The sequence below is a fragment of the Macaca mulatta genome, chromosome 4 (genome assembly GCF_049350105.2).
Source record: "Macaca mulatta isolate MMU2019108-1 chromosome 4, T2T-MMU8v2.0, whole genome shotgun sequence".
Taxonomy (NCBI): Eukaryota; Metazoa; Chordata; class Mammalia; order Primates; family Cercopithecidae; genus Macaca; species Macaca mulatta.
The window spans coordinates 156,138,915-156,210,515 of record NC_133409.1 but is presented as its reverse complement, the minus strand read 5'-3'; the positions used below and the strand labels follow the sequence as shown (position 1 = coordinate 156,210,515).

The 71,601-nt window shown below is 40.8% G+C and overlaps 5 protein-coding genes and 3 non-coding genes across 8 annotated transcripts; 6 read left to right on the top strand and 2 right to left on the bottom strand.

The window, feature by feature from the left end:
- Positions 1–4,554: 4,554 nt before the first annotated feature.
- Positions 4,555–4,636, top strand: TRNAS-GCU (transfer RNA serine (anticodon GCU)). Its single transcript has one exon. It is a non-coding gene; the product is annotated as a tRNA-Ser (tRNA).
- A 22,544-nt stretch (positions 4,637–27,180) lies between these two features.
- Positions 27,181–33,592, bottom strand: H2BC11 (H2B clustered histone 11). The gene is given in 2 exon segments (NM_001193949.1): positions 27,181–27,490; positions 33,209–33,592. A coding segment is annotated over 1 exon segment (381 nt). The 3' UTR covers positions 27,181–27,490; positions 33,209–33,211.
- Positions 33,593–33,884: 292 nt separating this feature from the next.
- On the top strand, positions 33,885–38,246 carry LOC144329394 (histone H2A type 1). Its single transcript, XM_078000826.1, has 2 exons — positions 33,885–34,977; positions 37,882–38,246. The coding sequence occupies exon 1, from the start codon at positions 33,918–33,920 to the stop codon at positions 34,308–34,310; it is 393 nt and encodes a 130-aa protein (XP_077856952.1). The 5' UTR covers positions 33,885–33,917; the 3' UTR covers positions 34,311–34,977; positions 37,882–38,246.
- Positions 33,885–41,836, top strand: H2AC11 (H2A clustered histone 11). The gene is made up of 2 exons (XM_078000827.1): positions 33,885–34,977; positions 37,882–41,836. Exon 2 carries the CDS (start codon positions 40,579–40,581, stop codon positions 40,888–40,890), a length of 312 nt encoding a protein of 103 aa, XP_077856953.1. The 5' UTR covers positions 33,885–34,977; positions 37,882–40,578; the 3' UTR covers positions 40,891–41,836.
- On the bottom strand, positions 39,582–48,322 carry H2BC12 (H2B clustered histone 12). The gene is given in 2 exon segments (NM_001260530.1): positions 39,582–39,959; positions 47,909–48,322. A coding segment is annotated over 1 exon segment (381 nt). The 5' UTR covers positions 48,299–48,322; the 3' UTR covers positions 39,582–39,959; positions 47,909–47,917.
- Positions 48,323–48,610: 288 nt separating this feature from the next.
- On the top strand, positions 48,611–49,279 carry H2AC12 (H2A clustered histone 12). The gene has a single exon (XM_001093153.5). The coding sequence runs from the start codon at positions 48,641–48,643 to the stop codon at positions 49,025–49,027; it is 387 nt and encodes a 128-aa protein (XP_001093153.1). The 5' UTR covers positions 48,611–48,640; the 3' UTR covers positions 49,028–49,279.
- A 9,610-nt stretch (positions 49,280–58,889) lies between these two features.
- TRNAH-GUG (transfer RNA histidin (anticodon GUG)) lies at positions 58,890–58,961 on the top strand. Its single transcript has one exon. It is a non-coding gene; the product is annotated as a tRNA-His (tRNA).
- A 4,119-nt stretch (positions 58,962–63,080) lies between these two features.
- On the top strand, positions 63,081–63,154 carry TRNAT-AGU (transfer RNA threonine (anticodon AGU)). The gene has a single exon. It is a non-coding gene; the product is annotated as a tRNA-Thr (tRNA).
- Positions 63,155–71,601: the final 8,447 nt, after the last annotated feature.

Sequence of the window (71,601 nt, the reverse complement as noted above, 5' to 3'; positions counted from 1 at the left end):
ACATGGTGACAATAAGAAAATGAGCTGATTGTAATTACTCTGTGTTTTTTATTGCTAGCTATCATTGCCATTAGCATTAATTACAATTAACAACAATTTTAGGTATGGAATGTTATGATTACCTAAAGAGATGTCTGTACCTAACGAGCTCAAGTGATCCTCCCACCTCAGCCTACCAGGTAGCCAGGACTACAGGCCACCACGCCTGGCTAGTTTTTTTTTGTTGTTTGTTTGTTTGTTTGTTTTTTACAGGTGGGATCTCACAATATTGCCCAGGCTAGAAGAATTTTCTAATACTCTAATACCTCCCATTTGGGCAAGTAAATTGAGAATAATTTTAGGTTCTTTTATTATTCAGTAGTTTTGCAGACTTAAAAGTATAAATTTAGAATTAGAAGATGAAGCTATAATAGTAAGAATCTCAAGTTGAAGGCCTTTGGGGAGTCTAAGCAGCATATTAGAGCATAGGCTTGAACTTAAATCCCAGCTCAGTCACCTGCGTGACTTTAGGCACCAGTCATTTCACCCTTCTGAGCCTGTTTCTTTATTTGTAAAATGATTATAATAATTCTTTCACAGCATTGTGAGGATTAAGTGAAATGTGTTAAATGCCTACTACAGTAGGCTCTCAGATATTTATTTTTATTTTTTTATTATGTACATTGTTTTTCCTGCCTTTATGGCTGTCTAAACTTTAGGGAAAAGGGAAGACCGGTTAATGATGAGTAGAAAAACTTGTAAGCTAATCATTCACTGACTTATTTTCCTTCCATTTTCTGGTTTTTTAAAAATTAGCCACACCACAAGAAACCCACATTTTTAGATGGAAAGAGCAAGAAAATTGTGTCAGTGCTCTTAGTTATTTTCATCTTAATGGTATAGTGAAAAGACATTGGCTTGCAGATGATGCTAAGGAAGCTTTGGCTCACTCTTACTTGAAGAGGGGATCTTGATGTTTTAGTACTTGGACTGTACAAATGTTTTACTGACTTTTCTTACTGCTATAAAGGAATCAGGCAGTTGGGTATTGATACATTATTTGGTGCTCTCATTCATGGTAAAGGATTTGATAAATAAGTTCTTAAAACACTAAAGCAAAATCAAATGAGCAAAACTAAGGATAAAATGTAATATTCATCAGAACAAGGATCACTGAGAAAAAATATTCAGAAACAACTTTAATAAAACCTGAGTTGAAATAACTGCAAAAAAAAAAAAAAAAAGAAGAAGAAGAAGAAAAAGAAAAGAAAAGAGCTATCAAGACAGGAAAAGACATGGAGGAATCTTAAAAGCATATTGCTAAGTGAAAGAAGTCAATCCGAAAAGGCCACATACTGTATATATGATTCCAACTATACAACATAGTGAAAAACATAAAAATATGTAAACAGCAAAAAAGAGCAGTCATTGCTAGGAGGGTGAAGAGGTGAAGCACAGGGAATGTTTAGAGTGGAGATACTATTATACATGATACAGCAATGATGGACACATGTCATTATACATTTATCAAAGAGGAAAGAGTTACAACATAACCCATAAGAGTTACAACAAGGAGGAATGAACCTAAAATAAACTACAAATTTTAGTTAATATTAATGTATCAATATTGGTTCATCAGTTGTAACAAATGGACCACAATCGTATAAGATTTAATAACAAGGGAAGCTATAGGAAGGAGAGGAGATATATGGGAACTGTTTGTGCTTTCTCATCAATTTTTCTGTAAATAAAAAACTGCCTAAAATGTCTATTAATTTTTTAAAAGTATAAAGAATGTAACCAGGAAAGAGCAGTAAAAACAAAACCAAAAGTAGAGGAAGCATACTGGAGATTTAAAATCCAAGTAAAGGAAGAGAAGGAAGGAAGGAAGGAAGAAAGAAAGGAAGGAAGGAAGGAAGGAAGGAAGGAAGGAAGGAAGGAAGGGAGGAAGGGAGGGAGGAGACGGAGGGAGGGAGAGAGAGAAAGAAAAGAAAAAAGAAAGAAAGGAAAAGAAAAGAAAAGAAAAAAAATTAGCCGAGTGTGGTAGCACATGCTGTAGTCCCAGCTACTTGGGAGGCTGAGGCAGAGAATCACTTGAACTGAGGAGGTGGAGATTGCAGTGAGCTGAGATTGCTCCACTCCACTCCAGCCTGGGCAACAGAGCAAGACTCTGTCTCAAAAAAAAAAAAAAAAAAAAAAAAAAAAGGGACAGAGAACACAGAAATCAGAAAACCAGCAACAACAAAAAACAAGCTAATATCCCTAACTGACATACATGATTTAATGATGTAACAGAGTTCCCAAAACAAGGAATAGAAATGGAAACACACTGAAGCATATCTTTCAGACATTGCAGAACATTGAGGACAAGGAAATTATCCTGAAATAGATAAATAAAAGCCAACTGCAAATGTAGACTCTGTAATTAGAATGACTTTGTACTTCTCAAAATGAATACTGGAAGCTAGAAGAAAATAGAGAACTCCCTCAAAATCCTGAAACGAATTTCAAAAGCTTGAAAAATATTTCCCAGACAAACATTCAATCAAGTTGTTGGAGAAGTATTAAAAAGTCTCCATCTACAATAAACTTTTTCTCAGGAAGCTGCTTTACAATGTACTCCACCAAAATGTGAAGGTATATTAAGATAGAAAATACACGAGAAATTGGGAATACAGCACCAGTGGCAGGGAAATAAAATGTATAGTACAATGGTGAAGGAAGACATCAGGATGAAAACCGAATATCAAGTTTAGAAATCACTCAGTTTATTGTTTTGGCAAAGCTTTTATGGTTATTTGTGATTTTTTTCTAAAAATAATGTTCAGGAAACAAAACACGAAAGATAGGTAAATAATATTGCCAAACATAATTATATAAAGGGTGATTACTCATTCAATAAAAATTCTGATATAACTATATTTGAAGGAAAAATTGCTAAGAAGGGTGTCTGTGGAGGTGTTTATGGTGAGGAAGAGAAGTGAATCTTCTATTTGTATCATGGGAAATCAATGGAAAATACTAAGCTTAAAATTAATATGTAGCATATGTATTAGAGTACAATTTTGTCTTTGTAACAAAGACCCAAAAGAACCATAGCTTAAAAGAAGCAGACATTACTGTGACTGTCTGAGGGTGTAATCAATGCCAGAGTGATGCTTTGGCTTCATGGTGTTGGTTCCAGTCTTCTATGTCATGGCTCCCTCCTTCCTACAGTGTGCTGGGTTCAATCACTGTTTCATGAAGCCTTCATTCTCAAAAGCAGAAACATGAGGAAGAGATAAATAGAGGTTATTTCCTTCTCTTATGGACATAACCTGGAAGCTTTACATACATTTTCTCTCTTATGCCTTTACTTAGAAGTTGGTCACGTGATGATGCTGACTCTCAAGGGAAGTCACTGTAATCTTTTCATGGGTGGCTATGAGTTCAGCTAATTTTCCATTTATTGGAAAAAACAGAAATAATGAATGGACAACTAGCCATCTCTGCAATAGCATGATATTTGGAGATATGCAGGTAAAAACAGCAACACAAAATGCCAAATGGCTGAAAATGCCTCTACTATGAGGAATAAGATAGGAGAGACCACTGTTTCGCATACACATATTTTTTTGAAGTAATTGAGCTTTTAAAACGTGTAGTTAACTTTGATTAAAAATTTTGTTAATAAAAAAAAAAAAAACAGCTTTAAGAACCAAAGTATGGATCAATAATTCAGCCAGGCTAAAGTGAGAAAGGGAAAGAGCATTCCATGAGGGAAAATCGCTTGTTGGAAGAGGAAAACTAGATCTGTCTTGATGCAAAAACCCAAATGGGACTGAGCATGGAAAACAAGAGGTAAGGAAGTGGGTAGAGTTGAGGTTGAAGATTTCAGGCACGTCAATGCAGCAAACACTACAACATAAGGGCTCTTCCGGGGAAAAAGAAAAGGATAATTCTTTATGAATTCACAGAAACAAGCAAAGGTGGTCTTCACTCAAGATGTTAGTGCAATTAACGTAAAATATCCTCACAGTGAGAGTGTGAAAATACAGCAGGGGTCCATTCCTGCAGGATTTCCCCTGTTCCCTGTTGCTCGGCCTGTGATTGATTTGCGTGGGCTTCTCTGAAGAGAAATCGACTCCGGTGTGAACGGTTTGGGAATCTCCGTCTCCTGCTGGCTCCCAGGTGCGCTGTCCCGACGCGACGAGACGCGGTGAGCCGACAGAAGGGCTGACCGGCTCACCTGCCGCCCCAGGTCGAAGGCAAACCCGGTGCGCCCCGTCGGCCCGGTCACGCCCGCAGCCTGCTCAGGCACCTCCTGCCTCGGGACCAGGAAGCGGAAGAAAGGGAGAGACCCGCCCGGCAACTACGTTACTATCATGTCTCGAACATTTGTGTGAGTCCCATGAAAGTTAAGCCCGTTTTTCCCCCCTCGAAGCGTTTCCATTCAGTTCTTGTTCATTCATGTGAAAACGAGCCATTTCCACGTCTCCCAAACGTCTTCGAACCATGTCCTAAGTCTTCTAAGGCCGCCAGTGGGTTCCGATCACAAACTCTGAAATAAAATACTCAGGAAATGAAGTGTATCGAGACGAGGTGGCCGAGTGGTTAAGGCGATGGACTGCTAATCCATTGTGCTCTGCACGCGTGGGTTCGAATCCCACCCTCGTCGGGTGAGGTCTTTTAATACGAGAAAACAATACCCAAGTCCAGCCAACTTTCCTTTAGACTCTCCTGGAATTCGGGACCCTGGCCTTGGAGAGGAAAAAGCAGCTGTCGTAATTCTGTACCATCAGTATTACGATGGTGTTGCTGGGTTTTCTAACTTTAATGGTTGATTCGGTATTGATTGTCAATATTGTTCGCGTGATCAGTTTAATGAATATTCTTCTGGTGGGCTTCCTACCTGATGACTGTAAAAACGCGTTAGAGCCTGAGAGAAAGGGGAGAGGGGAATAGAGTAGAGGAAGGTGACAGTGGGGCTAGAGAGAGAGATGAAGCTGCCAAAAAGGGGGAAAAACACGAGGTGGTGGTTACCCCAACCCCTTCTTTTAGAAATCATTACTACTGTGAGAGTTAAAATAAATTCATTAAAAAAAAAAACCCAGCACGACAAATACCCCAAGACAGAAATTCAATTACTAGATTCTCAAGACAAATCAAGGGACCAACATTGAAGAAACACGTAGCACTGACATGGCCACAAGATTTTTGTTTTGTTTTGTTAAAAAAGGAAGGAAGGAGGGAGGGAAGGAAGGAAGGAAGGAAGGAAGGAAGGAAGGAAGGAAGGAAGGAAGGAAGGAAGGGAGGGGAGAAGAAAGAGAAAAAGAGAAAGAAAAAAGCAAGCTGGGCTCTGTAGCTCAGGCCTGTAATCCCAGAACTTTGGGAGGCCGAGGTGGGTGGATCACCTGAGGTCAGGAGTTCAAGACCAGGCTGGCCAACTTGGCAAAACCCCATCTCTACTAAAAAATACAAAACTTTAGCAGGGCGTGGTGGGCGCCTGTAATCCCAGCGACTCGGGAGGCTGAGGCGCGAGAATCGCTTGAACCCAGGAGGCAGAGGTTGCAGTGAGGTGAGATGGCGCCACTGCTCTCCAGCCTGGGCAAGAGAAAGAGACTCTGTCTCAAAAAACAAAACAAGTTATGAAATTTGAAGGTAAGTTATTTTCAAGTCTTCTTCATGATCATCTTAATAGCTGCATTATAGTCACAGGAGTTGATATACTTTAGCAATTCTTCTGTTTTCAAAATGTATTATAGGAAAATTAATGAGTCAAAGGATTGTTGCAAAAATAGGTCAAAGGCTTTGAACGTCTTCTGGTTATTGCTGGTAATTAGTGATTTCTATTTCAGTGTATGTTGTTTCTCTTTGCAATCAACAGTGAAAGAGGGACCCAGTTACCCTACTGACACTTTGACGCAGGATAGGTATTCAAGGAGGTAACCATGTTCTTGGGACACAGCAACGGTGGTGACCGTACAGTCAACACAATAAGCCTCAGCATTCACACTGAAATTGAGCTCATTCAACAGCTATCAAGAGGAAATTTCCCCTAGAGAGAGCATGCGCATTTTGACTTTACCTGTACTTAGACTGAGCCTTTGCTCATTACAATAGTAAAAAACACACCTCTGACTGGAGATTTAAGATGCCAATGAGACATCCCATGTATGAACAAGCATGTACAGCTACTGCGCATGTGCACGCAGAGGACCACCCAGAAGATGCTTACTAGTAACACTTCTTCTCACCTCCTTCTAAATAGTCATGTAAGGCCCCTATAAAGGGAGCCTCCCTAGCGCCAATCTTTGCTGTCTCATCCTTAAGAACAGTCTGCCCTGGGTTCTCTCTCAGGGTGCGTTGTCTATTCTGCACCTAACTTACAAAATATTCTTTTTCCTTTGCAATAAATTAATCTACGCTGCACTTCTTTTGCTGTGTGACTCTGGTTTAAATTATTTTAAACTAATAAGACAAGAACCGCCGGGCACGGCGGCTCACGCCTGTAATGCTAGCATTTTGGGGGTCTGAGGTGGGCTGTTCACTTCATGTCAGGAGTTCGAGACCAGCCTGGTCAACATGGTGAAACCCCATCTCCGCTACAAATACAAAAATTAGCCGGGCATGGTGGCGCACGCCTGAAATCGCAGTTACTCGGGTGGCTGAAGCAGGAGAATCGCTTGAACTTGGGAGGCGGAGGCTGCAATGAGCCAAGATCGTGTCACTGCACTCCAGCCTAGGCAACAGAGTAACACTTTGTTGAAACACACACACACACAAACACACACACACACGATCCGAGGTCTTACAACAGCCATCAACAACTTGACAAGCTGAATTACATTATTTATTTATTTTATTTTATTTATTATTTATTTGAGACGGAGTCTCCCTCTGTCACCTAGGCTGGAGTACAGTGGCCCAATCTCGGCTCACTGCAACTTCTGCCTCCCGGGTTCAAGCAATTATTCTGCCTCGGTCTCCCAAGTAGCTGGGACTGTAGGCACCCAACACCACTCCCGGCTAATTTTTTTTTAGTAGAGACCGGGTTTCACCATGTTGGCCAGGCTGGTTTCGAACTGCTGACCTCTAGCACTCCACCCGTCTCGGCCTCCCGAAGTGCTGGGATTACAGGCATGAGCCACCATGCCTGGTCAACAATTATTTATATACTTTATATTTATATAAAATCATATATGTTACATATATATATTGGATATATCAAGTAGAATGGCAAGAATTTTTCCATATTCTATTCTTTATGCATTTACTTGCTATAAATCTATCAGTCCTTAGAATCGTTTACCTCAAATATATTTCCTTTAACTTTTCAAATAGATTTTTAAAACAATTCATAGAAAAAATTTAAATACATTGAAATTTATATTAGTTATAAAATACCCATGTATCTATCTCAGAACTTCCATTTTATCCATTTTTGAAAATTCTTGTTCTACAAAATAGCACTTTTTTCATTTTTAAACTTTTTTGTGAATATTATCACCCATGCAGAAAAGTACATAAAATATATATGCAAACTTAACTTTATGTACAGAAAAGTGTATAAAATATGTATGCCAACTTAAGTAATTACAAAGCAAGCACCTGCAGAATTGTGACAAAGGCCAAGCAGTAGAACATGGCAAGCATCTAATAAGGGAAACCTCCCAGTCACTGTCTCCTCTCTTCCCCAAAAATATATATCATGTATTATATGTCATATATGTTCTATAACATGTTATATATCATGTGTTATATATCATATGTTATATGTCATATATCATATGTTATATATCATATATATGAAAACCAACCTGACTTTAATGGTACTTTCTGCATTTTTAAGAATTATTTTATCACCAATTATTTTATTCTTAAACACCATCGTTTACCTATGTCTGAACGTTATATAAATAGAATCACATCTCCAGTATATTTTCTACATTTTTCCTTGAAATAATATTCTATACATTTCATTCTTGTTGTAGTTTATCCCTGTTTTTATATAGTACGTCACAACATAAACATACTGCAACATATTTATCCTTTGTATTCATTTTCCATTGCTGTGTAAAATATTTCCCTAAAACGTTGTTGCTTAAAACATTTGTTGGCGGCTGGGTGCAGTGGCTTACGACTGTAATCCCAGCACTTTGGGAGTCCGAGGCTGGTGGATCACAAGGTTAAGGGATCGAGATCGTCCTGGCCAATGTGGTAAAACCCCGTCTTTACCAAAAATACAAAAATTAGCTGGGTGTGGTGACGCGCACCTGTAGTCCCAGCTACTCAGGAGGCGAAGGCAGGAGAATCGCTTGAATCCAGGAGGCAGAGGTTGCAGTGAGCCAAGGTCGCACCACTGCACTCCAGCCTGACAACAGAGCAAGACTCTATCTCAAAAAAAAAAAAAAATTGGCTTCTAATTTCTGTGGGGGAGGATTCTGGGAGTGGCTTAGCTGGGTTCTCTGGCTCAGAGTCCCTCACAAAGCTACAATCAAGGTGCCAGCAGGAGCTTCAGTCGTCTCGAGGTTAGACTGGTGAAGGACTGGCTTTCATGATCACTGATATGGTTGTTAACAGCATGTTAAACTGAGGATGTAAGTACTCACCAACTATTGTCTGGAGGCCACTCTAAGTTCCTTGCCATTTGAAGTCTCCACAGCACTGCTGACAACATAGCAACTTGTTTCATCAGAACAAGCAATTCAGAAGAGCCAGAGTACAAGCAAAAGTGACAATCTTTTATAACCTAATTTTGGAAGTGACATCCTATCACGTTTGCTGATGCTGTTCATTGAAAATGTTTAAGTAGGCCCAGCCCACCATTCAAGGGGATGGAATTATACAAGGGCATGATTAACAGGAGCTGGGTATCGTGGGGGGCTCTCTTAAAACCTGCCTAACACACATTTTAGGTTAATGAAAATTTGTGATTCCGTTTACTTCTAGGGCCCTTCTTGTACATTTCTTCTGATGCATATATGCTCACATTGCTGAGTTATACATTATGGATATGTCATGGGTCTGGCTTTGTTCAATATGATGTTGGTGAGATAGATCCATGTAGTTGTAGTTCATTTTCATTGTGCTGTACTGTTCCACGGTTTGGATACCCATAGTTTATTTATCCATCCTACTGTCAATTGACCTTTTTTTCAAGTTTTGCCTATTATAAACTACATTTTTGGAGATTTTTTCCACATATCTCAGTGCACATTTGCACTGGATATACATACAGAAGTGTAATGTTGAGTCCTATGATATGCATAATTTATTAGATAATTTTATTAGATACCCCCAAAATTTTCTGAGATAGTATCATGCACCTGCAGTATACATTAAATTCCTGTTGCTTCAAATTCTTTCCAAAATTTAATATGATCAGGCTTTTTAATTTCACTATTTTCCTGGATGTTAATCGGTCAAAATTGCTTATTTATTCTGTAAATAGCTGATTAGTAATGTCGTTAAGTCCTTTTTATACTATTATTACTATTCAGTATTCCATTTTGTGAAATTCCTCTTCAAATCACTTGATTTTTGTTTTTCTGTTCCTTTCTTACTGATGTGTAGTAGCTCTTTCTATATTTTGACTACAAGCTCTTTGTTGATTCCATGTGTTACAAACACAATTCCCCTACACTGTAACTTGCCATTTGAACCTCTGAATCTCTTAACAACTTGAGGAACAAAAGATTTTAGTTTTAATGAATCCAGATTTATTTATATGTGTGCGTATGTGTGTATTTGTCATATATTATATATGTACATATGTGTTAGTGTTTTGTGGGTTTTGTTTTACAAATCTTCTGCTCCCTAGGAGTCACAAAGATATTTCCCTTTATTAACATTTAGAGGCTATCTTGTTCTACCTTTCACATTTAGATCTAAAATGCACCTAGAACTGATATTTATGTATAGTGGGAGGGAAAATCACCTGGAATATCTATCTATCTATCTATCTATCTATCTATCTATCTATCTATCTATCTATCTATCTATCTATCTAAATTCATTTATCTAGAGATAAGTATATTCATTTTGGTATTAAAATGACCAAGCACTTGGTGGGGGGCAGTGGCTCATGCCTGTAATCCCAGCACTTTGGGAGGACAAGGCAGGTGGATCACTTGAGGTCAGGAGTTTGAGACCAGCCTGCCTGACACGGTGAAAGCACATCTCTACTAAAAATACAAAAAATTAGCTGGGCGTGGTGGCACACACCTGTAGCCCCAGCTACCCAGGAGGCTGAGGCTCGAGAACTGCTTGAACCCCAGGGGGCAGAGGTTGCAGTGAGCCGAGATTGTGCCACTCTGTTCCAGCCTGGGCGATAGAGCGAAACTCTGTCTCAAATAAAAAGAAAAAGAAAAAGACCAATCATCATTTGTTGAAAATAAACCCCATCTTTTCCCTCTTTATTCTGCAGACCTACTTTTTCTATACACCAGATGCCCATATATGTGGTCCTTTTCATTTCTGACTCTCTTCCTCTTGTCTATTTGTCTAACTTTATAATCCCCCACGCTCTTATTTACTATAGCTTTATAAGTCTTGATATGTGGTAACAGAAAACTTGACCTATTCTTCTCCTTCAAGATTTGCTTGTTCTGTATTGCCTCTCTATACTTACATGTACATTTTGGAATTATTTTGTAAATTTCTGCCAAAAAAAAAAGTAAGCTGCTGTGATTTTGGATAATATTTCTTGAATCTGTAGATCAGTTTGATTATAATAGGTATCTTTAAAATTATGAGATCTGGCCGGGCATGGTGGCTCACGTCTGTAATCTCAGCACTTTGGGAGGCAGAGGTGGGCAGATCACTTGAGGCCAGGAGTTCGAGACCAGCCTGGCCAACATGGTAAAATTCTATCTCTAATAAAAATACAAAAATCAGCTGGGCATGGTGCCACATGCCTGTAATCCCAGCTACTTGGGAGGCTGAGGCACGAGAATCGCTTGAACTTGAAAGGCAGAGGTTGCAGTGAGCTGAGACCGCACCACTGCACTCCAGCCTAGGTGACAGAGTGAGATTCTATCTCAAAAATAATAATAATAACACAATAATAAAATAAAATAAAATGATGAAATCTTACAATCTATATATTACCTTTCCATTATTTAGGTTTTCTCTAGTTTATCTCAATAGAATCACACTATTTTTCTACATAGAAATATGGCCAACATTTTACTAGGTATATTTCAGATATCTTTTGGTTTTTGTGCTAATACATGTGATATTATTTTTTTATTTTCATTTTATTAATACATTACAATTTAACTCATTTTTTATATCTGTTATAGAAAGCCTGATATTGGTTCATTGTGTGGATGCTGATATAAGGAGAAACAGGCATGCAATTTGAAACGCTGTATTAGGAAGGGTTAGCCTCACATCAGGTGATGCAGGATACACATATGTGTACAAGACAATAGACTACCTAAAAAACTCAGTCTAAGTTATGACTGAGGCTTCCCTGCTCAACCAGCATGCCTCTTTCATGAATGAAGGATCTAAGCAGTGGTTCTCAACCCACGGTGACTTTGCCCCATTGGGAGACTTTTGACAATGCATAGAGACATTTTTTGTTGTCACAACTGGAGAGGAGATGCTACTGGCATCCTCTAAAGGCCAGGGATGCTCCCAAACATCGTCCAATGCAAAGGACAGCTCTCCACGACAAATAATTTTCCAGTCCAAAACGTCAATAGCTTCAAAGTTGAGAAACCCTGATACACTATGATATATATTAATATATACACATATATAGAGAGAAAATATATCAAATGACAATTTTAGTCTCTTTTGGATCAATACCCAACTCCTTTGCTGACACTCAAGACCCTCCATGCCCTCTACTTACCTTACTGCTCCTTAGAGTGAAGTTTCAGTCTCGCTCACCCATGTCATATGAATTCCTATCTCCAGTACATGTCTTAGGATCTTTATGTAACCTACCCTGCACCTTTAGCTTTGACTAATGTATACTTCTTCAAAGACTATTTCCAGGTGTATCCTTCTACATAGACTATAGAGAAAAGTGATTATTTGCTTCTCTCAACTCTGATATGTGATGCTTCCTCATATATCCAGCTAATAGGACATTTGCCCATGTTTACCTTCTTTTGGATGATAGTTCTCAAACTACCCCACTTGCTTGGGTAGAGTTGATCTGCTTCTGTCAAATATATACAGAAATATGTAGATCTCTTTTTCTAGCACATGATATCACTGAATAATAATTTGTTCCCCATGTGGTATCTTCTGATAAAATGAGAACTCAGGAAGTTTTTCTTCAAACAGAAAATATGTTATATGATTTGCATGTTTGTGTTGCCCCCAAATTCGCACATTGAAATCCTAACCTCCAATATCATGGTATTAGGAGGTGGGGCCTTTGGGAGGTAATTAGACCATGAGGGTGGAGTCCTCTTGAATGGGATTAGCGTCTTTGTAAAAGAGACCCCAGAAGACTCTCTTACCTTCTTTCTGCCAGGTGAGAATACAATGAGAAGTCTGCAACCTGGAAGAGGGCCCCCACCAGAACCTGACCACACTGGCACCCTGATCTCAAACTTTTAGCCTCCAGAACAGAGAGAAATAAATTCCTATGGTTTATAAACCACCCAGTCTATGACTCTTTGTTATAGCAGCCTACACTGACTACAACATATACCAACCAAAATCAATTGTAGGCTGGACGTGGTGGCTCATGTCTGTAAACCCAGCACTTTGGGAGGCCAAGGTAGGCAGATCACTTGAGATCAGGAGCTGGAGTTTGAGACCAGCCTGGCCAACATGGTGAAACCCCGTCTCGACTAAAAATACAAAAATTATCCAGGCATGGTAGCAGGTGCCTGTAATCCCAGCTACTCAGGAGACTGAGGCAGGAGAATCGCTTGAACCTGGGAGGTGGAGGTTGCAGTGAGCCAAGATGGCTCCACTTAATTGTATACTTATACACTGTGGTGTTCTCTTTCTCGTCTATACATTCTCCACTACACAGCTTTAATGCAACCTATCCTGGGGCCATAGGAACAAACTCTTGCTATTAGACACAACTTGAATCAAATATAATACTAACAGAATATTTAAAAACACTAACAGAGACCTAGAGTGACACAGAGACAGATTAGCACCTAGAGACACACCATGTGAGAAACAGATACGCCATGAAACAGACACAATCACACCCCCACACATTACGATAAGGCATTCAGGGCCAACATGTACCAGACACTGTGCTAAGCACTTCCTAGTCAAATTCACATGACATTTTCATAAAAAATTATGAGACAGGTACAAATAATTTCCACTTAAAAGTGTATAAATCCAAGGCACAAAAATATAATTTTCCCAAGGTCATCAAATGATAAATTGGGGTCAGGGTAGGAATTTTACCTGTCTGTCTTTGACCTTAATTACTACTCTGAAGTGTCCCCTTCCCTAAGTTATAATGAGGCTGGTTTCTTCTCTTTCTTCAGATTTCAGGTCTAAGAAGCCTTTCAAGATTCCACAGTTAAAGAGCCAACATTGCCTTGCTTCATTGTGTTTTAGAACCCATGACTATTTGGAAGTATTTATTATCTTCTACTTTTGTATAGCTGCTTGCCCTTCCAAGAGTTAGGCAAGAGAGACTTCCTTCATCTAGGATTGCCAGATATAGCATATAAAAATATAAAATGCCCACTTAAATTCGAACTTCAGATTTTTAACATATCTCATGTATTATTTGAGAGTTACTTATATTAAATACTTATATTCATTGTTTATTTGAAATTCAAATGTAACAGGACATCCTATATTTTATGTGGCAACCCTCTCCATCACAGTCAACCCATCTATGGAGTTTTTCATATAGTTGTGTTTTTTTTGTTTGGTTGCTTGGGTTTTTCTTTTTCTTTTTCTTTTTTCTGCGATGGAGTCTTGCCCTCTCGCCCTGGCTGGAGTGCAATGGTGCAATCTCGGCTCACTGCAACCTCCGCCTCCCAGGTTCAAGCAATTCTCCTGCCTTAGCCTCCCAAGTAGCTGGGATTACAGGCGTGTGCCACCAGGCCCAGTTAAATTTTTTTTTTTTTGTATCTTTAGTAGAGACAGGTTTCACCATGTCGGCCAGGCTGGTCTCGAACCCCTGACCTCATGATCCACCCACCTTGGCCTCCCAAAGTGCTGAGATTACAGGCATGAGCCACCGTGCCCGGCCTCGTATAGTTGTTTTTAAATGTATACCTTCAATGTAGAAATACAATAAGTATTTCTATGGCTGTGGTTCAAGAAATCCATGTAACTGCTTGAATTGGGTGCAGGAACTGGCATTTTTACAGATTTGCAGGGAGAATGTTCACAGATATTTCTAGATAAGCAAATAGATCAATGCTTTTTACCTTTGCTCTCTTAGCAAGTGGGCACTAGCTCCTTTTTATGTAGGATTTTTCCTTAGAACTTTCTCAGACGTGATGATTCCCTAGCTGTTCTTACATAAACCTCCTCCTTAACTCCCTTTGCTTTATAGAAAGACATAGAGAGACAAGGTGTTTGTGAAAGGAGTCTGAAGATGTGGATCCTCATGGTGGACTCATCGTCCACTGTGTCTTCTTTCTCACCATCATACCCTGCTAATTTTTATATTTTTAGTAGAGATGGGGTTTCATCATATTGACCAGGCTGGTCTCAAACTCCTGACCTTGTGATCCATCTGCCTTGTCCTCCCAAAGTGCTGGGATTACAGGCGTGAGCCACTGTGCCTGACCAGAAAACCTTGTTTTAACAGAGGGAACCATTCTTTAGAAAAACTATTATAAACAGTTCCCTTTTAATTATTCCTAAGAATCATATACAAAATTCCTTTTATATATTCCCCTTCACAAACCTTGTCGCAACTTACAGAGACCATCTGTGACATGCTTGGACTTTCTGACTTGTCCTATACTACCTCTTCCTTAAATACCTAGTTGTTTGACTCTAGAACAAGAGTTTATCATATAAGATTTCCTTTCCTACTGCAATAGTCCTCTCATATTGATTTTTTTAAATTGAAGATCCTTTTTCATATACAGTTATACTCTTTTCTTTATAACTTTCCTTTATACAATTATTCTTTATAACCTTCCTTACCAAAAATACATCTCCACATCCATAACTTTCTTCACATCTCTCTCCTACTTAAAGATTCCTTATTTCATAACCTTTTCTAATCCATAATTTGAATCAACCTTTAGATAGTTTCTGAATTTGACAAAATTATCTCATTAAGAACACATTTGAACTAAATATTTGTATTTAGCACTTCAAAAGTTACCTAACACTCTTCCATGGAGATGGGAAGGTGTCCAGTGGGAGCTGTGGGGAATCTTGGGCCCCATCGGTCTTGTTTTCTTAGCCATTATGGGTTTGGGTAACCTAGGCTCCCTCTGAAGCTTAGAACAGTCCCTTTTTCAATGGCCCTCTTGCTTACAGAAGGCACAGAGCTCAGCAAGTTTGGGACTCTCATATGGGCATCTGGGATGCTGATCTCAAATTTCCTCAGGCTGGCTAACCCTGAGGTGGGAGAGGGTGCTTAAAGTAGTCATTAACAATTGCATTTTGGCTATTATTTCTTTTGGTTCTCTCTGCCCGTTTTGATCTGTCCCTATTGTTGTAAACTGTAAAGGCCATATTTAAAAATTGGCTTATAGGAGTTTGAGTTTCCCATTTCTGACTTTCACAGCTTCCTCCTAACATCAAGGACAGATTGAGTGATAAAAGAGTTTGCCTTCCTGGGGAGTCTATCCGGCAATATTTCCTGAGTGCCTCAACCAAATAGCCCTGACTAGAATAGGATTTTTATCCTCCCCTAGAGTTACTTCTCTAACCTTGTCATAATTAACTGTATTAAGCACATTTTCATATCTTCTATTAAACAAGTTACCTATGATTTCTACATTTGAGATCTCAGGAACCCCTCTGGTAATCCCACTGGGGGTCCAAATCTGGGAGTGCACTCCCCACATACAGTAAATGGCATGATCCTGGTTACAAGCAGCCATTCCATCAGCATATTCTCAGGCAGTATTCAAAAATCCCTTGTTTCTCCTCTACAGCACAGCAGGTGGACACTATTTGCAAGCCATGCTGAGTTACATCAAACTACAAGCTTCCCTGGATCCTCTGATACCAACCAACATTTCCCGTGCATAAAGCTAAATTAGACATGGAAAAAGGCACAAGTACTATTCCCGCCATTAGCAATGTCTCAGTCTCTCACAACACATGTAAGTTTGATTTTAAGGGCTGATAAAGGGCCTCATTCCTGGTGAGACTGGTTGGACTTATTTCCTCAGGCAGTATGGCACATAGGCTGTAGTTAGTTGGTTAAAGCAGAGGGGTACCTGATGAACTTGGGATGGAATCCTATACTGGAGAACTGGCAAGACCCCCTTCCTCATATCAAGGCACCAAGGTGGCTCCAGGGACAGTGAACCATTTTTAGGCCAAATTTCTTGGGAAATTAATTTGTACTAAACAGTGTTAGCATAGAAGATGAGTTTTTAAGACATCAAGTTTGAATTTTCTTTAATCGCCTAAAAGGCATCCTGAAAAAGTGTTTCAGGATGCTCACTGTTGTTATGTCTATCAGAGATACTACTAAACCCAGAAATCTTCTAAGTCCAGAGAGTCCAGTTACTTTCCCTTTCAAATTTCCACCTCCCTTTTCTTCAAGAGCAGTAGGGCAATTACCACTGACTTCTGCCAAAAGAACATGGGTATCAAGAATTAGGTGCCACAAAAGTGAAAGATGAGTGGGCAGTGGGCTGGCAACTACCATCACTAGCCAATGGAATGTTACAAAGAAGGCACTTTAAGTATGGAAGTAAAAAAATGCTGACCAAATTAAGAACCCTTAGTGGAAATTTAAACCACGATCTTAGAAAGGTGACCAAAAAACAAAGCCCCTAGGGCGGAACTCTCAATTCTAATGCCATGTAGAGTGGGACTGACAATAACCCAATAAATTCCCCCTAGAGTGGGACTCTAACCAGTCCTAGAAGGAACGTGGCTCTGGCATACAACCACGCATTTAGGAACTGAATGGTAATATCAAGTAGCCAGTCATTATAGATTTAATAGACAATGGTCAAAGAGGGGGCAATGGGTACGTAATCTGAATATGGGACTAGCTGGAGGCCCCATTTTCATTTCCTGGTTTACCCAGAAAGGTCAGTATGGCAAGGAAATCACAGAAACCACATGGTGCCAATTGGCCATTAATTTGGGTCCAGGCAAAGGTTTCCAAAGCTTTGGTGTACAACCAGTCAGTCACCAAGAAAACATGGTTCTGAAAAGAGCCTTTGGCTAGTATACAGCATTACAGCATCACAACTCCAAACTTTATCTTGATGGTCAACCCCCTCATCTTGATGCTCCCTTTGTGGTCTCCTCATTTTGATGGTTCCTTCCTTCATGGTCACCAGGCTGACACAGGTGAGCCCCAAAATGGGGACTTACCCAATTTTGGAGGGTTTGTGGCTTCAGAGTTAACTTAAAAACACTTTCTAGACCAATAGGAAGCAGCGAACTGCTCTATAAACAAAGGGCAACCTGTGTGCTAACCCACAGGCAGCACAGCCTGGAGTAGCAGTGTACAGAAAAGTGAGTGCTCCACAGAGCACAAGATAACCCACAGGCAGAGCAGCCAAGTAGCATCATGCAGCAAAGTGGGCGCTCCACACAGCACAAGCTAACCCACAGGCAGAACAGCCCGGAGTAGTAGTGTACAGCAAAGTGGGTGCTCCACAGAGCACAGCTCACCCACAGGGAGAGCAGCCCAGAGTAGCAGCATGCAGCATAATGGGTGCTCCACAGAGCAAGGCTCGCCCATAGACAGAGCATCCCAGAGTAGCAGCATAGTACAGCAAAGTGGGTGCTCCATAAAGCAAGGCTAACCCATAGGCAGAGAAGCCTACAGCAACCGTGTACAGCAAGGTGGATGCTGCAGAAAGCACAACTAACTCACAGGCAGAACAGCCCAGAATAGCAGTGTACAGCAAAGTGGATGCTCCACCAGTAGAACAGACAGGAAGGGGAGGAGCAGTGTTTAGCAACAGGAGCAGTCCAGAGCAGGAGTCAGAGCAGGAGCCAGAACTGAAGAAACAGCCACAGTGAAGCACACAGGCTAGCTATATTTATACCCACTATTAATTATATGCTAATTAAGTGGCGTGTTATTCAGAATTTTCTAGAAAAGGGGCAGTGGGGCGCTCCCAGAACCCTATAAGGTAACTTCTGAGTCATGTCCATGGCATTTGTAAACTGTCATGGCGCTGGTGGGAGTGTCATTGTTCTAATGAGCCATGCGGGCAACTAGAGGTTGCTTTGTCACCATCTGCTGGTTTCAGCCGGGTTTTTTGTTTTGTTTTGTTTTGTTTGAGACTGAGTCTGGCTCTACCGCCCAGGCTGGAGTGCAGTGGCTCACTGCAACCTCCACCTCCCGGGTTCAAGCAATTCTTGCGCCTCGGCCTCCCGAGTAGCTGGTATTACAGGTGTGCGCCACCACACCCAGCTAATTTCTGTATTTTTAGTAGAGATGGGGTTTCACCATATTGGCCAGGCTGGTCTAGAACTCCTGACCTTAGGTGATCTGCCCGCATCAGCCTCCTGAAGTGTTGCAATTACAGGTGTGAGCCACTGCGCCCAGCCCAGGTTTTTGTTTTTGAGACAAGGTCTTGCTCTGTCACCCCAGTGGAGTGCAGTGCCACAATCATAACTCACTGCTGCCTTGATCTCCCAGGCTCAAGCAATCCTCCCACCTCAGCCTCCCAAGCAGCTGAGACTACAGGTGTGGGTCACCACGCCTCGCTAATTTTTTTTAACTTACATTTTTAGGGATGGAGTTCTCACTATGTTGCCCAGCTGATATCTAACTCCTAGGCTCAAGGGATCCTCCCATCTCAGCCTCCCAAAGTGCTGGGATTATAGGTGTGAGCCACCACTCCGCGGAGGTTTTGGTTTTTTTTTTTTTTTTTTTAACTGCATCCTGGTTTTAATCAGCATGGTCATTACTGGTGCTTGGAAAAGCTGATCTCCTACCTCACTTTGGAAAACTCTTTTAGAGATTAAGTATATGACTATTTATAAAGAGCTTAGTACAGTGACTGAAACCAATGATCAATTATTTAAAATTGCTTTACTTTTGTTAGTGTTATTATTAAATTTTTTTATTCTTTTCATTATTCTGTATCCCATATTGTTATATTTTCACAGTGACTATGAGTCTGCATCCAGTTATGGCCAATGACTTCATATTCTTTTGTGATCTATGGAGTGTCAGATGTGAGTCCATTCAGACAAGACCAGACCACCATAAACCACTGAGATATATTCATCTCTGCTGCTTGTGACCTGGGGTCCTCTTGCTTCCCCTCTGCTGCTACTATTCTAACAGAAGTAGAAGGAACAACAGAATGGGCAGTGGGTATAATTTTGTTTTATCTTTTTTTTTTAGAATTACTACTTTTTTTACATTTTTGCTTTTAAAACTAGTTTTGCTAAAGTATAATTGGCATATGATAAACTGCACATAAAGTATACATGTTAATGAGTGTGACATAAGTATTCATATGAACCCATCACCCCAATCAAGACACTGAACTTGCTGGACGCGGTGGCTCACGCCTGTAATCCCAGCACTTTAGGAGGCCAAGGTGGGCGAATCACCTGACGTCAGGAGTTCGAGACCAGCCTGACTAACATGGTGAAACCCTGTCTCTACTAAAATTACAAAAATTAGCCAGGCATGGTGGCACATGCCTGTAATCCCAACAACTCGGGAGGCTAAAGCAGGAGAACCACTTGAACCTGGGAGGCAGAGATTGCAGGGAGCCGAGATCACGCCATTGCACTCTAGCCTGGACAATAGAGCAACACTCCGTCTCAAAAAAAAAAAAAAAAAAAAAAAAAGACAGTGAACTTATCCATCACCTCTAAAATGGACTTGTGCCCCTTTGTAATACCTTTCTCCTGTCTCACTTTATCCCCCATCTCAAAGGAATCACTGATCTAACCTTTGTCACTGTAGTTTATACTTTCTACAGTTTTGTAAAAATAGAATCCAGTATGTACTCTATTTTGATCAGTTTCTTTTATTCAGCAAAATTATTTACTCAGCAATCCTTGCTGGTTTCATGACTTAACTGGTCGTGTGGGGAACGTCCACATGGCCAGGAGCTTCAAGGTTCTCTAGGAAGTACAGGCAGCCTCTCAGAATTAAAGGCATCTTCCAGTCAGCAACCAGCAAGAAGCTGGTATCCTCATACCTAAACCTGCGAGGAAATGAATTCTTCCAACAACCTGAGTGAGCTTGGACATGGATTCTTTCCCAGTCAAGTGTCTAGATGAGAATGCATCCTGGTGGGACACTTTGATTAGTCTTGTGAGACCCTAAGCAAAGGACCTAGCTAAGTCATGCTGACTCCTGATCATTTATTATCCTGAGATAATAAATGTGTGTTATTTTGAGACCCTGAAGTTTGTGCTAATGTATTTTGCAGCAATAAAAAACTAGCATATTTTAGGCTGGGCACAGTGGCTAACACTGTAATCCCAGTGCTTTGGGAGCCCTAGGTGGGAGGATCACTTGCCGCCAGGAGTTCAAGACCAGCCTGGGCAATACAGTGAGAAACTGCACTCCCCCCCCCCAACCCTTTGTCTCCACAAAAAAAAAATTTAAAAATTAGCTGGGTTTGGTGGCACACACTTATAGTCCCAGCTGCTCAGGAGGCTGAGGTAGGAGGATGGTTTGAACCCAGGAGTTCGAGGCTACAGTGAGCTATGATTGCACCACTGTGCCCTAGCCTGGGTGACAAAGTGAGACTCCATCTCAAACAAAAAGAAAAAGAAAGAGTGACATTTTGAATCCAGTTTGTTTCTTTTGTTGCTTAGTAGTATTTCTTTGCAGGATATACCACAATATTTTAGCCATTCATCTATTGATAAACATTTGGATTATTTCCAGATTTAACTAATACAAATAAAGCTACTATGAGTATTTTTGTACAAATCTTTATATGGACACATATTTCCTTTTCTCTTGAGTAGATACCTAGAAGTGCCATGGCTAAATCGTATGGTAGTTATATGATTAACTTTTTAAGAACCTATCAAAATGTTTTCCATAATAATTTTTACATGCATAGGATAAATTTATGAGAGTTCCAGTTCCTCTGTCCTTTCCAATACTTCACCCTCAGTCTTTTAAATTTTAGGCATTCTAATAGGTGTGTAGTGGTATTTGATTGTGATTTTAGTTTACATTTCCCAAACGACTAATGATATTTAAAGTATTTTCCTGTGCTTATTTGCTAACAATACAGTTTCTTTGAAGTGTCTGTTCATATCTGTTGCCCACTTATTTGGGTTGTTTATCCTCTTAGTGTTGAGAGTACTATATTAAGTATTGTTCATTCTGGATATTAGTCCTTTATCAGGTAAGTGCATCTACAAGTATTTCCCCGAGTTTGTGGCCTGATTTTTCATTTTCTTAACACTGACTTTCAAAGAGCTATTTTTAATTTTGAAGAAATCCAATGCATCAGTTTGTTCTTTTATGGATTCTGGTGTCATATCTAAGAAATCTTTGCCTAATCCAGTGTCACAAAAATTTCTCTTATATTTCCTTGTAGACGTCTTGTAGTTTTAGGTTTTATGCTTAGATGTATGAACCATTTTAATTTTCACAAGGTATAGACACAAGTTCTTATATATATATATATTACATATTATATATCTATATTTTGCATGTGGATATTCAATTTTTCTAACACTATTTGTTAAAAAGACTATCCTTTTTCCACCAGGATGCCTTTGGGCCTCTTTCAAACATCCGTTGTTTATATACATGTTGGTTTGCTTCTGGATTCTCTATTGTGCTCCATTGACCTACTTGCCTATCTTACAACCATACCATGCTGTCTGGCTTTCTGAAGTTTTATGATAATTCTGTGAAATGAGTAGTTGATAGCCATCCAGCTTTGTTCTTCTTTTTCAGAGTTGTTTTGGCAACTGTAGATCCTTTTCAGTTCCATATTAATTTTGGAATCGGATTATCAATTTCTGCAAATAAACCTCCTGGGTTTTGACTAGGTTAGTGTTGAATTTGTATATTAGTTTGGGAATAATTGTTACCATAACAATACTGAGTTTTCTGGCCTAAAAGCAAGTTTTATCCCTCCAAGTATTAACGTCTTCTTCGATTTCTCTCAGAAGTATTTTGTAGTTTTCAGTGTATAGATATTTCACATCTTGTCTCAAACTTATCCCTAAGTATTTCATATTTTAATTTTATTATAACATTTTTAAACATTTTATTTCTGATTGTTGCTAGTATATACAAATGCAGTTCAGTTTTTTTATATTGATCTTGCATCCCACAGCCTTTCTGAACTCAAGCATTAAACTCTAGTAGCTTTTTGTACATTCGGTCTGATTTTCTACATGACATGGCTATGTCATTTGAGAATAATGGTTAAGTGCTATCTTTATAATTTGGATGATTCTTACTTCTTTCCTTCCATTTTTCCTTCCTTCTTTTCTTTCCTCTTTCTTTTTGCCCCTAATTTCACTAGCTAGAATTTCCAATACAACATTGAATAGAAGTGAAAGGGAACATGACTATCTTGTTTACGACCTTAGGGGGAAAACATTCAGTCTTTAAGTATAATGTTAGTTGTAGATTTTTTGTAAATACCCTTTATCATATAAGGAAGTTCTCCTCTATTTCTAGTTTACTGAGAGTTTTCATCAATAATGAATGTTGAATTATGTCAAATGCTTTTTCTGCCTTATAATGTGACAGTCCTCCACCAGCTTGCTTAAGGGTGATATCTGCTACTTGAACATCATTTACAGAATATGGTGAGTTAACCAAATATTTTACCATGTATGTATAAATCTCAATAAAACAAAGAAATTTTAGAATTCAAATCTATAAATTTTAAAGTATTGACTTTGTAACATGATTAATTTAAAAGTAAATTAAAATATATGAGTTTGTGCCTGGCATGGTGGCTCACATCTGTATTCCCAGCATTTGGGAGGCTGAGGTGGGCAGATCACGAGTTTGTCGAAACCAGCCTCAACAACATGGAAAAACCCTGTCTTTACCAAAAAAAAAAAAAAAAAAAAAATTGGCCAGGTATAGTCCCAGGTACTTGGGAGGCTGAGGTGGGAGGATCGCTTGAGTCTGGGAGGCAGAGGTTTCAGTGAGCCAAGAATGCGTCACTGTACTCCAGCCTGAATAGTGCCAGACCCTGTCTTAAAAAGAAAATATATATGTATATTAGTTTGATAAACTCCAATATAACTTTTTACATAAAATTGACTTTTTAAAGTTTATAAATATAAATATTTAAATATGTTATTGAAATCCAATTTTGCTGGAAAGCCTAAACACAATGTGGAAGCTATTGACTTGTCTATTATCAATCTTACATACTATTATAAAACAAATGCTATGCCATTATAGCTTCTTTCAACTATCCAAAAGCTTGTGGGTCAGGTGTGAAACCTACAAGATGAAGCAAATGAGGCTTTATCTAGGGGTGACAGTTTTGTGGAAAGACATGAGTATCAGGGAAGGCTACATAATGCAAAAACAAAATTCTGTGTGGACTTGAACCCAAGGCATTTTGCTTACCAGACAAGTAAGCTGAATGACAAAGCAACAATTCCCTGTCATAAAAGTTAATTTATTTGATATTATAGTTAGACATTTAAAAATACACCAGAAGAATTTTAGAGTTTGAAAATGACAAGTTGCATTTTGTTTTGAGCAGGAAACATATCAAGACAAACTTACTTCATACAAGACATTATTGTAATCCCAGTGACTCAGGAGGCCCAAGCAGGAGGACCACTTCAGGCCAGGAATTTGAGATTAGCCTAGACAACATAGCGAGACCTTGTCTCTAAGAAAATAAATTAGTCATTGTAGTAGCACACACCTATAGTTCTAGTTACCTGGGAGGCTGAGGTAGGAGGACAACTTGAGCCTAGGAGTTTGAGGCTGCAGTGAACCATGATCACGCCACTGCACTCCAGCCTAGGTGACAGATCAAGACCCCATTTCTGGGAGGGTGGGAAAACCAGACATTGACAAGGCCTGAGCAGAGGAGGCTGCCAACTGTAGAAATTGCAAGTTACAAAGAAATTCTCTGTTTTCTACCTTGACATCTATAAAAAGTTGCTCTAAAGAAAAAGAACCAGCTCTGGCCAGGCATGGTAGCTCACACCTGTAATTCCAGCACTTTGGGACACCAGGGCAGGTGGATCACTTGAGGTCAGGAGTTTGTGACCAAGCCTGGCCAACATGGTGAAACCCTGTCTCTACTACAAATACAAAAATTAGTGGGGTGTGGTGGTGCTCGCCTATAGTCCCAGCTCTCAGGAGGCTGAGGCAGAATTGCTTGAATCAGGGAGATGGAGGTTGCAGTGAGTCGAGATTGCGCCACGGCCCTCCAGCCTAGGTGACAGAGCAACACAGAAGAGAAGAGAGAGAAGAGAAGAAAAAAGAGAAGAGAGAAGAGAAGAGAAGAGAACCAGTTATTTCCACTGTTTTCAGAACAAATCAACAGACTGAAGTTTACTTGTGTTGACAGTGTGTGAGGTTACAATGTGATACTTACTATTCTTGAGGAGATGGAAATGTTCAGAAAAGAAGCCACACAAAGTACATGGCAGAAGAGCAAAAATGCAAAACAGGCTTAAAGAACCCTGAGTTTAGAAAAAAGCAATAGATCAAAGGGATCAAGAATGGGCATTAGAAGATGAAACTGAAGACAGAATAGGGAGTAGGTTCCAGGCATGGAAACAGGACATTCTCTGTGAGGAAAAGGGAAGAACTTGTTTAGTTAGGCATGAAACACACATTCTAGGTAGAAATAATTTTTTTTTTTCTTGAGACGACATCTAGCTCAGTCACCCAGGTTGGAGTTCAGTGGCACAATCTTGGTTTACTGCAACCTCCGCCTCCCAGATTCAAGCGATTCTCCTGCCTCAGCCTCCGAGTAGCTGGGATTACAGGCGCCTGCCACCACGCCTAGCTAATTTTTGTATTTTTAGTAGAGACGGGGTTTCACTGTGTTGGCCAGGCTGGTCGTGAACTCCTGACCTCGTGATCCGCCTGCCTCAGCCTCCCAAAGTGCTGGAATTACAGGCATGAGCCACCACGCCCGGCCCGGTAGAAATAATTTTTCAAAACTTAGCTGGAAAAATGTATATAGCAACAAGTAATGGTTTAAAACTCAGACTAAAAGGATAGAAGCTCTTTTGAAAAACTTTTTGAGAAGTTGCTTTCTCAAACTAAGCTTTGAAGTGTATTTCTTATCTGTCAGGAAGGTTGGAAGATAGAGAGCTTAGAAGTGGAGAAACCAGAAACTTTTCAAATAAGGGCCCCAGATGCTAGGCTATGTTCCTTCAGCCTCTGAAGTCAGCAGTGAATACATGTGACACAGCATGTGTTCGTGCTATGTGCCACGAATCCATGAAGGAATGAATGAAAAGAAAGCAAATGTGCGGGAATAATCTATAAGAGTTGGCAAGTCATTGGAGGTGGAGATGTACGTCTAATGCGTGGGAATGCACAAATCTGTAAATACGTGTCAAGTGAACCGTTGGGTACATGCGGAAAAGGAATGTGGAGGGAACATGAGCTGATACGAGAAGGAGCACATTTCAGAATCAAAATTATTCTGCTTTCTAGTACTGGCTTTGCCACTTTTATCAGTCTTGTGACTTAAGGATGTTTTCTACTCTAAGTCTCAGCTTCATCTCTAAAATGAGGATAATGATACGTGTTTGTGAAAAAAATTAAGTTGGATAAAATAAAACAATGTAAATGACTCATGTTTTGTTTTGTTTTGAGACAGTCTTGCTCTGTTACCCAGGCTGGAGTGCAGTGGCACCACCTCGGCTCACTGCAAACTCCACCTCCTGGGTTCACGCCATTCTCCTGCCTCAGCCTCCCAATTAGCTGGGACTACAGGCTCCCGCCACCACACCAGGCTAATTTTTTGTATTTTTAGTAGAGATGGAGTTTCACCATGTTAGCCAGAATGGTCTAGATCCCCTGACCTCGTGATTCGCCCACCTCGGTCTCCCAAAGTGCTGGGATTACAGGCATGAGTCACCGCGCCTGGCCATGACTCACATTTTATTGTCCCTTAATACATAGCCCTGAATAGACTGTGGCGATTTTTTATGATAAGGTCCTTTTGGTGGCATTTTCGAGAGGAGTATCTCAGGCCATGTGCTTGCAAGTGCAGATTTAAAATAAGGAGAAATCTAGGCTGGAGACAAGTTTGCCAGCATTCAGCCATTCAGCTGTACTACGTCACCTACTCTGTACTAGGGCCAGAGAGGAAACAATGGCTGGTGAAAGAGCAACTGATATTTCTGAAGGCAGGAAGATATAAATAATTAGAACAAAAGAGAGGGTGAACAACGAATAGTGTTGACAGCGCAGCCCTCAAGTCTTGGGTCCTTCTAAGTGCAAGATGAAAAAGGAAGCCTTCATGACACATAAATTCTTACGAGACAGTGTTTCTCTTCTGGGAGAAATGGAAACTCGGAAATCAGTGCTCTCAAAGGGAAATTAGGTATGATTTCTTGGGAGCCACAACCCAACCAGGCTATGAGGCTTTCCAAATAATAACAGTCCTGAGTTTGAGCCTCAGAGAAGGCACGTATATTTTCAAGTCATGCACTGTATCAACTGCCTTTTTTGGTAGATAAAAGAATATACTGTATATGCTAATAAACATTAACAAAAAAACATTCAGGTAAAAAGAAGAAATCTGAGTTTTAACAAAACTGAAAAACACTCAGAAGAGGACTATATGGAATGACAATTTGTTTTTCATCTTCTGGATCATCCCCTGAGGAAAGCAAAGAAAGTTCCCTCAGGATATTCCAGTTGGCAACAGCGGAGCAGAGGAATATTACTTTATTCATTTATTCAGAGAAGTACTTTGCTGGGCACTGTTCTAGAAGATGGGAAATACAAGTGATCAAAATATAACCTACTCCACAACTCTCAAATCCAGCTCCAAAAAACTTTTAGTGTGGAGGATGGTACAGTAAAGATAATAAGCCAATAAATAAGTAAAACATAGCATTTCAGATCTGTATATTATGACAAAAAAAAAAAAAAAAAAGGCCTAAATTGGAACAGGAAACACAGATGGGGTGCTGAATTACAAGATGGCAGTTAAAGAAGGCCTCACTGACAAGATAAGTTCCCAGTGTTAGGACCCCAATATCCTTCCTTACAAAGGGTGGGGATCCCACCCTAGAAAAGGAATAGCAGTTCAGCCGCCCCACAGCAGCTGTGGCAGGGCTGCTTCTGGATACCTTCATGGAGAAATGCACAAACTGCCCTTCATTTCAAAGGTGAGCATCAGTGTCGTCTTCAGAGAAGATGCAGCCATTGTGGGGTTAGGGTTTCTCTCCTCAGGTCACTAGTGTAGGTGCACCTGCTGAGAAGTTTCAGCCATTCCACCTGCAATAAGACAGATAGTTAATGAGAAAAGCAAGAGACAGAACCTGTGAAGAACATGTGACCATCAATCATTTGAATGAAAGGGGACAAATTTGAATGAAAGGGGACACATTTGTTTATTTGTGTTTGTATAAAGGTATTCCAGACAGGTACACAGGAAACGAAAAGTGGTTCACTGTAGTATATCAAAGACAAAACACAGCCAGGCCTTAGTTTAAATGACAAAAACAGATTTTATTTAGTAACCACTGACAGTGGGAAACCATCTGGGTTTCATAACTGGCACATATCAAAATCAGGCTCCACAAAGCCTGGGAGACGAGGGCCCTATCTTCAGACGTTGACTGAAACAAATGGTAAATTCCTTTGGCAGCATCAATTGAGTTTTCTCAGGCAGGCACTTGAGGAGATGGGCCTATTAGAAACTACGTTCGGGTTTGTTCAGGTCTTTATAGGCCAAGGTGGCCACCTAGTCCAGAAGAGGGCTCAGAAGAATCCGCCTACAGTTTGGTCAAAAAGAGAATCGTTGCCAAGTAGATGAGGGAACTGGGCGGCTGGGGACTGTTGGGGATGGGATGGTTTATAGTATTTTTTGCATATTCAATTATTAAACCGTAGCAATGAAATACCTAATCGAAATAATAAAACGAAACAAAGTTTTAGCTACATTATCCTATCCATTATCGCCACAAGATGGCGATAGCGCTTCTCAATTCGCCTGCGGGACAGAGGAGGGTGCGGCCCCGAGAACTCCTCTCTGTGCCAACTGCAGCGTTTCGTTAGTTCAGTCGCCTGAGCTTTTCTGCATGTAGATTCCTCTCAGGGTAGCCCTTTGTTGACCAAAAAAGAAATACGTTCACTGATTTGGCCAGATTTTTTTTTTTTTTTAAACTTTTTTTTTTTGGAGGGGAAAGGGAGTGGTCATGGACATCCCGAAGTAGACACAAAAATACAGAGAATCCTGCACTTCCCAAGGCTCGTCGCGGAGGCTTCAACAGTTACCAACATCTTGCCCATTTTGTTTCATTATCCGCACCCACACTGACAGATGAGGGAGTCTAAAAAATATCCGAAACATGAAATCCCATATATGTGATTTTAATTATGAATATTTTCACAAATATCCTAACAGATACGGATATAAAGAAAATACACTGAGATTTTACACCTAAGAAAATTTTAAAAATGATGTGGAACATTATCCAATACCTAGCCCTTAAAGAAAGAAAATCCTGAATTGTCTCAAGTATTTTTTATACTGATTTTGTCTGAATGAGATCCCACCAGATCCAAATACGGCATTTGGTTGCTGTTCCTCTTGAATGTATTAAAATCCGTAAATTTACCCAGGTCTCCAAGTAGCCTGACTGCTCTTTGAAAAAGGAATTGAGACCATAATCTGGGTGGGAATTCTCACTGATTATGGATTGTCATTGCTTTTAAAACATTCTTTGAAAAGTGTTGTGGACTAAATGGTTTTCTTTCTTTCTTTTTTTTTTTTTTTTTTGAGATCTGTCGCCCAGGCTGGAGTGCAGTGGCACGATCTGGGCTCATTGCAATCTCCGCCTCCCGAGTTCAAGCGATTCTCCTGCCTCAGCCTCCCAAGTAGCTGGGACTACAGGCACGCACCACCACGCCTGGCTTATTTTTGTATTTTTAGTAAAGACCGGGTTTCACCATGTTGGCCAGGCTGATCTCCTTCCTGACCTTACGTGATCCCCCCGCCTCAGCCTCCCAAAGTGCTGGGATTACAGGCGTGAGCCACCGCGCCCGGCCAAAGGTGTACTTTTTATGAGAGTATTTTTAAAAATACTCAAATTATCTGTCACGGTTCCTTGCCTATGCCCCTAAAAAGAGAGGGGAGGGGTGGAGGAAGCGGGGGGTGGAAACAGAAATAAAAAGAAAACTGACAGAGGAGGAGTCCAAAAGCCCAACTCCCATTAAGTCAAGACTTCCCACAGTTCTTTAAGCCAGCAAATGAATGTAATTTAAACTGCTTCAAACTTCATATAAAAATAAATCATTTTTGGTAAATCAATAAACAAAGAGGCATCTCCATGACTACTGGTGGGAGTATGTACTCCTCCTTTTCTAAAACAAAAAAAAACAGCAGAGAGCCCTGAGTTGGAAACATGGAAAGCATAACTTTTTTGAGTTGGCTATTATTAAGTGTAATATGAGACGGACCACTCCATTCCTACATCTCTTTTCTTTAACCAATGCATTTTGGCTACAGAAGAAATTATGCCTTTTCTTAGCCACTATTCAGCACATCTACAACATCCAAAATTGAACAGTACTCCAAGAGGGTGCTAAATGACTACATGCCACTTTAACTGAGTCTTCCAAAAACTGAGACTTCTGCTTATAAGGAATGTGGTACACATTAGGACTACTGAGTCCCATGGTCATCCATTCATTACCTTACCCTTTCTGTATAATGGGTCCAAAAAATGTTGAGATATGAGGTATAAAGTGTTCAGTAAGTTCATAGGTGGTCCTGCTAGCAATAGCAAAGTGAAGCATATCCAAATTTAGAGGGTTTATCTCAGTGAAGACAAATCCCTGCCTTATCCATCACAAAATACTTGCAAGAATACAAGAATACTTCCCCTGACATATGGGGCACTTAGCAGCATCAGTATCCAGAGGTCAGCCTTGGTGAGCTAAGTCTATACTACAGAGCTCAAGTATCACCTCTACCATTGCCTGCCATCCTGGTCACATTGTTTACAAATAAATCACTTGGGCAATCAGTGGGGTGATAGGAAAAGAGACTACGTAACAGCCATATGGTTGATGTGTACCTGATTGTTGATAGCCTCCTCTGAAGAGTGAGAATTTAGGTTAGTATTCATATGGGACATTATTCTCATACTCTGGGACCATTCTGGGAAATTCGTCCATATCACCATTCCCCAAAGCTTCTTGTCAACACAGCCTCCACTTTTGCCCACTTAAAATCTCTGTCTATCCAAACCATTAGCCGTGTACATTCAGTTTAGATCACTCTCCTTCTAGAAAAAGTAAACAGTGGCATTCAGTACTCCAAATTGTGCTGAGTGGCAGCAATTCTTTTTCCTATTGTCATTTATGGACATACTTGAGTTACAGCTTCTAATGCTACTGTTACAACTGGCGTCAGTACTATTAGCCAGCTTATATTGAATGCTCACTATGTACAGGACATTGTTGTAAGTATACCAAAACTATTTGCTCAAGAGGCACTATTACATCCCCTATTACATTTTAAAATGAAGGGAAAAGCCAGAGGAAAAAAAAGAGAAAAAAGCCAATTCTTCAGGAACTGGTTAGTAATGGGTTGAACTTGTAGCATTCAGTTTTTTTTGTTTTTTGTTTTTTTTGGAGATGGAAACGCCTCTGTTGCCCAGTCTGGAGTACAGTGACACAATCTCGGCTCACTGCAACCTCCGCCTCCTGGGGTCAAGTGATTCTCCTGCCTGAGCCTCCTGAGTAGCTGAGATTACAGGGTCCTGCCAGCTCATGGGCTAATTTTTGTATTTTTAGTAGGGATGGGGTTTCACCATGTTGGCCAGGCTGATCTCGAACTCCTGACCTCAACTGATCCACCAGCCTCGGCCTCCCAAAGTGCTGGGATTACAGGCATGAGCCACCCCGCCCAGTCCCATTCAGTTTTTCAAGCAAAGTATTAACTTTTTGTCCTTATTCTTAAGGGGATACTAGCAAGATGAAAATAACCCATAAGGTGATCATTTGTTTCATTACCTCTTAGGCAGGTTAGTCTTCTGAGTAACAGAATTAGCTGGGTTCTTTTCAACTTAACTTTGTGTAGTTTTCGAAAACCTAGCCTTTACAAATTTTCACCTGTGGCTGGACGATATGCCCATGAGTCAGTCGCAATCCTCCTTTTCTTACAAACTCTGCTTTTTATTCTGATTTCTATATCTTGTAAGACAAAGAAGCAAGTTATTTAGCTTGGAAATTATCATCTGACTATTTGGATTAATAGAGAGGGTCAGAGGCCCCTGTAACATAACAATAATGTCATAAAAGTAATTTAAGTTCTGTTTATTCACAGAATTGATAACAGTTCAGTTATCATTAGTATGGGATTATGGTGAAGTAAAAGAACTTGAGTGTGTATTTTCTACATAGAAATATATACAACAAACCAGATAGCAATTCAAAGAGATATGTTTTAGAAACTCTACAGAGACAGTTTTCAAAGGCTGGACAAGTGTCCGAGAAAAAGCTCAAAAAAGAAATTTCATAAAGCAGACAATATTTAACTGGGCTTTGAAAAAAATAGGACATGAGTCAACAAAAGTGTGTATTTCATAGTGGATTTAACAAAAATACTAATTGCTTTAGATGCTATTACTGTGCTAAATTTAGATCCATTTTAAATAAACTAGATAGTAACTCGTTTATATACAATTACTACCTTTGAAACCAAAAGCCAGTCATAGTGGGAGCTTCCAAATGCTTTATAGACCTTGGATTTTTACCTAAGAGACACATGACTGAATAGTTACAACCTAGAGCAACATCGTTTGTTGGATGACTGGTTCTCATTTGTGACAACCTGAATAAGGGGGAACTTGTTTTTCCTCACTTCTTCTAGGCAAAGTCAAAAACAGTATTTAAAATACTAAAGAAAGGAGTTTTAAAATTGAAATTGACTTATTTCAGAAAAGAGTTTGGGATAAACGTCCTCAAGTTTTCTGCCTTAACACCCCGAATTGTCCTGTTTAGGCTTCTAATGCCTTTGCTTATATAGATATGCCATAAAGGGAAAATAGTATTCTAATTAGAGATAAAGCATTGATCAGGCTGAAAACTACCGCCTTCAAATTCCATTGCAGCCGGACTGGATGGCTCACGCCTGTAATCAGCACTTTGGGAGGCTGAGGCTGGTGGATCACCTGAAGTCAGGAGTTCGAGACCAGCCTGGCCAACATGGTGAAATCCCGTCCCTACTAAAAATACAAAAATTATCCGGGCATGGTGGCGCATGCCTCTAATCCCAGCTACCCGGAAGGCTGAGGCAGGAGAATCGCTGGAACCCGGGAGGCGGAAGTTGCAGTGAGCTGAGATCACGCCACTGCACTCCAGTCTGGGTGACAGAGAAAGTCTCCCTCTCAAAAAAAAAAAAAAAAAAAAACAACTGATTATGTTGCCATAAAGGGTCCCTTTTTTAAAAAATCGCTGTATCCAATGAAAACTGAGAAGAAATCAATCTCCTTCCCGAAAGCGATAAAATACTAAAGAATGAGAAACACAAACTGACAGTTTACAGAGTTTGTTAAGGCAGGCCAAATAAAGGCGGGGTTTGAATTCCTTTGGCGCACCCAAACCGGCCGTGGACTTCCTGGATACAGCAACTAATCAGGATGCAGACAGGAAGGGTGGGCGCTGCCCGGACAAATTCAAACTGATAACCGCTGCAACTTGGCACTGTTCCAACTCACTATCCGCTGGGGGACCGACGAGTATTTTAATCAGTTTCGAACGTGTAATAGAAAGTCTCCCCATCTCCTTACTTAACTCTAAGGGGATTAGAATGGCAGATCTAAAAAAAATCATTAAGGATTAGTTCAGACTAAAAAAAACAGTAGTGAGTTACAAGTACTATGTCAATGGCCAGCACAGGAGGAATACAAGCACCAGCTCTCTCTTTGAGAAGATGGGTGGCTCTTAAAAGAGCCGTTAGGGTCGAGTTTGCAACCAACTCACTGTTTACTTAGCGCTGGTGTACTTGGTGACGGCCTTGGTGCCCTCGGACACGGCGTGCTTGGCCAACTCCCCGGGCAGCAGCAGGCGCACAGCCGTCTGGATCTCCCTGGAGGTGATGGTCGAGCGCTTGTTGTAATGCGCCAGGCGGGAAGCCTCACCAGCAATGCGCTCGAAAATGTCGTTCACAAACGAATTCATGATGCCCATGGCCTTGGACGAAATGCCGGTGTCAGGATGGACCTGCTTCAACACCTTGTACACATAGATGGAATAACTCTCCTTGCGGCTGCGCTTGCGCTTTTTGCCGTCTTTCTTCTGCGCCTTAGTCACCGCCTTCTTGGAGCCCTTTTTCGGGGCGGGAGCGGACTTCGCGGGCTCTGGCATAGCGAACACTAGCTACAAAGCTCCAAGGAAAAAGAAAAACACGGTGAGCAAGGTACGACAAGGCGCTTTTATATAGAATCGCTTATGCAAATAAGGTGAAGAGTTGAAGTCTTGTGTCTGATTGGTAGTTATTCAGGGTAACGTCAGAGGTCAGTTCTGCCCAATCAGGATTCGCAAATCCAGAAGACGTACTGCCATTGGTTGGAATTAAACTGCAGACCTAACCAACAACACGTCTTCTTTTTCGCGCCCAGTAGTGTTTATAAAAAGCGCCGCCTGTCCTGTTTGTTTCGTAGTTGCTTGTGGTGAGTTAGTTGCGCTCGCAATGTCTGGACGTGGCAAGCAGGGAGGCAAGGCTCGCGCTAAGGCCAAGACTCGCTCCTCTAGGGCTGGGCTCCAGTTCCCCGTGGGCCGAGTGCACCGCCTGCTTCGCAAAGGCAATTATGCCGAGAGGGTTGGGGCCGGCGCGCCGGTGTATCTGGCAGCGGTGCTGGAGTACCTGACAGCGGAGATCCTGGAACTGGCGGGCAATGCGGCCCGCGACAACAAGAAGACTCGCATCATCCCCCGTCATCTCCAACTGGCCATCCGCAACGACGAGGAACTCAACAAGCTGCTGGGCAAAGTCACCATCGCACAGGGCGGTGTCCTGCCCAACATCCAGGCAGTGCTGCTGCCCAAAAAGACTGAGAGCCACCACAAGGCGAAGGGCAAGTAACTACCTGGACTAGTTTGTGGCAACTGGAGTAAAACGAGTCCAAACCAACGGCTCTTTTAAGGGCCACCCACGTCTTCTCTAAAAGAACTTAACATTTCCACGTGGAAGAAAATGAGACATGGGGAAAACTTAAGTCATAAGTTACCCATCCTTATACCTTTTTAAGACAGTGTAGCGAACACCGCAGATTTAAAAAAAAACTAGAGGGGAGGTGGTCCAGATTCTACCACGTTTAAAAGTTAGGATGTGAACAGATGTATTAGGCCACTACTTAATTTTAAACTTAGCGTGTGTCCACAGAGTGCCAGTGGCTTCGTGAGTTTTTGAAGCACTTTGGCACAAGGGTTATTGCCCTGGCTAGAATTTAGCAGACAGCTATTCCACGCAGGCCAAGGGCGGCAAGAAGTCTCCCCGCTATGTGCCCTGCACGGTGACCCTGCGCGACGTACGGCGCTACCAGAACTCCGAGCTGCTGATCAGCAAGCTGTCTCCTGCGAGAGCTCGTTGGTGACGCCGCTGCAGGAGAGCGAGGCTGCAGGACTTTTGTGACACGATAGTCCACCTCCCTGCAAAGGCTCTCTCAGAGACACATCTTTCCTGATGGATAGCTGTGAAGCATTCTCTTACCCACCCCACTGCATGTTTCAAAGTATTCCTTTAAAATGAAGTGAGTAAAACACTGGGATGACGTTATCTGGAGCCCAAGAAATATTTCTCATTTGGAAAGGCCTAATATCCTAAGTTGCTTACCCAGAAGAACTTGACAGGATAGTTATTTCTAATAAACCTTAAAACCCTTTCAGGAAATTTGAGGTAAAGTGTTAGCACACAGACTGTTAAAACGTCTTCCTCACAAATACGGGGGAAAATATATAGAGGATTATCATATGGTTAACAAATGATGAGTATTAGAAATGCACTTTAGAAATGAGTATTAGAAATGTTTATGAGTATTAGAAAAGTACAGTGTTGGGCGTTCCTGACACAAACTGAGGCCTCCTAGCAAGACTGGCAGATTTCTGTGGAGGAGGGTTATTTAGTACGATAGTGCAAATAACTTTTGGTGTTGTAGCTAAATAAGGAATATTCATACCAAGATTGCACAATCTTGCCTCCTACCTCTGTTCACTGAACTCTGATGTAATTTATTTATTTATTTATTTTTATTTAATTTTATTTTATTTTATTTTATTTTATTTTTTTGAGACGGGGTCTCGCTCTGTCGCCCAGGCTGAAGTGCAGTGGCGTGATTTCGGCTCACTGCAAGCTCCGCCTCCCGGGTTCACACCATTCTCCTGCCTCAGCCTCCCGAGTAGCTGGGACTGCAGGCGCCCACCACCATGCCCGGCTAATTTTTTGTATTTTTAGTAGAGACGGGGTTTCACCGTGTTAGCCAGGATGGTCTCAATCTCCTGACCTCGTGATCCGCCCGCCTTGGCCTCCCAAAGTGCTGGGATTACAGGCGTAAGCCACAGCGCCTGGCCCACTCAGATGTAATCTTGAGAAAAAGACATTAACAGTTTTCTTGCGTATTGTACACACTTTTGGCTGTCTGGTAACATGGAAAATCTCAGAATGATGTTTTAAGTATATAAAATGCCAAACAAAGTTAAATTACAGTTATCAGAGTATTTTTGAAACTTGATAGTGATAAATGGGCCTATATAGTTATGTTGTTAATATAGTTAACACATTATATAATTTGGTGAGCCTAATTGCTGTTACTAATTAGAGGAGTATAAATGTTTCAAGATAACTCAGCAATTGTAACGAGAAATGAAACATCTAATGTCTTTTGGGTTACAAAGTAACAGGTACTGAGATTTGTGGCCTAAATTCATAATAAAGTGAAATGTTCAAGTTCAGTCAAGGTTAACTTTTTAAAAATAGATATTTTACTACCCAAACTCACAGACTTCCCCTTCAGCACCTTCCAATTGCTGAATTTTATCCTTAGGGGCGTTGTGACATATAAGTATGGACCTCAGGTTAAAAACTCTTGCTCTAAAATTTGGTCGACCTACCCCATTTCTTTTCAGCTCCTTTTCTCTAGATACCTCCTCTTCCTATCTGGAATTTCTTTAGCACTTAGTCTATTGACATCTCGTAACCTTTTATTGTTTCTGTTTCTTGTTCTTAAAATATAACTACTTCCAATCCTAGTATAAATATGATGTTCTGGAACAGAAATAAGTGCTGACAATTAGCAAAAATAGGTACTTGAGCAAAATTGTAAAATATTTGGCTTTTTGATGGATTTTTATACTGGGTAACCCAAATAATAATTTTATTCATTTTTGAGTTGTTCGTCTTTAAAGGTCTTTCAACTTATTTAAATTAATATTTAATAAATTTCACAAATGTATAGTGGTTGGACACAGGATGTATTTTGCAAGTGTAACTGTCACTGGAAAGGGGTCCCAATCCAGACACCAAGAGAGGGTTCTTGGGTCTCTCTCAAGAAAGAATTCGAGGCAAATCCATAGAGTACAGTGAAAGCAAGTTTATTAGAGAAGTAAAGAAAATTGTTCTTTTGTTCTATTCTAAGGATATTTATAGTTATTTCTTGATTACATGCTAAACAAGGGGTGGATTCTTCATGAGTTTTCTGGGAAAGGGGTGGGCAATTCCCCAACTGAGAGTTCCTTCCCCTTTTAGACCATATAGGGTAACTTTCCTACGTTGCCATGGCATCTGTAAATGGTCATGGCACTGGTGGGAGTGTCTTTTAGCATGCTGATGCATTATAAGTGTGTATAATGAGCAGTGAGGATAACCAGAGGTCAATTTCCTCGCCATCTTGATTTTGGTAGGTTTTGGCTGGCTTCTTTACCTCATGCTTTTATTAGCAGTCTTTATGACCTGTACCTTGTGCCAACCTCTTCTGTGACTCATTCTGTGAATACAAATGCCTTAAGCTTCTGGGAATGCAGCCCAGTAGGCCTCAGCCTTATTTTACCCAGCTCCTATTCAAGATGGAGTTGCTCTGATTTAAACGCCTGACATAATAAAGTTTGCTGCTAGATTTGTTTTGTAGTGTGAAAGAATGTGAGTACTCAGAGTTACTCTGTTTGAACTAAGTTTATCTTGATAGTCAGTTATCCTATTAGAAAAGAGACTGATTAGCATCACATTTTAAAAAATGTTATACTGTGTGTATGTTTACTATTGATTTCAGGACTAAATTTACCGTCAATTTCAGAAACTAAAGAGTCTGACAAACTCAAATATCCTTGTAGGGGAGGCAAAATTTTACCACTATCCTCTTGAGTTTTTATGGCTGGGCCTGATAATTAAACTGACATAAGACAGATTAAGAGGAGAAAAGCATATAACTTTATTTAATATAAATTTTATGTGGCATGGGACATGGGAGCTCTAATTACAGACCCCAAAGAAGTAGCAAAACCTAAATGCTTTTATAGTAGGTTGAACAGAGTAAATTGTGAAAATGTAACTATGTAGGAAGGCTAAAGGAAAACAATTATTTTAAGGAGATCTGCTTGTACAGAATTTTCTTGGTTTCAACTTCCTGTCCTTGATGAAAATGTTCTTTTCCTTTTGGTACAAGGAGGACATCTTCCACACCAGGCCTCTGAGCCCAAGCTAAGCCTGTGATATGCACATATACATCCAGATGGCCTGAAGCAACTGAAGATCCACAGAAGTGAAAATAGCCTTGACCGATGACATTCCACCATTGTGATTTGTTTCTGCCCCACCCTAACTGATCAATGTACTTTGTAATTCTCCCCACCCTTGAGAATGTACTTTGTGAGATCCACCCCCTACCCCCAAAATATTGCTTTAAACTCCACCACCTATCCCAAAACCTGTAAGAACTAATGATAATCCCACCACCCTTCGCTGACTCTTTTTTCGAACTCAGCCCGCCTGTACCCAGGTGAAATAAACAGCCTTGTTGCTCACACAAAACCTGTTTGGTGGTCTCTTCACACGGACATGGGAATTTTAATTCCTGCTTTTAGGGAGGAAAAAGGGAACAGTGAGAGTGCCTTTCTGCCTTTCTTGTACCTACTCTTTTAAATTGCCTTTATCTCAAAATCTTATTCCAAAATGGCATATTTTGGGATGGCATATTCTGCCACATTTTACCATTCATTGCTATCCTTATTGTCACTAATTGCTATGCGAAAACTCATGAAATCAGATACAGAAAATGGCTTCTGATTGGTGAGAAGCTCAAGCAGAGAAATATATTTGTTAAGTAATGTTGGGGAAAATACAATTTTGAAATCTCCCAAAGAATAGAAAGGAAATAATTTTATTATTGAATAAGCATTAAACCAGAGAGTTGCTTATCACAGGCAATCTTACGAAGAGATTGCAAAACCAGAAAGAAATATTGCTTTCTTATTAGGAATAGCCATGTTGGATAGGTTTTGCAATTCGAAGTTAGGTGACAGCTAAAATTTGGCCTATTTTCTCACTGGAAACTGGAAGACAGAGCACTATCTTTTTTAATGATGAACATTTCAAAGAGATAGCTCTCCAGGCATTGAGAAAATATTCAGTTATAAGGCCTGTTTAGTCATTAAAAGGATTTGCATACATTTTAAAAGGACAGAGAAAGACATCTTGAAAGTGATGGGAAAGGAAGTCTCTTGTTTACAACAGATAATTAAGCCTGTTATTTTTAATTTGTATTTACCCTTAGATTAAGTATTCAATTAATCTATGCTCCCTTACCCTCTTTACAACATATACTGAATTCAGCTACAGCAAGTTACAGCCAGTCATATCAATTTTGTTTTGTTTTGTTTTCCAAAGATGTATGGCAAGTTTTCTTTTATTGCAACATAAATGCAAAAATTTTAAAAGTATTTTAATGAAAAGTTTATCTTCATTTACTTTATGACATTTAAGTGGAGTACTTTGAAAATACTTCAAGCATTGCTGTAAGGAACTCATTGAAATAAAGAGTAGCAAGAAAATGACCAAATAGGCCGGGTGCAGTGGCTCATATATTCAGTATATAAGTTCCTCAAATCAGTGGGGGAAATAGGTCATGTATTGTACTGACTAACCAGCTGATTAACTTTTTGAAAAGTTATTTCTATAAACAAGAAATCAAATCCTTATTAGTACAGTTAGATTATTTAAAATGGTTCTACCCAGCATTAGTTAAGGTTGTAGGCATATCAGAAACTGCTACTGGTGTAGGGGCCAAGAGAAAACCTCCCTTTTGCCCTCTGAAAGTTTACTGAAAATCAACTGATAAGAGAATATTAATAAGAGAAAAGGCATACAAATTTATTAAGGTACAGGGCTGGGGACCACAGAATAACTACCTCAACGCCTCAGTGGGGTACAGAAGCTTATATACCCTTTCTCAGAGGCAAAAGAGGAGATGGGTAATGTAGACAATTTTTTGAGGAACAGTAAATGATTATTAGGGAGAAGGAATGCACCAAGGAGAAAGAAATTAACTTGTAAATGATTCTCTTTGGAATCTGAATGAGATCAAGAGGCCAGCTTTATCTTGTGGGAAAGTTCATCTAGGTATAGTTGCATTCTTCAGTCTTCTTTTCTGCATGCAGTAGATAATGAGGTAACCGAAGGCAATTGTGCTTCTTTTGGTAAGAAGCTTTCTTGGTCATATCAGGAAATTCCAGAGAAAGTCCCTCCCTGGAAGAGAAACAAGACAAAGTTAGAGGGATCTTGATTCTTAGACTTGTTTCTGAGAACCTTCAATTTTCCAAAGCACCCAGGATTACCAAGCTCGGTATCTGGGGGGATAATTCTACACCCCAAACACTGGAAATTAAAATAAGTAGAAGATAACTTAGCAATATACCTGAAAGATCTTTAAATTCTATATGAGTCTATCTTGTATTGCTAGGAATTTAGCATATGGAGTATATTTCCATGGTATATTAAGGAGAAAAATGCCACAAAATAGCATAGTTCCACACAAATAAAGAAAACATGTATATATGTAGAGATAATATTTTATTCTTTTTGCTTTATGTATCTTCTATAATGTTAACATTTTTGTTATGAGGCAGGAATCATGTTAAGTGAAAAAAGGAAGAAAAACAGCCTAGGTCTCGAGGATTAAAAAGGACTGAAGGAGAACAAAAGGGAGTAGTGCACAGCAGGCCTGTTTCCCTTTTAGGTCCCCTCCCCCGACGCGGAGGGACTTCCCGCCAAAGCTCTTCCGGTTTTCAGTCTGGTCCGCAGGGTTTACCCATAAAAGAAAGCTGCCATCACAGGCAGCAGATCTTTGTTCTCTGATCACTTGATAATGTCAGGACGCGGCAAAGGAGGTAAGGGTCTGGGGAAAGGGGGTGCCAAGCGCCACCGCAAAGTGCTGCGCGACAACATCCAGGGCATCACCAAGCCAGCCATCCGGCGCCTTGCCCGCCGCGGCGGTGTGAAGCGCATCTCCGGCCTCATCTATGAGGAGACCCGCGGGGTGCTGAAGGTCTTCCTGGAGAACGTGATCCGGGACGCCGTGACCTACACGGAGCACGCCAAGCGCAAGACGGTCACCGCCATGGACGTAGTCTATGCGCTGAAGCGCCAGGGCCGCACCCTTTATGGCTTCGGCGGCTAAACAGCATTTTGAAGCCCTGTCGTTCTCTAAAAAGGCCCTTTTTAGGGCCCCTAAGCTTTCAACAAAAGAGTTAAAATGACAGCAAACTGAGTCTCTTAATAGGGTCCTTGTCAGTGAGTTCTCTTATCCTGTTTTACAAGATTAACTCGGGATGTCGAAAGTGGACTGATGACTACAGATGGCCCTGGGCCGAGATTTCCCAAGGCTAGAAGAGCCTCTGCTGGCCAGTAACTTCTGGCGGCTGCTTGCAAATTGCCTGCAGCCGGTTTACCGCTCGGATTAGGGGCGGGCTAGACACTTAACTTCCCTCTGGCCCTTCAAATACGTCTCGGGAGAGATGAGGGGTTTGATGGGGGCTCCATTAAATGCTGGAGCCTTCAGGATTTGGAGTGGGGAGCAGACCATACTTTTACTACTGTAGAAGACAGCTGGGCAGTCTTAAGAGTCTTAGTAATAATATTCCTTTATATGTTTGCCTTCTGATACGATTTTTAAATACTGAAATATATCAAGTATACAAAATGCGCTGGTGACCACACCACTTATTCAACTACAGTTAAAATCCTCATGTCCCTTCTCAGTAGCACAGCCCTCCCTTTTTCCTATCCTAGAATTAACTAATATTCTAGGATAAACTGATATTCTGAATTTGGTGTTTACTGTTCCTACGCATTTTTAACTTTAGATGCACATACCCCTAAATCTATTTTAAACATCTTCATGAATTTTTACATTTGCTCTTGAAATATATCCGTGTTGAAATGTGCAGTTCTACGTTATTTTCACCATTAATCTAGTTTTCTAATGTGTCAGTAAATATTCATTTCTGTTGATTTTTTTTTCCTCATTACAAAACAGCACTGTACACACCTGTGCATTTTCTGGTTACATGAAAGTGGAATTATTTGGTAAAAGTATGTGCATATTAAACATGAGTAAAAATGAACAATTTGCTTTCCAGGATGGTATTTTAAAATTTACACTCCCATATTCCACCAGCAGTGCTTCAGAATTATTGTTTATCAGCATTTCCTTATGTCAGATTGGAGTTTTTTCAATGAGATTTTTGGCTATTTGGAGATTTTCCCACTTTTCTGGGAATTTTGGTCTATCCAGATTCTCTACAGTTTTTATTTTATGAGTTTTGATTTGTAAATATTTATATATTTGAGTTTTAATTTTTGTCAGTATGTGACAAATATATTCTGTCACCTTGTGGGTTCGTTTTTAACTGTTCGTGATATCTTTGGATGTACAGAATTTTAATAATGTTGGATTTATATTTTTTATAGTTTTTGAATGCTGCCTTTTCATAAAGGAGTTATCTGCCTTCCACTTTCCCCAGGAGCTGCAGGCATCAATCTGGGGAGAAAAAAAAAAGTATTTAGGCTGCTTATCTCCTGATTTGGCTTGAATTGGATAGTAAGGCTTTTCTAAAATAGCTCTAAGAGTAGCTTTAAGAGCAAGCTAAGGGAAGACCTCACAAAAGATTGATCTTACTCTCTAAATAAGCAATGATTAACAACACCTAAAATTTTCAAAGTATTACAAAAGGGACAAAAGAAACGGTGAAAGAGGAAAGTAATTCCTAAGATACACTGAAAGTTTGTTGAAAATTGTGTTAAACGCTTTACATGGATTATCTCATATCTCATATTTTCATGATAGATTTTACTACTCTTATTTTAAAATGACAAAATAGAGGTCAAATCAAATAACCAATTCACAAATGTTAGAGTCTGTGACCCAAACTTGTAATTTTTAAATTTTTATTCTTCCAGGAGCATAGATTCAAATTGCCCTGAACATACACTCACTGAAACCTGTAATATTCTTTTTTTTTTTTTTTTTTTTTTTTTGAGACAGAGTCTCGCTCTGTCACCCAGGCTGGAGTGCAGTGGCCGGATCTCAGCTCACTGCAAGCTCCGCCTCCCGGGTTCACGCCATTCTCACGCCATTCTCCTGCCTCAGCCTCCCGAGTAGCTGGGACTACAGGCGCCCGCCACCTCGCCCGGCTAGTTTTTTGTATTTTTTAGTAGAGACGGGGTTTCACCGTGTTAACCAGGATGGTCTCGATCTCCCGACCTCGTGATCCGCCCGTCTCGGCCTCCCAAAGTGCTGGGATTACAGGCTTGAGCCACCGCGCCCGGCAAACCTGTAATATTCTTAATCACACTCTCTTAGTAGATAGAGAAGCCATCACAGAGAGTAGTAGTGGTGCTAGTCCTATAAGGGAGAATTTGGGGAAATGTGTCAGGACAGGTACAAAACCTGCCTGTCACTTATCCCAATAGGAATGAATTATTTTCATGTGTCAGTTTGTGGGCCTACCTGAGAAAGTCGTTTTCATTTTGTGTCTATATAGTTATGTTATTGTTAAAGAAATCTGCAGCATGTAACATGTCCTTCCCTGTCATTTTTCATGTTCCAAGCCCAATGGATTAAACACTCCCTTGGGAAAAACTGTAGTAAGTGGTGATGCCAGAAGGAATTGTAATCCTTTGCATAGTGCCCTAGTGGGTTTTAGGTCAAGTTCTGCTCATTGAGTGTCTTATGGTATAGCACTAGCCATGCATGGAGTTTGAGCACTTACAATGTGGCATGTGACTGAGGGAGTGTTTAATTATATTTTAATTAGTTTACATTTAAAAACTGGTGCTGGATTCAATTAGATAACATCCAAGTATGCTTGGAACACCTTAGGGACATGAATCAGAATCTTCTTATTCTAATTACAGATGAAGAATTCCCCATGAAAATTTATTTTGATATACTGTAAAAGTGTAAAATACACACTAGATTTTGAAGATTTGAAATGAAAAAAGAATGCAAGATATTTAATACATTCTGTATTGACTATATGCTGAAACTGTATTTTTGATACATTCTGTCAAATAGGATACATTATTAAAATTAATTGTAACTTTTTTTTTTTTTGGAAACGAAGTCTTGACCCTCTTGTCCCCCAGGTTGGAGTACAATGGCGCCATCTCGGCTCACTGCAACCTCTGCCTCCCAGGTTCAAGAGATTCTCCTGCCTCAGCCTCCCGAGTAGCTGGGAATACAGATGCGTACCACCCCGCCTGGCTAATTTTTTGCATTTTAAGTAGAGACGGGGTTTCACCATGTTGACCAGGCTGGTCTTGAACTCCTGACCTCAGGTGATCCACCCACCTCGGCCTCCCAAAGTGCTGGCATTGCAGGCATGAGCCACTGCGCCTGATTTTTTTTTAACTTTTAAAAATGGTTACTGGAAAGATAAGAAGTACATGTATGACTTGTATTATATTCACTCCCCCCCTTTTATTTTTTTTTTGAGATGGAGTCTTGCTCTGTCACCCAGGTTCTAGTGCAGTGGCATGATCTCGGCTCACTGCAACCTCTGCCTCCCAGGTTCAAGTCATTCTCCTGCCTCAGCCTCCCAAGCAGCTGGGACTACAGGCGTCCCATTAGTCGAAACCATGCCCGACTAATTTTTGTATTTTTAGTAGAGACGGGGTTTCACCATACTGGCCAGGCTGGTCTTGAACTCCTGACCTTGTGATCCACCCACCTCAGCCTCCCAAAGTGCTGGGATTACAGACATGAGCCATCGCACCTGGCCGTATTATATTTCTATTTGAGTAGTGTCTTAAGAGTAACAAACTGGTTTTCAGACACTTATAATAGGACAGAAAAATCCTAGTTCAAGAAAGAATGAGAAAGTAGGAGAAACCAAATGAACAACAAATTTCCCAGGCCGGGCACGGTGGCTCACCCACCCGGTTCATGCCAGCACTTTGGGAGGCCAAGGTGGGTGGATCACCTGACGTCAGGAGTTCAAGACCAGCCTGGCCAACATGGTGAAACCACATCTCTACTAAAAATATAAAAACTAGCCGGGCATGGTCACGGGCGCCTGTAATCCCAGCTATTCAGGAGGCTGAGGCAGGAGAATTGCTTGAACCCAGGAGACAGAGGTTGCATTGAGCCGACACAGTGCCACTGCACTCCAGCCTCAGTGACAGTGAGACTGTCTCAAAAAAAAAATTTTTTTTTTCCTTTCCTTCACGTATATTCCTGAAGACAGAGATAAGGTCTTCTCCCAGCTGTACTTATACCTCAGGTAATACCAAGAAAGCAGTGACATGATATATTACACTTCATGGGCATAGAGTTGTGACATTTACTCCTTTGTATTAAGGACTTGAAGAATTACTAAGTTTTTCCAGCTCATCTAAGGTAGAAAGCCATGCCATTTTCTTAGGTCCATTGACCTCTTTACTTCCAACTTCTAGGCTCAGATACTAGATAACAACACAGACCAAACATATGATTGCCAAGTCCCTAACCACAGTTAAATAAACCTCCACTTTTCAATCCCAGAGCTACTCTCAGTTTCCCAAAGAATGGGAAAATCTGAAGCAGGCAATTATTCTGTGCAAGTGTTCTTCAGGAGGCTGTAACAATTGTTAGATTAAATTGCTGTGGTCCAGAATCACACAGCAATTATTGTAAAGCACTGAACTACTCTTTAAAAAATTATTTTATGAGACAGGAGACAATTTAGCACATTCAACTTTTTAACAATCTAAGAGAGATTATGAAATATAAAAATGAATAAAAGAGCCCTATTTTTGTTTCAAATTAAGTCAAATTAATACACATGGCTAATGAGAAAATACATGACAAAGAGATATGTGGTATAATGGGAACAAACAAGAGCATAATGGAATCTTGTTCTAACGATCTGAGCAAATTAAGCTTTGCATCCATTTAGCTATTTGTAAAATAACATTGATCTGAACTTTTTGATTCCTTCAAGCTGTTAAACTCTGTGCTATCAACCGGGAATGGTTGCTCACGCCTGTAATCCTAGCACTTTGGGAGGCCGAGGCCGGTATAGATAGCCTGAGGTCGGGAGTTCGAGACCAGCCTGGCCAACATGTTGAAACCCCCCATCTCTACTAAAAATACAAAATTTAGGCAGGCGTGGTGGCAGGCGCCTGTAATACCAGCCATTTGGGAAACTGAGGCAAGAGAATCGCTTGAACCTGGGAGGGGGAGGGTTGCAGTGAGCCAAGATCTCACCATTGGACTGCAGCCTGGGCAACAGAGCTAGACTCCGTCTTGCGGGGGGAAGGGGGGGGATATCTGTGCTATGGAGAGAAATAAAATGAGATCATTTTGAAGGGAGTGAGAAAAGGGGTGAGGGTGAAAGCAGGAGAAAGTTATGGCCACTTCCACCCAGTATTTCTATTAAAACACAAATGCACTTCCAGAATTTTATAAAAAGCAAAAAGGACTGAAAGTAAATTGTATAAAATCAAGATGTTATGTCCATTTGCAAAAATAGTTTGTAAGTCTAAAGGTAATAACAGCAGATAACTTCAGAGTAAAAATTTTAGTCTGTAAAGAGTAGTCAGGTATACCTGAAGGTAGAATTCATTGGCATAGTGTATCTTAGTTTGTTTTTAAATTTTATTTGCGACGGAGTCTTGCTCTGTTGCCCAGGCTGGAGTGCAGTCAGGTGATCTCAGCTCACTGCAACCTTTGCCTCCTGGGTTCCAGCAATTCTCCTGCCTCAGCTTCCCCAGTAGCTGGGACTACAGGCACACGCCACCACACCCAGCTAATTTTTGTATTGTTAGTAGAGACGGGGTTTCACTATTTTAGCCATGCTGCTTTCGAATTCCTGACTTCAAGTGATTGCCTCCTATATAGGTATAGATATAGATCAGTGCCTTCTATATAGGTAAACAATAAATATAATTATTTGTTGATACATTTCTTAGAATATTAGTGTAACCCCAAAATTGCTGATAGGATAAATAAGACTTAGATGAACAGTGAACATATGCTTTGCATGTATTTAAAGTTTTCCAATATGACCTTGCTAATCTCCAAATGCCCAAGGGCGGGCAATATCCCCAAAGACTAGAACAATGCATGGCCAAATATGTTAAATATATATACAGACACATATACGTTGAAAATTTCCCTGTGAAACTGGCCTGCATTTCTAAATCACAAATTTAGCCAGGTAACAACCTAGCTTAAAATTCGTGGACCCTTTCTTTCACTTGGTTCTTCCAAAAAAGTTCCACACTGCTTATCACCGGCATAGCCATTCTAGCCTCCAGTTACACAATAAAACCCACCCAACTCTGCTCAGACCCTGTGCTGCTGGGGAAGTTCCCTTCTCCTCTACTCCAACTTCTTGCTTGGGGGCGGACTGTCTCTAGTCTCAGTCTGTTGTCTCCCCTCTGGATCCAGTTGCTTTTCCTTTTCTATAAGTTTTGTCAAAAGGAAAAATTACTGATTGAGCCAATTGACGCTGAACATGCCTTAACAACTAGCAAACTATTCAAGAATCTCCGCGATGATCTCATGTTCCGTTTCTTCACTCATGAGAAAAGCTGTGCTCCTCCCCTTACCCTTGCAGACTATCCTGCCTGGTGGTCTGGCATCTTCCCGATGTCTTGTGGGCTGGAGAGGTGGAAACGGGGGGGGGGTGAGAGGGAAGCAAGGCAGAGCTGGGTACAGCCTAGAAGGGGTTAAACAAGGTAATTGCTCGCGCGAAAGCCATACGTACTGGTAGGCCATCGGGAACCAAATTTACAAATATATAAACTCAAGTTAGAACTCCTTTAAATGGTGGAAAGTACACGTGACACAATAGGCTTTCAACAAGTTCTAACAGGAAGTCACAGCACTCGACACAACGGAAGTATCCATTTTCGCGCCAAGAGCCAGGAAGCACTTTCTGTTAACGCAAATTTCCTGCACATCCTTAATTTTTTAGGCGCCATATTCCCTACTCAGTACTCTCAGTACTAACAAAGTGCATATGGCTTCTTTAGCCTGTACTCGATTACAAGCACTGTACACATTACTCAATGTAATGAGATCATAACAACCCCTTTAAAGACATCGCCATTATTTAAACCTGGATTAGGAACACGTGTTTGCAGCTCTAATAGCGACAATTTAAGTGGCTCTTAAAAGAGCCTTTGGGGTTGGGCTTTAAGACGCTTACTTGGCAGGTTTACTTAGCGCTGGTGTACTTGGTGACGGCCTTGGTGCCCTCCGACACCGCGTGCTTGGCCAACTCCCCGGGCAGCAGCAGGCGCACGGCCGTCTGGATCTCCCTGGAGGTGATGGTCGAGCGCTTGTTGTAATGCGCCAGACGGGAAGCCTCACCCGCAATGCGCTCAAAGATGTCGTTGACGAAGGAGTTCATGATTCCCATGGCCTTAGAGGAGATGCCGGTGTCGGGGTGGACCTGCTTCAGCACCTTGTACACGTACACGGAGTAGCTCTCCTTGCGGCTGCGCTTGCGCTTCTTGCCGTCTTTCTTCTGGGCCTTAGTCACTGCCTTCTTCGAGCCCTTCTTGGGCGCAGGAGCGGACTTCGCTGGCTCCGGCATGTCGAGGGCGAACTACGAGTCGAGGCGGACTAACAGCAGATCGAGAAAACGGGAAGTAATGGGAGCAAGGCACCAGGAGTCGTTTTTATATAGAACCTCTCATGCAAATGAGGTGAAGAGTTAAAGTCCTGTATCTGATTGGTGGTTATTCAGGGTGACCTCAGAGGTTAGTTATACCTAATCAACCAATCAGCAAATCCAAAAGATGTACTTCCATTGGTTAAAATTAAGTGGCAACTCTAACCAATGACATATCTTCTTTTTCGCGCCCAGTGGTGTTTATAAAAGGCGCTGCCTCTCCACTTTCGTTTCGCTGGGTATTTTAAGTAAGTTGTGGCCAGTATGTCTGGACGTGGCAAGCAAGGCGGTAAAGCTCGCGCTAAGGCCAAGACCCGTTCTTCTCGGGCTGGGCTGCAGTTCCCTGTGGGCCGAGTGCACCGCTTACTCCGCAAGGGCAATTATGCAGAGCGGGTTGGGGCCGGCGCGCCGGTGTACCTGGCTGCGGTGCTGGAGTACCTGACTGCTGAGATCCTGGAGCTGGCCGGCAATGCGGCCCGCGACAACAAGAAGACCCGCATCATCCCGCGTCACCTCCAGCTGGCTATCCGCAACGATGAAGAGCTCAACAAGCTGCTGGGCAAAGTCACCATCGCGCAGGGTGGTGTCTTGCCCAATATCCAGGCCGTGCTGCTGCCTAAGAAGACTGAGAGCCACCATAAGGCCAAATAAGGAGCGAGGTTGTGAAAACTGAAAAACAAAGGCTCTTTTCAGAGCCACGCTACACTGTCCTAGAGAAAGCTGGACACGGTCATGTTTGTTTCACTTCATGTTTGTTTCATTAGATCACATTGTAAAGCGCTTCTTTCCCGGTTGGGCTGGAGTAACTCTTTACAATGTTTTTTGATGTAACTTAATCCACTGGAAGGCAATGAAAACCCACAAGTTATTGTAGGATACACCGGAGAAGCTTATTCAGCAGGAGTAATAAGTGAAATCAAATATGCAAATCCCTGAAGTCTATTTACCAACTCCAGAGTTTATGTTTGTTTTTGAGATGGAGTCTTTCCCTGTTGCCCAGGCTGGAGTGCAGTGGTGCGATCTCGGCTCACTGCAACCTCCACCTCCCAGGTTCAAGCGATTCTCCTGCCTGAGCCTCCCGAGTAGCTGGGATTATAGGCATGCACCACCATCCTCAGCTAATTTTTGTGTTTTTAGTAGAGACGGGGTTCCACCATGCTGGCCTGGCTGCTCTCGAACTCCTGACCTCAGGTGATCCGCCCGTGTCGGCCTCCCAAAGTGCTGGGATTACAGGCGCGAGCCACCACGCCAGGCCTCCAGTGTAATAATTATATTACATTAATAGTGTTGTCAAACAGCCATAAAAATGGGATATACTCGCCACTCTTTAAAGGCAAATTTTGCAATTCTAAGTATTCTTGAAAAGCAAGAAAGGTCAGCCTAATTCTTAAGTGGTCTAACTCTTAAGAGCAACTTTACCCAGGTGATGAAAGTCTAGTGACTCATTTGCATTACAATTTGATTCCGATGAGAGGAGAATATGGGATGCAGAATTTCCTGAATCCCATATTTGTAAATCCTTAGCCCCATTTCTTTGGAGAAGGTGTATTAATGCACTCTTTTAGTAACTCAGGATACAACATGGCTTTTTCTGTCTAGTTAATTTGTATTATCAAATTTATTAGATCAGGATTGCTATTGCTTTTGATTGCTTGTCCACATTAATTTACCTACCCTAGGAAGCCCTATGAGTTTCCTTCCTCCCCACCAACCCCCAACTTGATATTACTTGCCTGCTTTTACTTCATAGCCTCAAGGCTTTCTGGCTATTCCTACAAAATGCGAAACACATTTTCTGTCTTAAGGCCTTTGCACTTTAAATTCCCTCTTCCCTGATAGCTACCTTTCTCACTTTTTTTCAATCTATGTAGGTCTCACAGAGTGAGACTCCATCTCAAAAACAACAACACAAAGAAACCACACAGAAGAGATATTTGGTGCCAACCACTTATGGCTACATATGCAATATGAATGTGCTTATTTAATTCTCACAACCTTTTGAGGTGAGTATTGTTTGGACTCTAATTTGGAAACGAAAGTGTTGTGTTACTTATCTAATCAGATTCTCAATTAGTAGAAGAAAAAGCTATGTAGGTCTCTGTATACTCAGCCAGTATGCCTGTCAAGTTGCCCCCACACTGGGCCAAAGGGGCTCTAGACCACCCTTTTTAACTCCTTTGTGGGTCACTGAGTGAGGACTGCCCTGGGGAAGGATGCAGCCTTGAGTGGGGAGGAGCTCTGCAGCTGAGGCAAATACTAAAGAAGCTCACAGCTGGTGTCTATCTGCTAATTGTGCTCTCTGCAGTTGGGCTGCAAGCCCTTCCTTGAAGGAGGATCTGGGCAGTGTATTTCCATGTCTATGACATATATTAACATGAATATAAATATCAATGTTAAGTAAGGTCGATGATAGTATCTGTGAGACTGACTTTAGCATGTATAAGTGCATAGCTGGTATTGCTCTTTGACTTTTTTTCTTTTTCTTTTTTCTTGTTTTTGAGATGGAGTTTTGCTCTTCTTGCCCAGGCTGGAGTGCAATGGCCTGATCTTGGCTCACTGCAACCTCCACCTCCCAGATTCAAGCGATTCTCCTGCTTCAGACTCCCGAGTAGCTGGGATTACAGGCGTGTGCCACCACTCCCGGCTAATTTTGTAATTTTAGTAGAGACGGGGTTTCACCATGTTGGTCAGGCTGGTCTGGAACTCCTGACCTCAGATGATCTGCCCGCCTTGGCCTCCCAAAGTGCCGGGATTACAGGCATGAGCCTGTAATTACTTTCATCAGGGAATGTGAAGGGGGTGGGGTCTTTTCTTTTTAGAGAAATAAGAAAATGTGCAGACTTTCTAAAAATCTTTATTAGTTTGGTATACTCCTGTAAGAGTTTTAAATGCCTCAATCATTGCACATGGAAGGTGACAGAAAACAATTACAAAGGAAATGGGAGATTTTTCTACTGACTTTTCCTACCCCAGATTCAGCAAATCTCTTCACTTTTCCCGTTCTGAGAAATAATCCAGTTTAGCCCCATACTGAAGAAACTTCAGAATTAATACTTGAGGCTCAAAGGAGAGGAGAAGGAGCCTTTAAAAAAAAACATGGAACGAGTTTCTGTAGTATAGTGGTTATCACGTTTGCCTCACACGTGAAAAGTCCCTGGTTTGAAACCAGGTGGAAACACATTTACCAGGTGCAGTAGTTCATGCCTGTAATCCCAGCACAAAAACTTAGCCGGGCGTGGTGGCAGCTGCCTGTAGTCCCAGCTACTTGGGAGGTGAGGCAGGAGAATCGTTTGAGCCCGGGAGACGGAGGTTGCAGTGAGCTGAGATTGTGCCACTGCACTCTAGCCTGGGCGACAGAGTGAGACTCCAATCTCAAAAACAACAACAACAAAAAATCACATAGAAGAGATATTTGGTGCCAACAACTTATGGGCTACATATGCAATATGAATGTGCTTATTTAATTCTCACAACCTTTTGAGGTGGGTATTGTTTGGACTCTAATTTGGAAAAGAAAGTGTAGTGTTACTTATCCAATCAGATTCTCAATTAGTAGGAGAGAAAGCTATATATCAGAATATTATCTACTCAACATGGAACACACACATAACTGCCTTTTCTTAACTATCGGGTCTCATGTGCTTTAGTCTAAGGTATATAGAAACTTGGGTAAGAATTGTTAAAGGGAGATGTTGAAAGGTCTGTCAGAAGAGTATCATGATCGTACTTGAATTAATAGATACCGAATAAGAAAGAATAAAACTAGACTTAATTATTCACACAGTGTTTACAATAGTTTAAAGTGAATAAAGATTCCTGAAAATGGGAATCACACTTATATACTTTTTAAAAATATATTTTTAAGACACATACAATTTTAAAAACGCATACATACATGCTTTTCCTCGGTTCCACCCTTCCCCTTCATCTTCATACCTATTACAGATGGAGTCGTTGTCATGCATTCCTTGTAAGGAATAATTCTGATAAAATCAAAATAGTAAAGTCACATCTAAAAATATGTGAAGGTTTATACCCCAGAGGAGCTGCATGATTTAAATAATTAACAATGACAAAATCTGAGAAATACATGTGATTATGGATAATGAAGGGTGCTTAACTAAGGTCAAAATAATATAATTTTATATCAGGCTAACTATTGACATGGCTTCACTTACCTGGGAAGCTAGATTCTGTGTGTAATAGTAAACACCTGGGAGGAATACTGATTGTTTACAACGCTGACTGATATCTGGACTCAGAACTGGCCATCAGTAAATCAACTTGAGATCGCAAATATTCCTTGGGATCACACAAAGGAAAATACCAAAAAAAAAAAAAAAAGGAGGTAAAATTGCTGGTGTACATTGATATTGCTTGACTTATTAAAGACTAACTTTATTCACAACAGAATTGCTAAACTTTTTTCTATTTACAGCAAAATTGCTATTTGTGAAGAAACCAGTGCATTTTGTAATTTGCTTGAAGCTATAAGATTTTATAAAATTATCAGACTAGAATTAGAAAGTGTATTCAGGGATTGGCCTGTCTGATTCTATCTGGTACTCCTGTAGCTTTGCACTTGCTATTTCCTAGGCCCAGAGTGTTTGTCCTACCAGCCTCTCCTTGGGTAACTCCTATTCATTCTTCAATTTTCATAATATGGCACCTCCTCAATGAGGTATTCTCTTATTCCTAGTTCACATTATGCCTTCTGGGTTTACCAGATCAGGTTTTGTTTTGTTTTGTTTTGTTTTTGTTTTTTGAGATGGAGTCTTGCTCAGTAGTCCAGGCTGGAGTGCAGTGGTCCAATCTTGGCTCACTGCCTCCTCTGCTTCCCGGGTTCAAGTGATTCTCGTACCTCAGTCTCCCAAGTAGCTGGGATTACAGGCACGTGCCACCACGCCCTGCTAATTTTTTTGTATTTTTTGTACAGATGGGGTTTCACCATGTTAGCCAGGACGGTCTCGATTTCCTGACCTGGTGACCTGCCTGCCTCAGCCTCCCAAAGTGCTGAGATTATAGGCGTGAGCCTCCGCACCCAGCCCAGATCAGGTTTTTAAACTCCGTATCATCATCGCTTCTCAGCCTTTTGACTAAGATCAAGTGTTTTCAGCCTTTTGGCTAAGATCATCATTCTTATCAGTTTAAACTCTGTATCAATGACTATATTTTGAAAGTAAATATCTTATTTGTATTTTCATTTAATATCTGTAAACACAGCAGCGTATAAGCTAAAAGAGGTCAATATGTCAGCCATCAGGAAAAAGATGAGTCATTCAAATTGGGTACTTTGGGCTGGTCGCAGTGACTCATGTCTGTAACCCCAACACTTTCGGAGGCCGAGGCAGGCAGATCACTTGAACTCTTGAGGTCCAGAGTTCGAGGCCAGCCTGGCCAACAAGGTGAAACCCTGTCTCTACTAAAAATACAAAATAATTAGCCAGGCGTGGTGGTGGGCACCTGTAATCCCAGCTACTCAGGAGGCTGAGGCAGGACCTTGAACTCGCGAGGCGGAGGTTGCAGTGAGCTGAGATTGCACCACTGCACTCCAGCCTGGGTGACAGAGGGAGACTCTGTCTCAAAAAACAAACAATAACAACAACGAAAAAAACCAACTGGGTGCTTTGAAGATTGACAAAGAAGTGAGCAAGGTGTTAGGAAGCCACAAGAGATAGTGCAGTATTTTGAAGCTAATACCATATATAATTAATTACCACACCTAGGCCCAAAGGGACAATGGGAGGAAAGAAAATCTGGAAACAGAAAGAACTCCTTCCTCTCTCTGACATATTTTTACTTTCCATCAGCCAAATTCGACCAGAAGCCAAAAGGCAAGGATCAAATTCATGTATAGATCAACCTCCTAGGAACACAGGATGAAAGAAGGGGACAGTGAATCTAGGCTGGCAAAAGTAAATATCTAGCGCAGTCCATCCCTTTTGTCCTTTGGCATGTACTATCCTTTTCACAAGTGAAAAGTCTGCATTGCATTCCAACATGGAATTTGTGAAATCACAGCCAGCTCATGGGGGTGATGCCAGTTTGTTCATAATCCTACTTTAAAACTAAAATGTTAGTTGTCACCTTCCTAGAATGTACTGGGGTAAAAAGCGAGAAGTACTTAGTTAACATAATACAAGCTGTTACGAACCTTGCTTCTGTAGCTAATCATGAGGCTTAGGTTAGTAATCACAGCTTTCTTCTAAAATTCATTTCTTAGGCCAGGTGTGGTGGCTCGTGCCTGTAATCCCAGCACTTTGGTAGGCCGAGGGGAGCAGATCACTTGAGCCCAGGAGTTCAACATGAGACTGGGCAAAATGGCAAGATTCTGACTCTACAGAAAATACAAAAAATTAGCCAGGCATAGTGGCGCATGCCTGTACTCTCAACTATCGGGGAGGCTGAGGTGGGAGAATCACCTGAGCCCGGGAGGTTGAGACTGCAGTGAGCCATGATCATGCCACTACACTCCAGCCTGGGCAATGAAATGAGACCCTATCTCAAAAATAAATAAATAAAAATAAAATTCATTTCTTGTTTTCCTGACTTCCGTCAGCACATTGGCTGAATTCTTTACACAGTAGTATAAAGTATGCCTTTATTCCTGTGGGATCTGTGTCCTTGTGGTCTTTATCTCATTGTCACAATTTTTAACTGACCATAGCTTGTGGGCAAAAAACATTTACAGACTTCTCTGTTTGTTTTTTGTTTTTTGTATTCTTTAACCTCCGTTGTACAGCAGACATCAAACTACCTCCTAGAAACTGGGAGCAATGACTCCAAGCAGAGGGACACTTTGCCCTGCATATTGGTTCAGTGGCATGAAAAGACTAAAATGGCCAGAAGCAGTTTTCAAGTTTCAATTGATCTGAAAAGTGACATTGCTCTCTAGTGGAAACATTTATCCACTGGGCATAAAGACACCCATTCCCTCAGAGCTCAATCAAGGTCACAGGGATAGATACAAAATTGTCCAAATGGATCACTGAGTAATAATGAGAGGCGATACTCACACCTCTACATCTTGACTCCTGGACATGTGCATTCTGGATATAGAGAGATGGCTCTACATATTGGCCACTGTTTTGATACTTATTAATACTATCACATTGGCAATTAACTATCAACATAAGAATTTTGGGGAATACATTCAGACCATAGCAGTTTCTAAGAGGCGGGAGAAATCCAGTGTATCAAATAGTGTTGAGAAATCATATAAGTTGAGGACTAACATAGCCATTTCAACTAGTGAAATGTAATAGATCAGTTTAAGTGGAATGTTGGAGAAGAAAGCAAAATGAAGGAGCGTAATAAAGAAATGAGATGAAAGAAATAAGATAGGGGTTTGATGACACTTTGAGGAAATACGGCTATAAAGTGAAAGACAGCACTATCAATAGCTGAAAGGAAAAGTGAAAGCAAGAGAACATGTCTTTCAGATGAAAGAAATAAAAGCTTTGAATGCTGAAATGAAAGATCCTATAGAGATCAAATAGAATTTTTTAAAATAATACAGGAGAAGAAGGAAAATATTGCTGAACTATTCCCTTGAAAGAAAGAGGGTTTTAAATTATTTATTACAGAAAGTTTAGAAATTCAGACGTAGAAGACTGCATGGCATTGATAAAGGTAGAACTGTAGGTTCAACTGTGCCAGCCTGTCTCTTATTCTTCTCAGAATCACTGTAGTGAATGTGTTAGATTAAATATTCAAAACGTCCTTTCAAAATAAGCACGAGGAAAGAGGCCTTTTTCTAGGCCTGTGACATCAAAGATACAGCTTTTCTGTCTTTTTATGGAGAAGCACATGCAGATCAACCCAATTTCCAAAAACATCCCAGCAGAAAATGCTGAAAAGCACTTTCATTCACAGCAGCTTTCTGAATGGGGTTGAGGAAGGCCCTAAGCAAAGGAAAAAGAGAGATTCAATTCAAGGAGACTTGAGACAGAGGCAGCTTGCATTCTCCTTCTTACTGGCTGCATTTTCTTTGATGGAGCTCATGTCTTTGATACTGAGAAAGCCCTTAGGTCTCTTCCCTGATCAAAAAAATGAATGTTAGGGCCAGGCACAGTGGCTCACGCCTGTAATCCCAACACTTTGGGAGGCCGAGGCAGGTGGATCACGAGCTCAGGAGATCGAGATCATACTGTCTAAAACAGTGAAAACCCGTCTCTACTAAAAACACACAAAATTAGCCAGGCATGGTGGCATGCACCTGTAGTCCTAGCTGCTCGAGAGGCTGAGGCAGGAGAATCACTTGAACCCGGGAGGCGGAGTTTGCAGTGAGCCAAGATTGCGCCACTGCCCTCCAGCCTGGGCGACTAGACTCCGTCTCAAAAAAAAAAAAAAATTGTTAGGAAACAGGTAATTCTTCATTCAGTAAAGCTGTTAGTAATTAGAATAGTTTTGTGTAATCCAGACAGAGGAAAGGAGATAAAGAAAATTTTAGGAAACTAAGCACGTTATTTTGGCTCTGCTGAGCTTTATTATGGATAGCTGCAACTGTGGTTTTGAACTCCCTTCGTTTTTAAATTTCTTATTATTATTTTAGAGGCAGGATCTTGCTCTGTGGCCCAGGCTGCAGCGCAGAGGCACAATCATAGCTCACTGCAACCTCAAACTCCTGGGTTCACGTGATCCTCCTGCCTCAGCCTCCCTTGTAATGGGGACTATAGGCATGCACCTCTGTGCCTGGCTAAATTTTTTTTTATTTTTTTATAGAGACAGGGTCTCACTATGTTGCCCAAACTTGATTCAAATTAATGGCCTCAAGCAATACTCCTGTCTTGACCTCCCAACCTTTCTTTAAATTATTACCAATGTTTTCCCATCAAAAGTCAAAAGACAAGCCTGCTGAACTGGGCCAGACGCTGCTGGATGAAGTTGCTTTTATATAGCTTTGGATTGTAATCTCTGCCCATCCATTCATTCATTCTGCAGTCAAATTATATTGATAAAGAACCTACCAAATGGGGAGCCCTAATGATAGACTATTGAACAAAATGGAGACCTCGTCTTGGGGCATACTGGAGAAGGAGGAGGGAGGCTGACATTAATCAAATAACTCTGGTATTATACATTACAAACTGATATAGGAGCACTGAAGGAAAAGTGAAAAATAATCAAGTGGCCAGGCATGGTGGCTCACGCCTGCAATCCCAGCACTTTGGGAGCCCGAAGCAGGTGGATCACTTGAGGTCAGGAGTTGGAGACCAACCTGGCCAACATGGTGAAACCCCGTCTCTACTAAAAATACAAAAATTAGCCCGGCGTGGTGGCTTACGCCTGTAAACCCAGCTACTCGGGAGGCTGAGGCAGGAGAATGGCCTGAACCTGGGAGGTGGTGGTTGCAATGAGTCAAGATTGTGCCATTGCACTCCAGCCTGGGCAACAGAGCGAGACTCTGAGAAAAAAAAAAAGAAGAAGAAGAAAGAGGAAGGAAGAAAGAAAGAAAGAAAAGAAAGAGAGAAAGAGAGAAGGAGAGAAGGAGAGAAGGGGAGAAAGAGAGAAGGAAGGAAGGAAGGAAGAAAAAAAAAAGGAACCATATGTTGCGTGGAGACGGGAGGTCAAGAAAAGCTTCCTTGATTTGAAAAAGCTTCCTTGAGTTGAAGCTGAAGCATTAAACAAATTTAGCCAGGTAAAGAGAAGAGGCCGGGCGCGGTAGCTCACTCCTGTAATCCCAGCACTTTGGGAGGCCTAGGGGAGCGGATCAGTTGAGTTCAGGAGTTTACGACCAGAATGATTTTACAGAAAAAACAACATTTAGTATCAAGGGGAAAACACGACAGGACCTTGACTCTAGAGGCTGCGTTCCTAAAACAGCAAGCGGGGCGGGAGGGAAGTCCCATAGAGCTTTGGAGCCACAGGAGAGGCACTCTCTTATCTCACCCTTCTGGCAAACTAGGTATGAGAGGGAGAAAGAAATTTCACTCTGAGGTGCGAGCGCCGCAGGACATTTCCTGACGGCTCAGGTGGGCAGGCTGAGTGCGCCAGCGCCTCAGGGGCTTCTCACAGGTGCCTGGGTCAGGACGAAGCTACATAGTTCCTCGTGACGAGAAACTCACTTCTGGCACCTGTCGAGATGCCAGATTCCATGCCAAGCCCCCAAAGATTCTGACTAGTTTGGCAAAAAATGGGATCCGGCAGGTCCACTTCAAAGTAGCGCCCTCTTCCTTTTGTTGCCAAAGATCTGAGGACCACACTGCTAAACTAAGCAAGAGACATGCGTGGGTTGGCGATAGAAGTGAGACTAGTAAGTTTACAAGCACAATATTACCAATCCCAAAAAAGAACCACCACGCTGGGAAAAATCCGTATAATGAAACTATTCGTGTCACCTTTGGCTTGTTTGCCATAAGCAAAATACTGGGGACAGGGAGTGGATAAGGAAGTAAACTGGGTAGGTGTGTAAATAAGGACGGAAGACAGTGCACCATTCTTTAGATGACAAAAATAGTTCCTGAGAAATGAGCAAAGGGAGAACCCTCCAGGCAGCGGCCTCTGGTGGCGTGCCGTGATCGTATAGTGGTTAGTACTCTGCGTTGTGGCCGCAGCAACCTCGGTTCGAATCCGAGTCACGGCAGTACCTTGACGTCGTGTGCGCTCACTTTTGCAACGTGCTGGAGTAGAGATAGTCTCAGAAAAACGCATGCAAAATTGAATTGACTCATGATCTAATCTGTACACAAAAAAACGCTAGTATTCATCGTGGTGCCCCAACCAGTCAGCCAAGCAGAGAGTGTCTATGGTTGTCACCTTGACTTTCTTTTTTTCCCTCTCCAAAGTTTCTCTTCCCACCCCTACCCAAGCCCTACAGTTTTGTTGGCATTGGCTGTATGTAAAGAAACTGAGGTCATTTTTTTTTTTTTTTAATGGAAAACTTTTACTTTCAAACACTGGTAGGCATGAGGAAAGGACTGTTCAAAAGGGGATCCAGGTTTGTTGTGGAGATCTTTCTTAAAACACAAAAGACAAATTATTAATCACGCGTTTCTAAGTATCCTAGCTGGGCCAATGCTGAGAAACTGTAACCTTTGATCGTCTGGAGAAAATTAAAGAAATTTGAGTAATTGAAGGAATTTGAGGAGGGGAAATAATGGCCCAGAAGAACAGCCCCCATTTCTAGCCTGTTCAGTTTCTAGAATGAGTTCTAAAGGGCCAAGTACACTGTTGGGTGAGGTGGGAATGGAGGAGAGTTGATCTGAGATAGGGAGGTGGCTGGAAAGAAGTAGTTGGTGCTACCTGGGACCAATAGGAGGTGGCTAGAGACAGGCAGATCCCCAGAGGAGCTTCCATGAGCCCAGTTCTAGTTAGTAGCACAGCACTCTGAGAACACATTAATGGCACTTCGTCCCTCCTGGCCCTGGTGGATGGCTAGTATTCAAACAGGCGTGGTGGCTCATGCCTATAATCCCAGCACTGTGGGAGGCCGAGGTGGGCAGATCACCTGAGGTCAGGAGTTCAAGACCAGCCTGGCCAACATGGTGAAACCTCGTCTCTACTAAAAATACAAAAATTAGCTGGGCCTAGTGGCATAGGCCTGTAGTCCCAGCTACTCAGAAGGCTGAGGCATGAGAATTGCCTGAACCCAGGCGATAGAGGTTGCAGTAAGCCAAGATCATACCACTGCACTCCAGCCTGAGTGACAGGGTGAGACTCTGTCAAAAAAAAAAAAAAAAAAAGAAAGAAAGAAAGAAAGAAAGAAAAAAAACGTTGTCATACTTTTAGCAACTTACCAAAATTTCAGCAAAAGAGATTTGTTCTTTCCTTCTTGGGGCTAAAATAGCCCCCATTTATTCTCCAACTGTCCACTGACATGGATTCTGAAACTCAGAGATATTGTAATTAAGCTGAGCTGCCTTATACTGTCAGATATCATCTCTCCAACAGGTCAGGTTCTAGGCCTCTTCACAGTAATTTAATAGCATTTACAGTGGTTATTCATGTTCACTTGTATCACACTCGACTTCAATTTTCTTTTTAGTCTATTTTATCTTGACTCAGTCTTACAAGAGTGAAGACAGGGACCAAGCATGTACTGACCCCAAAGGATCAGTTCTTGTCAATTACTTGCCACAAGTGAATGATAAAACTGCTAAAGCAATAAACATCTTGATCTTGCAATTCTCCAGAACACATTTCCTCAGATCTTACTGGCCTGAGTAGCAGAAATCTATGGACTCTGACTCAGAGGCTGGCTACCTCTTAATGAGAGAGCTAGGGTCCTAGATCTATCACAGAATAAAATTATAGTGACAGGTGAGTAATAGGGATCAACAAAACCCGTGCTGTATGATTTGCTGGAAAAGTAGAGAGCTTGCTTGACGTGTACCATATGATACTCGGTGCAAAGCACGTGTTTATCTTAGAGGTGTAAAGTTCTGTGGTTCACAATATTGTTTTGCAGCTTTGAGTGAGCATTGCTAGAAATCTGGTATTAACTAAACAGGGGAATTGTGAGATTAAAAGCTTGCATTTTATGAATGCACTAATATTGGTATGGAAGTATCTTATACAATCTGCCAACCACATTTTCAGAAAGAAAATTGTCTTACTCTACCTATGGCATCCATGGTCTTGAAATTACTTTTTAACATTTCTATGTCTTATCATTCTCATCTCTCAATGGAAGTTAATGAAAGTTACCACCTTCTAAAATTGTTCTAAAGATTTAAGGGTGTTAAATGCATGATGGCACTATCTTAGTAAGGTACAAACAAACAAACAAACAAAATGATAAAATAAGCCATTTTGGAGTTAAATAAATAAATATCATTGCTACTTAAGTGGTGGAAGGCCTTCATACAGTAGTAATATTGCGAAGACTTTTACCAGACTCAGCATCTATTTAACTTGACCACAATCCTCTGCTTCTTTGATGCTGATAAGGTAGTTCTAACAATAACAAGAAGGGTTTTGTCTGTCCTCAGGATTGAGGTTTATTTGAAGATTTGAGCAAGGCTTTTTATAAGGCAGATGTTGGCCAAAATGTTTGCTATGATAGGCCATAAGTTTAGGAAAGACACAGATGTTGTGGGAAAAGGTAGGTTCTAGAAAGGATAGCCCCAAAAGTCAGGGAATCAGGAAAAGAACTTTCCTTCTAATGTCAGCAGAAATCCAGATGAAACACTTTAAACAGCGGTTTGGTAGTGTTAATTTCTCTCAAGGGTGCAGCAATCTATCTGTAGCCACACCATTCCAGCACCTACTTTATGTTGAAATGTCTGCTCATATCTTGGAAAGATTTCCAAAAGGAGAAACAAAGGGTTTTTCTTCCAGGGCTTTACACCATAGCAAGATTTATGAAACACGTGTCAGTGAGAAACAGAAGTCAGGGAATAAATAACTAAACTTAACAAAAAACCTCAGCCAAGAAAGCCAAAAAATTTGTATATCCTGGCCTTGTGATTAGCTAGGTAGTGAGTAGAAGCTCATGACCTACAGGAAATAAATCAGAAGCAACACCAGGCTTGGTTAAAAAATAAAAACTCAACCTCAACCTAAGTAATTTCTCATCTTTCCAGGGTCTTGCATTTTGTGGATGCTTAAGCAATGCATATGCAAAGCACCAGGCAGTTATTTAAATATTTCAGGATATTGGTTTCATCTGCTTTTCCCCATGCTAAGCTGCATTCAGCTAAACATTCCATGACTCCGTCTACATTCATCAAACCGACATAGAACCTGAGATAAAAGGTCATGCAACTCTGTGAGGCCCAAGTTAGAGGTTCCCACAGCGTCCTGTGAGGGCTATCACATTGTACTCTACTTTGTTCTCTAATTCTCTGTATCATCCACGCAGTTTTACAGTCTATGTGGGTCTAGAAATTGAGTCTGTTTTAACCCAGCAGGCAAATGAGCAGAACAAGACTATGGCAGAAGCAAAGATACCCATCCAGCAGAACTCCCTGTTTACACCTAACTTACTGTTTCTAACAGCAGATCTCCTGTTGAGACCAAAGCTCTCTTTGAAACAGAGGATCTCAAAGTGCCTAGTTTGGGTGAGTGGGAATCAGCATGACCACAAATCTCCACTGCATCACTGTGTCCTGGTCTAGGCTCACTTTCTTGTGCCAGATTAGATAAAATGGAAGCATAATGGTTTTTTCTCAATTGCAGTGAATTAGTTCAGAAGGTAGTGTGGTGGGTGCTATAACCCAGCAATAAAGAGATTGGTTTTCATATCCTTTGTGTTTTGTTTCTTGTTGGATTTTTTAAGTTGGTTTATTTGTTTTGGGGTGTTTTTTGTTGTTGCTTTCGGCCAATTTTTAAAATTTTGCTTTTTTATCTCCCTGTAGAACATAAATTCAATAATGGAAGAAAATTTTGCTGTTTTATTCACTGTTTTCAGTGAATAAAATCTCCAATACCTGGAAAACTACCTGAAATGCAGTACTCAACATTTGTAGACAAAATGAATGTAGGAATAGAGAAATGTTTAAAATATGTTGCGATATCCAATATTTCCTGTAGGGGGAGATAGTCACCACGAAATAGTAATTTCACTCATTTCAATTTGAAATAAATTCTAAAACCCTGCATTGAAGAAAAGTATTTTTTTAAGTGTTGGAATTTCTGCTTTGTTGCTGGTTCAGAAACACAGATGTGCTTTCTTTGTCACAAAATTAAGTACACTTTTGGCAAACTGATAATTTGTCAAAAATGTTATAAATATGATATATCTGAACATATGCCCAAGAGGGGCCCTGTGGCTTAGCTGGTCAAAGCGCCTGTCTAGTAAACAGGAGATCCTGGGTTCGAATCCCAGCGGGGCCTTAGTTGTTCAATTTTATATTTTCAATAGTATGTTGCAAATACATAAGTTGAAAATGCATTAAGGAATTTATAGGTTGTGAAATCTGTATTGAGCGATTAGCACAATTGTGGGGAGTCCCTTGCCAGGTAACTGCATCACAATATGAAAGAGTTGGGATGAAGGGAAAAATGAATAAAGTTTCTGTTGGTAAAAAGCAATGGGTTTGCTGATGACAGGTAAGACTGGGGGTGTATAAGTTGTACCAAAAAAAAAAAAAAAAAAATCTTGTAATACATAGTAGAGAGCAATATTTCAAATTCTGTCATAGACATTCAGTCTCCAGCCTCTTAACCTTGATAGCCATCATTTTCAGCACATGATAGATTTTGATTATCAGTGTCAGGCAAATAATTAATAAGCCATGGCATTTTGCTTGGAGTCTGATTCACTTTGATTTTTGAAAATAAAAGAGTAATGGTGAAATTTATTTTCTCACCATTTCGGTTTTGTATGACTCTAAGAATTGTCTTATTTGTACATCTAGGATCTAGGGACTCAATTATATATTGAGGAAATAAATCACAAATGAATGACTTTCCTGAATCTTAAGTGGCATTGCAGTTCATAAACTAAAGTGTACCCTCTGTAGCACTGGCTGACTCATTAGGTTTCTCAGTTTTATCTAAAGAGATTTCAAAGGTTATTATCAGAGTTCCACCAGAGTCATTGTCTTTTCACTGCTGTAAAAGTAGTCCTGCACTGTGCCTGAAATCGTTTATACTTCAGAGTAAATCTGAATTCTGCTTTCTCATTTTATTCATAGCAGTTCTCTCCCACCTACTTTCAAAGGAATATGAGCAAAAAAGATTGTCACAAGCCTCTGCTTCACTTCTCAGAAGACTGATATTTAAAGGATCCTGCAAATTGGAATGCTGCTATTGAAAAATTTGTAAACAATTGATTAAGCTATGTCTTCAAAGTTTAAGTATCTAAAAATACAAACTTGAATACTACAGTATTCTCTCTTTCTTGCAAACTAAATTCAATGAAGGCTGAAAATATCTGAAGATTTATATATTACATGTTATAGTGTTATTCTTGCTCTATGCTTACCAAAAGCACAGAGAGAAACAAATATGTTCTCAGGTACATTTTAGTTAAGTGGCCCTAAACAACCTCTGTCTGAAATATTAAGTGGAACACACAAATCAGCTATCAAACTCTCACTACCTTACACCTGTCAGTTACTCCAGATTCAACCTACACATTAAAAGGAAGCCTCAGGTCAGGTGCAGTGGCTCACACCTGTAATCCCAGCACTTTGGGAGGCCGAGGCAGGTGGATCACGAGGTCAGGAGTTCAAGACCAGCCTGACCAACATGGTGAAACCCCGTGTCTACTAAAAATACAAAAATTAGCCAGGCATGGTGGCATGTGCCTGTAATGCCAGCTACTCGGGAGGCTGAGACAGGGGAATCACTTGAACCCAGGAGGCAGAGGTTGCAATGAGCCGGGATCATGCCACTGCACACCAGTCTGGGCAACAGAGCCAGACTCCATCTCAAAAAAAAAAAAAAAAAAAGAAAAGAGAGAGAGAGAAAGAAAAGAAAAGAAAAAGAAAAAAAAAAAGAAAGGAAGCTTCCTCCATTATTAACATATTTGCAGACTGTCTCACAGCCTGGTTTTGAAAGATGAGGAAGTAGAATTCTCCCTTCCTCCTGTTATATTTAGGAAAGAAGGGAGAAGTAAATTAAGAGGAATGACAGAAGATGACACAGAATATATGGTGTCAATCTTATTTAAAGCTTTGCAAAATAACAGAGATTCAGTGAAGAATTTTTAGAGAGGAGTGACATGAAATGTTCTTAGAAAGACAATGATTAAAACGAATTCAAGGAAGCAAGATAGACAAACAAAAATAAATAAACAAAAGACTTTACCATATTGAATCATGAGGGCAAATCCTTCATAAATGACTTGGTGTACTCTCCACAGTAATGAGTTCATGTGAGAGATCTGGTTGTTAAACCTGAGCGTTCTCACAAGGAATCTCAGATTGGACTTTAAAAAGAGACTAGGGCTTTCCTTCTCTCTCTCTTGTTCCCTCTCTCACCATGAGGCGCCTGCTCCTGCTTCAACTTCCCCAAGAGTAAAAGCTCTTTTTGGCCTCACCAGAAACCGAGCAGATGCTGGTGCCATGCTTGTACAGCCTGCAGAACCATGAGCCAAATAAACTTCTCTTCTTTATAAATTATCCAGCCTCAGATATTCCTTGATAGCAACGCAAAATGAACTAACACAACTTTCCTCCCACAGTGGAAAAACTAGTTTTCTCTCCATTGCCAATCTAATTCTTCTACTCCATATAAATTTGTGTTTTTTGACTTTCCCTTTAAACTGGTTACAACATCTGTCTGATTCCATCACTGAATCAGCAAAATAAGATACTTAATCTGTATTCATTAATTTTATTGAGAAAAAATTTACATAATATAAAATTAATCATTGTAAATGATACAATTCAGTGGCATTTAGTATGGTTACAATGCTGTGCAATCATCATGTCTATCCACTTCCAAACATTTTAATCACCTCCAAAACAAACTGTGTACTCATTAAGCAGTCACTCCCCATTGTTCTTTTCCCCAGATCCTGGCAATCATTAATGTAAGTTCTGTGTGTATGAATTTACCTATTCTGGATATTTCATTAAACGGAATCATACACTGTCAGCCTTCTATTGCTTAGCATAATGTTTGAGGTTCATCCGTGTTGTGTATATATGAGTACTTCATTACTTTTTATGCTGAATAATATTCCACTGTATAGATGTACTATATTTTCCTTGTGCCTTTATCAGTTGATGGATATTTGTGTTGCTTCCACCTTTTGGCTATTGTGACAGCAATACTATAAATATTCATGTACAAGTATTTGTTTGAAAACCTACTTTTAAATCTATTGATTATATGCATAAGGGTGGAATTGTGAGTTCATATGGTAATTCTATGTTTAACTTTTTAAGGAACTACTAAACTTTTCCATTTTACATTCCTGTTAGCGATGTATGAGGATTCCAGTTGCTCCATATCCTCACCAACACTTTGCTATTACCTGACTTTTTAATTCTAGTCATCCAAGTAGGTAAGGAGTGGTATCTCACTAATTTGCATTTCCCTAATAATTAATAATGTTGATCATCTTTTCATGTGCTTGTTGGTCATTTGTATATCTTCTTTGAAGGAATTCCTAGTCAAGTCTTTTGCCCAATTTTTAATTGGTTTGTTTTCTTTTTGTTGTTGAGTTGTAAGAGTTTTTATTTAAAAATATACTCTGGACGCTAGACCCTTACCAGATATATGATTTATAAATATTTTCTGTCATTCTTTTTTTTTTTTTTTTTGAGACAGAGTCCTGCCGGGCGCGGTGGCTCAAGCCTGTAATCCCAGCACTTTGGGAGGCCGAGACGGGCGGATCACGAGGTCAGGAGATCAAGACCATCCGGGCTAACACGGTGAAACCCCGTCTCTACTAAAAATACAAAAAATTAGCCGGGCGTGGTGGCGGGCGCCTGTAGTCCCAGCTACTCAGGAGGCTGAGGCAGGAGAATGGCGTAAACCCGGGAGGCGGAGCTTGCAGTGAGCTGAGATCCGGCCACTGTACTCCAGCCTGGGTGACAGAGCGAGACTCCGTCTCAAAAAAAAAAAAAAAAAAAAAAAGAGACAGAGTCCTGCACTGTCGCCCAGGCTGGAGTACAGTGGCATGATCTACTGTAACTGCAACCTCCACCTCCCAGGTTCGAGTGATTCTCCTGCCTCCCGGCTAATTTTTTGTATTTTTAGTAGTGATGGGGTTTCATTACGTTGGCCAGGCTGGTCTTGAACTCCTGACCTCGTGATCTGCCCACCTCAGCCTCCCAAAGTGCTGGGATTATAGGTGTGAGCCACTATACCCGGCCTTTCTGTTATTCTTCAGGTTGCCTTTTCACTCTTCTGATACGTCCTCTGATCCACAAAAGTTTCTAATTTCAAGAAGTCCAATGTGTCTATTTTTCTTTTTGTTGCAGGCACTTTTAGTGTCATATCTATGAAGCCATTGTCACATTGAAGGTCATGAAGATTTATTCCTATTTTTTCTTCTAGGAATTTTGTAGTTCTAGCTCTTTCATTTAAGTCTTTGATCCATTTTGATTTAGATTTTCTGTATGGTATAAGGTAGGGATCCACTTTCAAAGTTTTGCATGTGAATTTTCAGTTATCCCAACCCCATTTGTTGAAGAGATTATTCTTTCTCTCATTGAACTGTCTTGCTGGCCCTTGTCAAAAATTAATTGGTCATAAGTATATGACTTTATTCCTGAACTCTCATTGATCTATATGTCTATCTTTATGCTAGCACTGCACTATTTTTATTATTGTAGTTTCATGGTATCTTTAGAAATCAGAAAGTACAAGTTCTCCAACTTTGTTTTTCTTTTTTTTTGAGATGGAGTCTCACTCGGTCGCCCAAGCTGGAGTACAGTGGCATGGTCTTGGCTCATTGCAACCTCCACCTCCCGGGTTCAAGTGATTCTCCTGCCTCAACCTCCCAAGTAGCTGGGACTACAGGTACACACCACCATGCCTGGCTAATTTTTGTATTTTTAGTAAAGACAGGTTTCACCACGTTGGCCAGGTTGGTCTTGAACTCCTGACCTCAAGTGATCTGCCCATCTCTGCCTCCCAAAATGCTAGGATTACAGACGTGAGCCACCAAGCCCAGCCTGTTTTTCTTTTGATAGCAAAAACATATGAATTTTAGAATCAGCCTTTCCATTTCTGAAAAAAAAAAAAGTTATTAGGATATTAATAGGGATTGCATTAAACCTTTAGATAGCTTTGGGGCAGAATTGCCATTTTAATAATACTAAGTCTTCCAATCTTTGAACATGGGATATTGTAATGGTTAATTTTATGTGTCAACTTGGCTAGACCACAGTACCCAAATATTTAGTTAAATACTATTCTAGATATTCCTGTAGAGGTATTTTTTGGGTGGGATAAGCACTTATATCTGTAGACTTTGAGTCAAACAGATTGCTCTCCATAATGTGAATGGGCCTCATTCAATCAGCTGAAGAGGAAAAAAACTGATGTTTCCTAAGGAAAAAAGAATTCTGTCAGCAGAATGCCTTCAGACTCCAGCTGTATCATCAATTCTTCCCTGGGTCCCCAGCCTGCTGCCCTACCAAGAAGATTTTAAACTTGTTTCCACAGTTGCAGAAATCAGTTCCTGAAAATAAATCCCCCCTCCTGTATACATACATATATACACACACACTCACACATGCACACACACACACACACACACACATCCTATTGGCTCTGTTCCTGGGGAGAACCTTCACTAATACACATGCCTTTTCTTTTATTTACATCTTCTTTAATTTCCTATTTAAAAAAAAATAAAAGTTTCTTCCTAATTCTAATTAGGAATGTTCTTACCTTGGAAAAGTGAAAGAACTCTAGTTAGGTCTTACAGAGGTACTAAACCAACACACCTTTTAACCCAACCTCAACCCTGGAAAGATAAAGCAAAGTGAAAGAAAATGCACAGCAAAATAGACATAATCCTGAAGATTTTTAAAGAATAAATTTTTTAAATTAAACATTATGCAAATACGTGCCACACTTGCTTTGTCCATGCATAGGCGCTATACACAATTTTGAAAAATACTGTGTTGTCCTCTTGTTTTAAAAGTCATATACAGGCGGGGCATGATGACTCACACCTGTAAATCCCAGCACTTTGGGAGGCCGAGGCGGCGGATCATCTGAGGTCAGGAGATTGAGACCAGCCTGACCAACATGGTGAAACCTTGTCTCTACTAAAAATACAAAAATAAGCAGGGCATGGTGGCACATACCTGTAATTCCAGCTACTCAGGAGGCTGAGGCAGGAGAATCACTTGAACGTGGGAGGCGGAGGTTGCAGTGAGTCAAGATCACACCACTGCACTCCATCCTGGGCAACAGAGTGAGACTCCATCTAAAAAAAGAAAAAAAAGTCATATCCAAAATTTTGTTTTGTTTTGTTTTGTTTCTTGCTGCCAAGCCCCTTCGCCATCCCAAGATTTTCTTTACGAGGACCTAAGCATAATTCACTCATTACCTTGGGGTATGAGGGCAAGATTCAGTCTGTGTGGTGGGGGTGTATTTGTTTGTGTAGGGGAGGAGGGGAAGAGGCCTTTTATCAAATTACAATAAAATGTCTGGTTTGGACATGAAAAGCAGTGTCAAGGAGCTGTTTGAAATCTAAACTGTTCTACACTCAGGAAAAAGAAAAAAGGAGTCAGCTTTGAGAATGAAGCTATGTTACAAGTTAAAGTTGGAGGGCTTTTAGTGTGTCTGTTACAGCTTCCTTTTCTTTTTCTTTTTCTTTTCTTTTTCTTTTTTTTAAAGGCAGGGTCTCATATCTGTCACACAGGCTGGAGTGTAGTGGCGTGATCTCGGCTCACTGCAGCTTCTGCCTCCTGGGTTCAAGAGATTCTCATGCCTCAGCCTCCTGAGTAGCTATACGGGCACACACCAATATGCTTGGCTTTTGTTTGTTTGTTTGTTTGTGTTTTTAGTAGAGATGGGTTTTGGCCATGTTGTCCATGGCTGGTCTCAAACTCCTGACCTCAAGTGATCCACCCACCTCAGCCTCCCAAAGTGCTGGGAATACAGACCTAAGCCACCATGCCCAGATTTCTGTCATAGTTTTGTTGGTGGCCTAGAATACTGTTGTACAATGTTTTATCTACCTTTTCATTAAAATATAATTTACTTACACTTTGCATCAATAAGACTTCTGGCACTACAGACCAGCAGTGTCAGAGTAGCCTTAGTGCCTCCTTGTTGGTGTTTGTTTTAATTGCACGAGCACTCTAACATCTTCTTTAATTTCTTTCAGCAATGTTTTGTATTTTCTAGAGTACAATTCTTGCATCTCCTTGGTTAAATTTATTCTGAAGCATTTTATTCTTTTTGATCATATGCTTATTTTTATATCTGTATGAGAGCCACAGATTTAGCTTTTTCTGAAAGCCATCTTTTAACAAATTAATATGTAATTTCCTTTGATCAACAGAGTGTTATGGGTCCCCTACTTGAAGACTCTTTGGAATATCACATGACTTCATACAGAGTTTTATTCATATTATTAAAGTAAAGGTGTAATCTTCTCTCTCTCTCCAATACTGCTTGTATACTTCCTATCCTCAGTGGTGGGATGCACTTAAAGGGTCTAGATTCGGCCAAGCTCAGTGGCTCACACCTGTAATCCCAGCACTTTGGGAGGCCGAGGTTGGGGGGTATTTATCGGGGGAACCTGCCCCCAATAATTCTATGTGAGTCATTTTCTATTTTCCCTAAGTGTCGGCCTATCTGAGAAATAAAGGGAAAAAGTACAAAAGAGAGAAATTTTAAAGCTGGGTGTCCGGGGAAGGCATCACATGTCAGCAGGTTTCATGATGCCCCGCAAGCCGCAAAACTAGCAAGTTTTTATTAGCAATTTTCAAAAGAGGAGGAGTGTACGAATAAAGTGTGGGTCACAGAGATCACATGCTTCAAGGGCAACAAAAGATCACAAGGCAGGAGGTCAGGGCGAGATCACAAGGACAGGGTGAAACTAGAATCAGTAATGAACTTCCATTTCCCGCTGTGTACACATTGTCATTAATAAACATTTTAACAGGGTTCAAGAGCAGAGAACTGGTCTGACTAGAATTTGCCAGGCTGGAATTTCATAATCCTAGCAAGCCTGGGGGCACTGCAGGAGACTAGGTGTGTTTCATCCCTATCTACATCTGCATAAAGGCAGACACTCCCAGGGCGGCCGTTTCAGAGGCCTCCCCTGGGAATGCATTCTTTTCCCAGGGCTGTTAATTGTTAATATTCCTTACTGGGGAAAGAATGCAGCGATATTTCTCTTACCCATTTTTGGTAATAAGAGAAATATGGCTCTGTCCTGCCCGGCCCACAGGCAGCCAGACTTTAAGGTTATCTCCCTTGTTCCCTGCAAATCGCTGTTATCCTGTTCTTAAGGTGCCCGGATTTCATTTTGTTCAAACACACATGCTCTATGAACAATTTGTGCAGTTAACGCAATTCACAGGGTCCTGAGGTGACATTCATCTTCAACTTACAAAGATGACAGGATTAAGAGATTAAAGTAAAGACAGGCATAGGAAATCACAAGAGTGATAAATGTCCATGAAATCTTCACAATTTATGTTCAGAGATTGCAGTAAAGACAGGTGTAAGAAATTATAAAAGTATTAATTTAAGGAACTAATAAATGTCCATGAAATCTTCACAATTTATGTTCTTCTGCCATGACTTCAGCCGGTCCCTCCGTTCGGGGTTCCTGACTTCCCACAACAGGTATCACCCGAAGTCAGGAGCTCGACACCAGCCTGGCCAACATGGCAAAACCCCGTGTCTAC

What these genes read in the sequence shown, in the direction of transcription:
- LOC144329394 (XM_078000826.1), top strand. Translation starts at nt 33,918, where the DNA reads ATGTCTGGACGTGGCAAGCAGGGAGGCAAGGCTCGCGCTAAGGCCAAG.
- H2AC12 (XM_001093153.5), top strand. Translation starts at nt 48,641, where the DNA reads ATGTCTGGACGTGGCAAGCAAGGCGGTAAAGCTCGCGCTAAGGCCAAG.
- H2AC11 (XM_078000827.1), top strand. Translation starts at nt 40,579, where the DNA reads ATGTCAGGACGCGGCAAAGGAGGTAAGGGTCTGGGGAAAGGGGGTGCC.